The sequence below is a fragment of the Sphaerodactylus townsendi genome, linkage group LG11 (genome assembly GCF_021028975.2).
Source record: "Sphaerodactylus townsendi isolate TG3544 linkage group LG11, MPM_Stown_v2.3, whole genome shotgun sequence".
NCBI classification, from domain to species: Eukaryota; Metazoa; Chordata; class Lepidosauria; order Squamata; family Sphaerodactylidae; genus Sphaerodactylus; species Sphaerodactylus townsendi.
In genome coordinates, this window is record NC_059435.1 from 41,319,647 (window position 1) to 41,389,570 (window position 69,924).

General features: G+C 52.8%; 3 protein-coding genes and 1 non-coding gene across 4 annotated transcripts; 3 read left to right on the forward strand and 1 right to left on the reverse strand.

Moving 5' to 3' along the window:
- The first annotated feature begins 17,739 nt into the window (after window positions 1–17,739).
- NPVF (neuropeptide VF precursor) lies at window positions 17,740–19,261 on the forward strand. Its single transcript, XM_048511434.1, has 2 exons — window positions 17,740–17,895; window positions 18,623–19,261. The coding sequence occupies exons 1-2, from the start codon at window positions 17,755–17,757 to the stop codon at window positions 19,007–19,009; spliced, it is 528 nt and encodes a 175-aa protein (XP_048367391.1). The 5' UTR covers window positions 17,740–17,754; the 3' UTR covers window positions 19,010–19,261.
- Window positions 19,262–25,006: 5,745 nt separating this feature from the next.
- LG11H7orf31 (linkage group 11 C7orf31 homolog) lies at window positions 25,007–45,387 on the forward strand. The gene is made up of 5 exons (XM_048510481.1): window positions 25,007–25,140; window positions 40,412–40,536; window positions 42,930–43,046; window positions 43,263–43,354; window positions 44,632–45,387. Exons 1-5 carry the CDS (start codon window positions 25,007–25,009, stop codon window positions 45,385–45,387), a joined length of 1,224 nt encoding a protein of 407 aa, XP_048366438.1.
- Window positions 41,425–41,565, reverse strand: LOC125441383. The gene has a single exon (XR_007245840.1). It is a non-coding gene; the product is annotated as a U4 spliceosomal RNA (small nuclear RNA).
- Window positions 45,388–50,697: 5,310 nt separating the features above from the next.
- Window positions 50,698–54,278, forward strand: LOC125441153 (cytochrome c). Its single transcript, XM_048511508.1, has 3 exons — window positions 50,698–50,856; window positions 52,313–52,489; window positions 53,862–54,278. The coding sequence occupies exons 2-3, from the start codon at window positions 52,321–52,323 to the stop codon at window positions 54,008–54,010; spliced, it is 318 nt and encodes a 105-aa protein (XP_048367465.1). The 5' UTR covers window positions 50,698–50,856; window positions 52,313–52,320; the 3' UTR covers window positions 54,011–54,278.
- Window positions 54,279–69,924: the final 15,646 nt, after the last annotated feature.

A 69,924-nucleotide genomic window follows, 5' to 3' on the forward strand; every position in this document is an offset into this window, starting at 1 on the left:
GTTTTATTGTAAATTCCTTTGTGCAGTGAGGAAAGACTATATATAAAAATATAGTAAAGAAATAAATATATGCCACCATTTCCCTGTCTGTTGTTTCTAAAACCACTCTTTTGCTGCACGTGACTCTGCATAATTGCCTTTTGCTTGGTTTTCTTGATGGTGTTTTTACTTTTTGACCTGAAGAGCTGTGAAAGAGAACACAATGAAAAACAGCAAGCCTCTGCTCATTCCCAGAGGGGAAGTCAAATGAGAGAATACTGATGTGTTTGAACTGACGGTGTCAGAACAGACAGATCTTAATAGAGTCGGGGCATTCCAGAGCTGTGTGTCAAAGTCTGTCAAACCTTCCTCACTAACACCAATTAACTGCAAGATAGACTTTGATCCAAATCTTAAGATCACCTTTCTTGTCTAGATGAAAGCGTGTGTCAGGTTTGAAAGAAAGCTCCAGATGTCTTTTGGAATATTCTTGGTTTTCAGAGAATTTTCATTTGAGGAACAAAAGAGCATCCCTTCTTAAAACTGGATTTGGTTTCATGTGTATGAAGGTTCCAATCCTATGTCCACATTATTTGATGCTCATGCATAAGATCTGGCTGCAAGTGATGGTAACCAACCACTGTTCATTGGTCCATTTCAAGAATCCAATGATTCTTACTAAGCCACTCTCCAAACAAACAAACAAGAAAACAAGCAAAGTTTTATTTTGTTTCTTCTATGCTGATATGCAGCATCTGATCTCTGAAAAATACATCTGGGAATAATGATTTCACAATTGCTGTAGAAGACTGTAAATGTTATCAACAAGCCAGTTTAATAGCATTCCATAAAATGTTACATAAATCCTAAAATTCAAGTACATTCAGGGCATTAGCAGCACACAAACAGGCTTTAAAACTGTATTCATTGCACCATGATTTTCGCACACTGTAAATGAGATAATAGTTTACAGGCAAATTGTTTATTGCCAACAAGTATGTGAAACAAATGTGTCCAGGTTTGGCCTCAGCTGCAGTATCGTTGTACATAGATAATAATGACAAAAACTGTGATTATTATGATGACCTCAATGATATTTGTAGCCCACAGGCTGCAAATGTCATTCTACGATAAGGACATGATCTGTGTTGATGTCACAGTAAGCCTATTGTGAATGCTTTGCCCTCCAGAATCTTCAGTTGTTTTGCTCTCCAGACAGTGAGAACATATGCAATTGCTTGTTCCTTTGTCCAGCTACTCTGTGGAAAATGTCTGAGGGAGAAGGATCGCCAGTGGAATTAGTGGAGGAATAGGTCACAGGGAGGCCCAATATCTACAGACGTTCCCATTGCTTTGAGGCAATAAAAACAAGAGTCTGGTGACTTAATGCCAGCTTTCACAGTCATTGGCTTTGCTGTTCTGATGTCATGGAGGAATTAGTCATCCTTCGGCTGTTTTGCTGACTGCTAAAGAGGGTTGGTGAGATAATTCTTACATTATCAGGCAATCCTGGAGTATAAGTCAAATATAACTAGGTGGCAGGTGGCAACAGGTTTTAACAGAAATCATAAAGATTTAGGGTAATTTGTTAAAAAAATCAGCTTGTTTATTGCTTCTTGTCCTTCTAGTCAGAGTAGACCCTGTTACTAGGGTGACCATTCATTGGTGAGGAAATACATTTTAGTAATGGAGGGTATTAGCCAAAGAAACAGTATAGTCCAAATTGGGAAGAGGAAAGAGGAAAGAGCTTTGGGGGTAAAGACTCTTTCTAAAAGAAGTTCACAACAGAAGAGGAAAAGTTGGATTTATATCCCCCCCCCTTTCTCACCTGTAAGGAGACTCAAAGGGGCTTACAAACTCCGTTCCCTTCCCCCCTCACAATAAACACCATGTGAGGTAGGTGGGGCTGAGAGAACTCAAAAGAACTGTGGCTAGCCCAAGGTCACCCAGCTGGCGTGTGTTGGGAGTGTACAGGCTAATCTGAATTCCACAGGTAAGCCTCCACAGATCAAGCAGCAGAGCGGGGAATCAACCCTGTTCCTTCAGATTAGAATACACCTGCTCTTAACCACTACACCACTGCAGCAGGAAAGGAAAAACTGATACATGTTTTGTTGTGCTATGACAAGGCTAGGGAATCCTATACTTCCAGCTGGTGGGGAAATGATGTAGGGAGGACACACTCCCGAGCATGAAATGTTTTATGGTGCTTAACAAACTACAGTTTCCAAGAAGGTACACTTGGGTCAATTCTGCACGGGCCTGTGCAGTGCCGACACACCGGTATAAATGATACCGGTGGAGCACCGAGAACGTTCACATGCTTCTATGCAGGTGGTCTCGGAGCTGCCACAATCCATGGAGGTGCCTTCACATGGAGGCACCTCTGTTTTGTTTGTAAACTTCCCTTCTCCTGCGGAGCTCTGCAGGGACAAGGGAACTCGCTCCCATGGCCATGGCAACACCTCGGGGGTCGGAGAGCAGGAGGCATGTCCCCTCATCGCTGCAGAGCTCCTCAGGTGAAGGGAAGTTTACAAACAAAACAGGTGCCTAAAAGTGGCACCTCCAACCCAGTGCCGTTTGCTCGGCACCGGACGCAAAACACTGTTTCTGAAAAGACTCACTAGTTTAGCGAGTCACGGAAACACCGTTTTCCCACCAGTTGGGAGAAGAAACCATGGTGCTCCCTCATTTCAGAGGTGGCAGCCGTGCGAAGCTCTTCCCCCAACCGGTGTTTTTACTGGCCCTGCACTGGTGTTTTTGGCCTGTGTGGGCCAAGGTGCCAGGAGAATCTGACAAATAGGTGCCAGCTAATGATAAGGGTGCAGAAAGTGCAAAGAGATTAAGAGAATTTCATCCTTGCTGCAGAAGATTACAGCAGAATGTTGGACCGTATACTGAAGTTACCACTCTAAGATTTCCCCAATCCCCTAAAAAATCTGCCTCAGTGATAATGACAAGCTTTTAATTTTAGAATCCACAACAAAATATCAGGTGTGACGTACTCTAACTTAAAAAGTTACTCCAAATAAAACAACTTTTAATGTGTCCTGAATCCACTTTTGGGCACACTTGTCAACATTCCTTTTTATGCAGTAGGGAACTATGTATTAAGCCATTTTAATAGTTTTCCTAATTATTTTTCTTTCAGAAAAACCAGACAGGTGTCTACAATCTGTGCTGATAACTGGCAGGAGGGTAGAGGATGTTTTGTCCCTTCCATTGATATGTATACTCAAAATGTCTCCCAATATGCTTTTCCACATACAGGAAGAAAAGATACCAGGGTACCTATATTCGACTCTCTTGGGGGGGGAAGTGGGTGGGTAGATGGGTAATAATGAGCAGGCAAATAGTTGATGAGTAAAGGGTTAATCAGCCTCTCTCTTGAATAACTTTAGGAGGGGTTTCTGGTTTTGGTGTTATGCCTTAGGATGTTTGAACGCTATTCTTTCTCTGAGTTTTTATCTTTATGTTTGATTTTTACCATTCACTTGGAATGTTAATGTATTGTTTATTCTTTCATTCTTGTCTTGTTTGGTGGTTTTAAAGTTAGCACTAGTTCACTTGCTACCTTTTCACTGTTAATTGGGCTGGTAGGAGGTAATGAGGTATTTTCTCAGTCAGTGGGGAGTTGTAAGTGCCTGGCTGAAGTTTGATCAATATTTTTAATACTCTAATTTATTACTGGTGATTTAGTTCAGCTAGGTTATTTACAATTAGCATGGATTTAGATTCTCTTAAATAACTCCCTCAAAATTCTGTTGAAAATTCTGATGTGGGGAAAGGGTGTTGTTTTGTTTCATTTATTTCATTTAATCTATCCCTGTGTGGGAACTGAGTGTGGAGATGTTTTTGTGTCTCTATTTGGTATTTAGAATTTCAGATAATTTAGATTAATATTAATTAAAGCTATTAGAGCCTGAAGATTTGGGGAATTGGCTGAAATGAATTAGATTTCGAATTCATACTGCTATAATAACTTGGAAAGGGAAAGAAAAGAGGTCGCCCACTGGGCAGGATTCACCTGTGGTTAATAAACAAAGCCAAATAAATTTTTTTCGGCAGCAAGTTCACATAACATTCTAGTTGATTTTTGTAGGTTTGACTGTCTCTTGAGGGATTTCTTAATTTTAGTGGGGAATGGTGGAAGGTTAATGGGAACTGAGGAACAGAATATGGATGAGGAAGGTGATTTTTTTAGTGAGGGGTAATAAAAATGGGATAAACGGAAGGAATTAAATAAAGGAAAGGAACAAAATAATGGAACTGCTAGTTAAGCAGACATTTTTGATTGCCTGCACTCTCCAGGAAATCCATTCAAAGTAGATACTATGGCTCAAAAATGTTTTAATAACCTGTTGGTAAAACCAGTTGCTTTCTTCTGAGATTTTGAGCAGGAGTGCAAAGAAATGGGAAAAGATCAATCTAATTTAATTATGGATCCATATTCTATAGTCTTTATTCTGAAAAACAAGGTGCAAGAAACAATCTGTAAATATACTGATTTCCCCAGATTTGAATCCAAGCAAAGTGAATTTATTTGCTTCATTTACTTCCCTTCTTTTTCCTGAACAGGATAAAATGATTGATAATTTTAAATGTCTTCAGCAGAAGTCAGTGCACATTTGTTAGGTGTGGTCTTCAGTTAGACAATAGGATTATAAACAAAATTCCAATTTCTGTTGAAGTTTTCTGTATGCTAATGCAAACAATATCCCATTTCAGGTCCCCATTGATTTGAAATTGTAGTTAGAAGCATGCACCTTGTTGCCAGTTGGAAGGGTTTCAGTTTAATAGACCTGGAACATTTTGAAAAATCTGAAAAAAAGTGGACTTCCCCCTCCCCCCAGTATGGATTTCCCCTCTTTCCTGGCTTTTTCCTGATAATTCAAAAAAATTGTTGGGTCTGTTACACCCAAACTTGAAAAATTCCACGCTGTCTCCGAGACCCACATGGATTTTACTATCAGCTTATATCCCTCCATTGGGGGATATGAAGGGGTGCTGGGAGATATCAATTGGCCATGGTGGTGGGGGCTGATGGGAATTGTAGTCCATGAACATCTGGAGAGCTGCAGGTTGCAGACCCCTAAACTAGGTTGATGGAAAACTTGAGGGAGGTTCTTAGTAGTGGGTTATTTTAATGTTAGGGTTAGCACTAATGATGAGCAGTGGTTAGGGCAGGGGTAGGGAACCTGCGGCTCTCCAGATGTTCAGGAACTACAATTCCCATCAGCCCCTACCAGCATGGCCAATTGGCCATTCTGACAGAGGCTGATGGGAATTGTAGTTCCTGAACATCTGGAGAGCCGCAGGTTCCCTACCCCTGGGTTAGGGGCTTGTGATATTACAAGCTATGATGTAGAAGTCATGGGCTATACATTTGTGTATGGTAGGAATTCTATGGATAGGAGGGTTATTGTGGAAAGGCAAATGTTAATGGAACTCATCATTAGAGATGATTTGGTTATCTTAAATTGTTAATAAGGGATTAATGACCTAGGAAATTTTACCAGTTTAACAGCAAGGAGGGACTAGTTTAATTAGTTTTTAGTTTCTCCAGATCTGTTCTCAGTGTATTAGAGGTCCAAGCAGAGTCCTTTGTTAGTAGTAACCATCCAGAATATGGTTAACTATACTCCAGATTATGGTTGACTATAGTCCCCACCCTTGTGAAAGAGTGAATAGACTTCCAGGATGTTGAACCCTTGAAAGCAATACAATGTTCTTCCTTGGGGGAAGATAGGGAAGGACAAATTTAAATTCCCCTGAGGAATACGATCTCCCTTTTCACTTTAGGGCAATAACCTATGTGGAACATTTGCCAGAGGTACTGGATCAATTATTGGGACGGCTGAATTCAGCATTTGTTGTGCAATCTGATGGAGTGAGTTATTATAGATGGATGGATCAATAGTTTGATAAGGATTATAAGTATTTGAGAAAGAGGGGACCCTATGCCTATAGAGAATGTAGGAACTAGTGGGATCCAATGCTTGTTATGATTTTATTTCAACTTAACAGGGATTTTAGATCTTTTTTGCTAATGTAAAAAGTGTGAGAACATTAAAAAGGTTTGGAGTTCCTTGATGTGGTCCTGGGGAGAGTACAAAGGAATTCTGATAGAGGAATGTCTTCAATAAGAATGTTGTGCCTTTTTGTATCTCCATTCAAACATGCACCATTTTACAAAGTTATTTGATGTCTCTATGTCAACAGAAGCATCCCATCATTGGGAATAAATTACCCTCTTGGACACAAGTTACAAGTGAAGAAGTTTTCTGACAGGAAAATGAAGCTGGGGAAAAAAAACCCTGGTTCTGATATAGTTCCTGCCATTTTGAGATAAGTTTTTGGAACAATGTATTGTCGAAGGCTTTCACGGCCGGAATCACTTGGGTGCTGTGTGGTTTCCGGTGGGGGGGGGGGGGGTGGGGGGGGGAGGGGGGGGGGGGGGGGGGTTGGGGGGGGGTGGGGGGGGGGGGGAGGGCGGGGTGGGGTGGGCAGGGGGTGTGGGTGGGTGGGGGGGGGTGGGGTGGGGGGGGGGTGGGGGGGGGGGGGGGGGGGGGGGGGGGGGGGTGGGGGGGGGGGGGGGGGGGGGGTGGTGGGGGGGGGGGTGGGGGGGGGGGGGGGGGGTTTGGGGGGGGGGGGGGGGGTGGGGGGCGGGGGGGGTGGGGGGGGGGGGGGGTGGGGGGGGGGGGGGGTGGGGGGGGGGGGGGGTGGGGGGGGGGGGGGGTGGGGGGGGGGGGGGGTGGGGGGGGGGGGGGGTGGGGGGGGGGGGGGGTGGGGGGGGGGGGGGGTGGGGGGGGGGGGGGGTGGGGGGGGGGGGGGGTGGGGGGGGGGGGGGGTGGGGGGGGGGGGGGGTGGGGGGGGGGGGGGGTGGGGGGGGGGGGGGGTGGGGGGGGGGGGGGGTGGGGGGGGGGGGGGGTGGGGGGGGGGGGGGGTGGGGGGGGGGGGGGGTGGGGGGGGGGGGGGGTGGGGGGGGGGGGGGGTGGGGGGGGGGGGGGGTGGGGGGGGGGGGGGGTGGGGGGGGGGGGGGGTGGGGGGGGGGGGGGGTGGGGGGGGGGGGGGGTGGGGGGGGGGGGGGGTGGGGGGGGGGGGGGGTGGGGGGGGGGGGGGGTGGGGGGGGGGGGGGGTGGGGGGGGGGGGGGGTGGGGGGGGGGGGGGGTGGGGGGGGGGGGGGGTGGGGGGGGGGGGGGGTGGGGGGGGGGGGGGGTGGGGGGGGGGGGGGGTGGGGGGGGGGGGGGGTGGGGGGGGGGGGGGGTGGGGGGGGGGGGGGGTGGGGGGGGGGGGGGGTGGGGGGGGGGGGGGGTGGGGGGGGGGGGGGGTGGGGGGGGGGGGGGGTGGGGGGGGGGGGGGGTGGGGGGGGGGGGGGGTGGGGGGGGGGGGGGGTGGGGGGGGGGGGGGGTGGGGGGGGGGGGGGGTGGGGGGGGGGGGGGGTGGGGGGGGGGGGGGGTGGGGGGGGGGGGGGGTGGGGGGGGGGGGGGGTGGGGGGGGGGGGGGGTGGGGGGGGGGGGGGGTGGGGGGGGGGGGGGGTGGGGGGGGGGGGGGGTGGGGGGGGGGGGGGGTGGGGGGGGGGGGGGGTGGGGGGGGGGGGGGGTGGGGGGGGGGGGGGGTGGGGGGGGGGGGGGGTGGGGGGGGGGGGGGGTGGGGGGGGGGGGGGGTGGGGGGGGGGGGGGGTGGGGGGGGGGGGGGGTGGGGGGGGGGGGGGGTGGGGGGGGGGGGGGGTGGGGGGGGGGGGGGGTGGGGGGGGGGGGGGGTGGGGGGGGGGGGGGGTGGGGGGGGGGGGGGGTGGGGGGGGGGGGGGGTGGGGGGGGGGGGGGGTGGGGGGGGGGGGGGGTGGGGGGGGGGGGGGGTGGGGGGGGGGGGGGGTGGGGGGGGGGGGGGGTGGGGGGGGGGGGGGGTGGGGGGGGGGGGGGGTGGGGGGGGGGGGGGGTGGGGGGGGGGGGGGGTGGGGGGGGGGGGGGGTGGGGGGGGGGGGGGGTGGGGGGGGGGGGGGGTGGGGGGGGGGGGGGGTGGGGGGGGGGGGGGGTGGGGGGGGGGGGGGGTGGGGGGGGGGGGGGGTGGGGGGGGGGGGGGGTGGGGGGGGGGGGGGGTGGGGGGGGGGGGGGGTGGGGGGGGGGGGGGGTGGGGGGGGGGGGGGGTGGGGGGGGGGGGGGGTGGGGGGGGGGGGGGGTGGGGGGGGGGGGGGGTGGGGGGGGGGGGGGGTGGGGGGGGGGGGGGGTGGGGGGGGGGGGGGGTGGGGGGGGGGGGGGGTGGGGGGGGGGGGGGGTGGGGGGGGGGGGGGGTGGGGGGGGGGGGGGGTGGGGGGGGGGGGGGGTGGGGGGGGGGGGGGGTGGGGGGGGGGGGGGGTGGGGGGGGGGGGGGGTGGGGGGGGGGGGGGGTGGGGGGGGGGGGGGGTGGGGGGGGGGGGGGGTGGGGGGGGGGGGGGGTGGGGGGGGGGGGGGGTGGGGGGGGGGGGGGGTGGGGGGGGGGGGGGGTGGGGGGGGGGGGGGGTGGGGGGGGGGGGGGGTGGGGGGGGGGGGGGGTGGGGGGGGGGGGGGGTGGGGGGGGGGGGGGGTGGGGGGGGGGGGGGGTGGGGGGGGGGGGGGGTGGGGGGGGGGGGGGGTGGGGGGGGGGGGGGGTGGGGGGGGGGGGGGGTGGGGGGGGGGGGGGGTGGGGGGGGGGGGGGGTGGGGGGGGGGGGGGGTGGGGGGGGGGGGGGGTGGGGGGGGGGGGGGGTGGGGGGGGGGGGGGGTGGGGGGGGGGGGGGGTGGGGGGGGGGGGGGGTGGGGGGGGGGGGGGGTGGGGGGGGGGGGGGGTGGGGGGGGGGGGGGGTGGGGGGGGGGGGGGGTGGGGGGGGGGGGGGGTGGGGGGGGGGGGGGGTGGGGGGGGGGGGGGGTGGGGGGGGGGGGGGGTGGGGGGGGGGGGGGGTGGGGGGGGGGGGGGGTGGGGGGGGGGGGGGGTGGGGGGGGGGGGGGGTGGGGGGGGGGGGGGGTGGGGGGGGGGGGGGGTGGGGGGGGGGGGGGGTGGGGGGGGGGGGGGGTGGGGGGGGGGGGGGGTGGGGGGGGGGGGGGGTGGGGGGGGGGGGGGGTGGGGGGGGGGGGGGGTGGGGGGGGGGGGGGGTGGGGGGGGGGGGGGGTGGGGGGGGGGGGGGGTGGGGGGGGGGGGGGGTGGGGGGGGGGGGGGGTGGGGGGGGGGGGGGGTGGGGGGGGGGGGGGGTGGGGGGGGGGGGGGGTGGGGGGGGGGGGGGGTGGGGGGGGGGGGGGGTGGGGGGGGGGGGGGGTGGGGGGGGGGGGGGGTGGGGGGGGGGGGGGGTGGGGGGGGGGGGGGGTGGGGGGGGGGGGGGGTGGGGGGGGGGGGGGGTGGGGGGGGGGGGGGGTGGGGGGGGGGGGGGGTGGGGGGGGGGGGGGGTGGGGGGGGGGGGGGGTGGGGGGGGGGGGGGGTGGGGGGGGGGGGGGGTGGGGGGGGGGGGGGGTGGGGGGGGGGGGGGGTGGGGGGGGGGGGGGGTGGGGGGGGGGGGGGGTGGGGGGGGGGGGGGGTGGGGGGGGGGGGGGGTGGGGGGGGGGGGGGGTGGGGGGGGGGGGGGGTGGGGGGGGGGGGGGGTGGGGGGGGGGGGGGGTGGGGGGGGGGGGGGGTGGGGGGGGGGGGGGGTGGGGGGGGGGGGGGGTGGGGGGGGGGGGGGGTGGGGGGGGGGGGGGGTGGGGGGGGGGGGGGGTGGGGGGGGGGGGGGGTGGGGGGGGGGGGGGGTGGGGGGGGGGGGGGGTGGGGGGGGGGGGGGGTGGGGGGGGGGGGGGGTGGGGGGGGGGGGGGGTGGGGGGGGGGGGGGGTGGGGGGGGGGGGGGGTGGGGGGGGGGGGGGGTGGGGGGGGGGGGGGGTGGGGGGGGGGGGGGGTGGGGGGGGGGGGGGGTGGGGGGGGGGGGGGGTGGGGGGGGGGGGGGGTGGGGGGGGGGGGGGGTGGGGGGGGGGGGGGGTGGGGGGGGGGGGGGGTGGGGGGGGGGGGGGGTGGGGGGGGGGGGGGGTGGGGGGGGGGGGGGGTGGGGGGGGGGGGGGGTGGGGGGGGGGGGGGGTGGGGGGGGGGGGGGGTGGGGGGGGGGGGGGGTGGGGGGGGGGGGGGGTGGGGGGGGGGGGGGGTGGGGGGGGGGGGGGGTGGGGGGGGGGGGGGGTGGGGGGGGGGGGGGGTGGGGGGGGGGGGGGGTGGGGGGGGGGGGGGGTGGGGGGGGGGGGGGGTGGGGGGGGGGGGGGGTGGGGGGGGGGGGGGGTGGGGGGGGGGGGGGGTGGGGGGGGGGGGGGGTGGGGGGGGGGGGGGGTGGGGGGGGGGGGGGGTGGGGGGGGGGGGGGGTGGGGGGGGGGGGGGGTGGGGGGGGGGGGGGGTGGGGGGGGGGGGGGGTGGGGGGGGGGGGGGGTGGGGGGGGGGGGGGGTGGGGGGGGGGGGGGGTGGGGGGGGGGGGGGGTGGGGGGGGGGGGGGGTGGGGGGGGGGGGGGGTGGGGGGGGGGGGGGGTGGGGGGGGGGGGGGGTGGGGGGGGGGGGGGGTGGGGGGGGGGGGGGGTGGGGGGGGGGGGGGGTGGGGGGGGGGGGGGGTGGGGGGGGGGGGGGGTGGGGGGGGGGGGGGGTGGGGGGGGGGGGGGGTGGGGGGGGGGGGGGGTGGGGGGGGGGGGGGGTGGGGGGGGGGGGGGGTGGGGGGGGGGGGGGGTGGGGGGGGGGGGGGGTGGGGGGGGGGGGGGGTGGGGGGGGGGGGGGGTGGGGGGGGGGGGGGGTGGGGGGGGGGGGGGGTGGGGGGGGGGGGGGGTGGGGGGGGGGGGGGGTGGGGGGGGGGGGGGGTGGGGGGGGGGGGGGGTGGGGGGGGGGGGGGGTGGGGGGGGGGGGGGGTGGGGGGGGGGGGGGGTGGGGGGGGGGGGGGGTGGGGGGGGGGGGGGGTGGGGGGGGGGGGGGGTGGGGGGGGGGGGGGGTGGGGGGGGGGGGGGGTGGGGGGGGGGGGGGGTGGGGGGGGGGGGGGGTGGGGGGGGGGGGGGGTGGGGGGGGGGGGGGGTGGGGGGGGGGGGGGGTGGGGGGGGGGGGGGGTGGGGGGGGGGGGGGGTGGGGGGGGGGGGGGGTGGGGGGGGGGGGGGGTGGGGGGGGGGGGGGGTGGGGGGGGGGGGGGGTGGGGGGGGGGGGGGGTGGGGGGGGGGGGGGGTGGGGGGGGGGGGGGGTGGGGGGGGGGGGGGGTGGGGGGGGGGGGGGGTGGGGGGGGGGGGGGGTGGGGGGGGGGGGGGGTGGGGGGGGGGGGGGGTGGGGGGGGGGGGGGGTGGGGGGGGGGGGGGGTGGGGGGGGGGGGGGGTGGGGGGGGGGGGGGGTGGGGGGGGGGGGGGGTGGGGGGGGGGGGGGGTGGGGGGGGGGGGGGGTGGGGGGGGGGGGGGGTGGGGGGGGGGGGGGGTGGGGGGGGGGGGGGGTGGGGGGGGAACTATAGAATTCTCTTACTTTTTTCTCTTTGTAATTAAACTAGATAACTAATAAGTGTGCTGTAAAATGAAACACGATAAGCATAGCGGTTATGATTTTTTTTGTTTGTATGCTTGTTATTTGTTTTTTGATTTGATTCTAATTAATGTTATAATTGCATAGGATGAACTTGTATTAATTATCTTGAAATGTCAAATTTGGATATATGACGATTATCGAGATTAAAATTAAGTCTGAAAAATTTAAGCAAAGCTCTTAGGAATGTCCACGTGGAGAAATGTCCTGATACAAAGTTACATGAAACTACAGCAGCTTACCTGGAGAGAGAGTTTTCTTTCAGTAAGATAAACTACGTAAGGTAAGGTTGCCAGCTCCCAGGTGTTGGCAGACAAACCCCTGCTGCTGTACCCAGTTGCCAAACAATGCAGTGGTGGGAGGGAAAATATAGAGAACAACATTGTTGACACCGTGATGCCATTTCTGGGCAAAACTCTGGAAGTGATGTCACAAGCTACCACTCTAGGAATTTCACCTATTTCTATAGTGTATAAAGATTTGCAGGATTACAAGAGGATCACAGGATGGCTGTGATGTCACTTTTGGCTTTTTCCCTGAAAATCATGTCACAAAGTCAGGACACAATACTGTTTTCCAGGGCTGGGCTGTGCCCCAGAAAGCTCATAGAGCTTGCCAACAGTGGACTTGCAAACCTGGGCAATCTATACAGAGTATTAATTAAATCAAACATCTGTTTGAACCTTTCTACACAGCAGTATTTGTGTACTGGAGAAATACCAGAACAGAGTTCAACTGGAATGCTGCATAATATACAGCGTGCATGAAAAATGGACGGGTTTTTCAGTGAAAAAAATGTACGCATTTTTAAATTGTGCTATTTCAAACTGAGCCATAAAATAGGTCATTACACACTGGGACAAAATGAATACACTATGAATAATTCATTTTTATGGAAATCCTTCGATACTTATTGGTGACATGAGTCATGTAACGCGAATCATTTTTGTGTGATGCGTTGTTAATAATGAATAAGGATTTATCATTATATTATTATATTAAATGCAACGAACAATATTAAAATTTGCTCTTCCACTGAAATCAAATGATTTATGGTGCGCATATTAATTTGCTTTGAAAACTGAGTTGCTCTTTTCATTACTACTGATTACATTTTCGTGCCATGTAATATGAAAGCTCTGAGTCTGCAGGCAAGGAGTTCACCACAGCAGGGATGTTTCTTGTATGACCACTAAGCAGTTCAATGTAACTTACATGGGAACAGACCTTGAAATTCCTACTCTGCTATGAAATTTCACTGCGTGACTTTGATTAGTCACACACTCTCAGCCTCGCCTACCTAACGGGGTTGTTGTGAGGATAAAATGGAGGTAATGTGAACAATGTAAGCTGCTTTGGATCCCTGTTGAGGAGACAGGCTGTAGGGGTGAGCCCGCGAACCCAGCAGAACCGTAGAAAGAGCGCCTGGAATGCCGGTGCCGGCTACGGCCTTCTGCGCGCACACGCTCCCCCAACCCCCACTCCCCCGTGAGTCACGGGTCATGAACTACCTGACTCGCGGTCACCAGGTGTCCCATACAAAGGGACAAAAGGGCTCTTGCCCTCAGGTGAGGATTAGACCCAGACGTGGATGCTTCCTCCTGCACGTAGCAGCCCGATGAGATCATGCATCACATGATGATCTCCCGTTCTCCCGCTCTCCCACTCTCCCGCCTATCCAACCCCTTTACACGCCCCTAATGAAACCCTAATAAAAGGTGCAAGAGACTGGCACAAGACAGAGTTGCTAGGATCACGGATCCCGCTTCCTGTTGCTGGCGCTCTCCACCAGATGATATCTCCGCGTCTCGCCTCTTCCTTGCGACCCCGCGGGCACGACTTCAACAGGCACCCCAATAAACAGGAGGTGGGAACAAAGGCTGTGCATTTGGGGAAATTTGGATTCATTGGATTCATGTATATTCATGTATACCCAATTTTTTCCCCAGGATTCCTGAATTTTCCCAAATGCCCATACCAGGATCAGTGTTTTTTAGGGTTGTCAAGAATCCCCCAAATATCAGCTCTGTTACAGCCTATGGGGAATCTTTCCAGGCTGTGAGGGGGTGGGTTTTTTAAAAGTTAGAATCACAAAATTTACAGCATAGCTGCTGAGAACTTTGCTTATACTAACCGCCAAGTTTGGTAAAGATTTGAGTCAGGGGGTCCAACTTTATGAGCCTCCATTTTTCTTCCATTTGGGGCCCCATAAAATTGGATCTCCTAACCTAATATTTTAAAAAAAACTTGTCAAGAGATTCACCAGCAGCTAGAGTGAAAACTGGCTACCCCTACTTTACACAATAGTCCCCAAGGAAAGATTCCTTGTAGATTATAATGGAGAAGAAAGGAGGAGGGATTTTAGTGTTTGGCGTAAATGTGCCAAAGTGGTTTGCCTTCTTTTAAAAAGGGATTGTAGCTGGCAATCCTAAAACAATCCCATTTTTTAAAAGTTTTTCTGGATTGGGGTTTGCCAGCTACTGTTAAAAGGCACTTTTTCAGCCCCTTAAAAATCCCAAAAAATACAAATACATTATTTTTTTAACTTGGTTTGATTTGGTTTTGCTGAATGCACACTCCTGGTGGGAACAGATACACCAATATCATGCCAGTACATTGACATCACTTTCAGCAAAATGTCATGATATCATTCCTATTTTTACTGGAAGTGACATTAGCATGGCTTCACAATTCTGGTATGCTTCCTTCTCCCCCTTTCCTTGGTGTTTGCATTTCAGGTGTCAGAGAACAACAAGTAGGTTTGCAATGAGAGCAGAAGACCTGGAAACCCTATTAAATGAAGCAAATATATAAATAAAACAACCACAATAGAGCTAATTATTAACTAATATTATGTACTATATATTGCCATATATTATATTGGACCAAGCAGTCAAGGGTCCAGAAAGAACAGGCACAACTAAGCAAGGAAAATTTATTTCATAACTGTATTTTTAACCAACTTATTGTTACATGCTAGTTATGAAAGAAGAAAAGACAAAATGAATTTCAACAGAGATAAATGTAAGATACTACACTTAGGCAGGAGACATGCAGATACAGATATAAAATGCCCGACACTTGGCTTTACGACAGTACATGTGAATGGGATTTGGGAGTCTTAATAGACCACAGACTAAACATAAGTCTTTAGTGTGAGGCAGCAGCCAAGAAAGCCAATGCAATTCTGGCTGCAACAATAGCAGTACAGTGTCCAGATCAAGGGATGTAATAATATCATTCTATTCTGCATTGGTCAGATCTCACCTGGAATACTGTGGCCAGGTGTGGCCACCACAATTCCTGAAGCACATTGACAAGCTGGAATGGGTCCATAGGAGGGTGAACAAAATGGTTAAAGATCTGGATCTATGTTCTATGAGGACCAGCTTAGGGAACTATGTATGTTTAGTGTGGAAAGAAGGTTAAGGGGTGACATGATAGCCATGTTTAAATATTTGAAGGGATGCCATGTTGAAGATGGGGCAAGCTTGTTTTCTGCTGCTCTAGAGAGCAATGCCACTCTAGCATGGTAACAGTCTACAATGCTAGAAAACCAAGGAGTGGAGGCTTCCCACTTGCACATTCCTAGAGGGTCAGATTCCATCATCATGGCCCTGGCAAGCCAACTCCAAGGAAAGACTGAGATGTATTTTTTTTTTCATTTGTAAAATCAAACTTCCACTTAATGTATTACAATAAGTCTAGGCAAATAAATTATCACTTCCCAAAGGGAGCCAATCAGCAGTCTATGAAGAGAAGAAAGATTAGGAATTCATTAGTTTTATGTCTTAGAGTTGAATAAAACCTCCAGTCAGACAATACTTAATTCATTAATCCAGCATGAATGTTCAAAGCAGCAGAGGCGTAGCAAGGGGGAAAAGCACCAGGTGCACTTTGCGTCCTCCGCCCCCATCCCGCCCCAGAACGCCCCCGCCATGCCCCTTCGAAGGCAGCCCTTACCAATAATCGCCTACATCGGGCATCGCACCTGTGGCTGTTTCCCTATCCCCCCTGTTCCCTTGGAGCTACGCCTCTGCAAAGCAGTAATGGCTAAAAGTGAAGTTTTAACATTTGGATCATAGACACTGATTGTCATAAAGGTAAAGTTTCCCCTTCAGTCGTGTCCGACCCTGGGGTACCACTGCAAGCAGTAATTTCATAGGCAAGCCGTTTTTGTGGGGTAGTTTGCCATTGCTTTCCCCGGCTATTCTTTACCCGCTAGCTATGAGCTAGGTACTCATTTACTGACCAAGGAATGGATGGATGGCTGAGTTGACCATGAGCCATAATTAATTGCCTTTAGATATAAATATAATTTCATTTGAATTTCTTACATTGTTTGTTATGTGGTTTCTCTTTAGACTGCATCTGAACTGTCTAACAGCCCCACCCAGAGGGACCAATAACAAATGGCTTTCCCCCATCACATGATGGCTAGCAATAGAATTGGTGTCTAACACCAGGTGAGATATGTAGATCCCTCAAAGGCTAAAAGTAGAGAAAGCAATAGTCTTTGTATTAAAAAAAGGTCTGGAGCTAAATTTAAAGTGTTGCACAAGATTTGATTCAGTTATTGCTTCCTGTGTGGCTGTTTGCCTCACAATGGCATTTTCCCCATGGTTTTTGTTTAAACAGGGATCCCTAGCCAATTGTCCCCAGCCAAGCTGCCCTTTTTTTCCACTTCCTTGGCCTTTCCGTGCAACCTTCTGCTTGGGAGTTGCCTGCCACCTTTTGTGGGGGGAGTGTCTGTGGTCAAACATTACTTTGCTAGACTATAAATCACATGTAAACGTAAAGGGTCTATTGCTCAAGTCAGGGTAGTGCCAAGGGGGTGGGGGGGAGACGCATTGGGCACACGCCTCTGCGGGGCCTGGCGAGGGTGTTCCAGGGGCATGGCAGGGGCGTTCTGGGGCAGGGCAGGGTGGATGGGGTGTCACAGGTACGCAGGGCGCACGTGTGTCCCGGGTGCAGTTCCCCCTCCCTCCGCCCCGGCTCAAGTGATAGATCAAAAGCATTTACATATTTTAAAAAGGAAATCCTTTGGATCACTCTGAAAAGCTGGCCCAGAGAATGGGAGGAACTGCTATTGTGGGTGTGGGAAGGGGGAAGAGCAAGAAAACCCAAAGAAAGCAAACACTTGCTTATTTTCTCATTTTTCTTTTGGGGGGGGAGTTGTACTTTACCAGGTTTCGGAAACTGTGGAGATTCTCTAATCGGAGAGCGCAGTGAGTTTTGAAGAGAAGGGAAGTGTGCGTAATTGAGAATGTAATCCAAAGGGAATGTATGCCCAAAGCAAGGGCATAAATGGCCATAGAATTAACTGAAGCCCGTATTCAAGCTTGCTCTTACCATCACTTCTGACTGATCCCATCGATCAAAGTGTTTCACAAAGCTGCTGCTAACTCCCAGCAAAGTAACAGCCAATCTTCTCTTCAATTGTATGTACAAGAAACAGGATATTTTTTACAGCATCCTCTTGCAGGCGCAAAGTGGAATCTAGCAGAGCAATACAAAAGCTACAGCTAGTACAAAATACAGTAGTCAGGGCCCTTACTGGATCCCACCAAATGGAATATATACCACATATTCTTTTACCCAATTTTTGGAACTCCCTGCCGGAAGAAGTATGGTTAGTGGCTTCTGGAGAAACTGGAAAAAATTTTTGCTATGGACTGATGAACTCTTATTCTCTGTTCTAGAAGTTTTAGATATTTTTTATTATAGCCTCTTTGGGCTGAAAGTCAGCATAAAAATTCACCAAATAAATCAAAACTTTTTTCCTGCAACATTCAGTCTTTGCTGTATCTGAGAATAGCTTTCATTTAACATTTCAATTTCGTATCATTTCAACTAACAAACCTCTATAATTACATTCTCATATGCTAAAAAAATGCACTGACATTTTATTTCCAGAAGTTGATGACAGAGGCTGATGCAAGCAATAGGAAGAATGGTGCTTTTGTTTAAAATGCAGTAATTAAGCCAAAGGTGGTTGTGTCAGTCCTGATTACCAGAGCGCTAATTAAGCCTTTTTAAAAGGCAAAGCAAATACTTGTGAAATTATCTGAATTTTTCAAGAAGAAACTCTGTCGTCTAAACAAGTTTCCTGAATTCTTCCAATATATGATTAAACTCCAATTCATATGAAAATGAAGGCGTTTGGAATTAGCGTCACGGTATAAGATTTTTTGTTGTTGTTGTCTAACAGTATAAAACCATGCTACTTTTTCCTAGTGTCCATATGTTGATTTCTTATGTAAATACAATTTAAGAAACATGAGCATTATCTCAATGAATAGGTTTCTTTTATTTACTTTAACCACATGCTTCCTTCTAGCACCCAAAATCATTTGCCTTGATGAATCGGTAATGACCAGTTTGCAGAACAGAGAAGAGTACAGTGATAGATATTCAGAGGTAAGATCTTTATTGGCTTGTTAATTATTTTATAGATCTGTAAAGAGGTCCCCCAAGAAATTGTTAACCAAATATGTGTTTTGACCAAGATTTGTATAAATGTAATAGGTGCTTGAAGCTTCATGCAATGTAAAATGCTTGTCTAAGGGACATTTTGAAATTGTTTTCACTTCTTGAATGGATACGGTTATGGTAGAACGTCCTGACTCTTTCCTATGACTGGCTTGCAAAGGGGCCCCATAAAATTGGACCTCTACCTCAAAAACAGCCCCCCAGAGCCTCACAAAGACTCCCCCAAGAGTGTTATGTTGCTGAAAAAAATTCTAACCATAGCAAGAATGGTGGAAAAATTTGTCTTAGTTTAATTCTCTGGTCTAAAATTGATTTTGACCTTTATTCTCAAATGTTTGAGAATTCTCAAATTTGGCACACAACCTCAAGATTATGTGATTACTGGGAAAATCTGAAAGGGAGACGAATACATTTCTGTTTCCATTGTTTTCCTGGTTATCAGAATTACTTGGCTGCATATATACCACAAATTCAGGGCTTTAGCTCATTGGAAATTACTCCACTGATTTTGATACATTTGCTGTTGGTTCCTTCTTTGACCTCCGTGTATGCCACAAACACTTTCTAATTGGCCACAACCACCAAAGAAATCTGAGTGAATTATCAATATGTCTCTAGTTAATTATCACCCCTGAAATCATATTATTTCATTTAGTCTAATGAAGACATTATAGAAGAAAAGCCAAGACATCTGAATCTTGATGAGCTGAAGGACTGGGGATTAAAGAACATTGTGAAGATGAGTGTACCTACTTTGAACAAGATGCCAAATTCAGTTGCAAATTTGCCTCTGAGGTTTGGTAGAAATTTTCAGGAAGAAAGAAGCATCAAGCCAGCAGCCAACCTGCCTCTCAGGTTTGGCAGGGCATTTGAAGACATCCTTTCAAGCCGTACCCTTCCTTTCACCCACAGGTTTGAAAGAGCTCCTTTTGTTCAAAGCCCCATTCATTCTCTTGCCAACTTGCCACAAAGGTTTGGAAGATCACTTTTCTTCATCCTACCTCAAGAGACCCAACCGTCTGATCAAAACACTATCAAGTAAAACACTTCAAAACATGTCTGATCTGTATAGTGCTTAATTCAATGACATGCTTTATTTATTGCTCATAAAGCAACTTATAAGGATATCATTGTAAAATGTGTTTGTGATAGTTGCCATCTAGTGGCCAAATAGTAGATACTTTTGTATATCAATTAGACTAGGCATCCTCCTGTAAAAGGCGGGGCTTGTGTAGCAGTTTTCTAAGATGGATGCTTGTCTATGTTCTCTACTGTACGTTACTCAAATAAAACTGTTATACGATTGCTTTGCTGATGTGGTCTCCCAATAGTACAATCATAACATAATCAAATTGACATTGCACATATTTGCTCAGGATTGTGTAGATAAGAAAAGATGGTCTGGGGCAAGCAATTGAGAACTTGGTAAAATGCTCAAGTACAGTAACCTAAAGTGTAGAAAATAGATTGAAGACAGATATAATATTGTTAGAGCTGCAGGGTCACTGTGGAAGTATCCACACTGCATTCAGTCGAGACGTACCTTTTCTCTCCAAGTCTGAGCTCAGGGGTGGGGGCACAGTTCTACAAGTTTGAAACAAAAGCTAGGTGGGCACTTTGCTGATTGGCTGGGCCCCCATGATGTCATCAAGAAATCTTCCAAAGCAGTTTAACACTTAAAGTTTCCCTTTTTAAAAGAATACCCAAAAAATCCCACCTGAAACTGAGTGGAAACCGAAGATTACCGAGTGTTCTGTTCATTAGGGTTGCCTGGTCCCTCCTGGTCACCAGTGTGTGTGTGGGGGGGGGGGGGAGGGATGATAACGTTGCCACATCCAGGTTGGGAAACTCCTGAAGATTTGGGGATTGAGCCAGGGGAGGACAGAGGCCTCGGAGAGGTACAGTGCCATAAAGTCCATCCTCCAAAGCATCCATATTTTACTTTGCTCCACTCATTTATTAAAACGCATTATGCCCAAACATACACAATCTGAAAGAGTGAATTACAACAGCCAGTCATGATCATCTTCATTCTGGCCTTTTCTGTATTCGTGGTGGTGAGATGGAAAGGAAGCTGCAGCTCGCTGTGTGTAATGGCATCTTGGCAGTTTCCTAGAAATGGTCAACAATTTGTTTAGTATTCAAACAGCAAGACATTTCAAAGCAAGTCTTCAGACACTGAAGGCGAGTGAGTGACTGATGTAAGGCAGTGGTGTTCCTGCCTAGGGACAGGGGGTACCCTATGTCCCCGGGCGCCCCCCATTTGGTCACGTGGGGTAGCCAACATTCTCAGAAAAGGTCGCTTGTGTGTTTTTTTTAAGTTTTAGAAAAGTGTTTTTTCACGTTCCGGCCTGCAGGGGGCGCATTTTTAAGGCTAGCGGCACCAAAATTACAGGGTACCATCCAGAGACAGTCCTGATGATACCATCCAAATATGGTGATGTTTGGTTCAGGGGCAGCAAAGTTATGGACTGGCCCCAAAGGGGTGCCCCATCCCCATTGTTTTCAATGGGAGCTTTCAACCTGAGATGGGGCTCTTACTCCATTTGAGGGACCATAACTTTGGTCCCCTGAACATAATCCTCTCACCAAACTTGAGGTGGCATCATAAAGAATAGTTAACAGATGATACCCCCTGAAAATTTGGTGTGTCATCTAGCTTTAAAAATACACCACTTCCAGGCACCCCAAGAAATTTGCCCAAGATTCTTTGTTTTGCAGTGACTTTGCTCCATTGTAGCCAATGGGGAATTTCTGAGTGTGTAGGCAGGCTGCACATTTTTGAAGATAGAGGCACCAGACTTTCAGGGTGGCTCCAGGAGGGCCTCCTGGTAATAGCATCCAGGTTTGGAGACCTCTTCTTCTGGGGGTTCAATTTTATGGGCCCCGAAAAGCCTTATTTTGTTTCCCCGCTCCTGCACATGAAAGCCTGCGGGCTGAGTTCTCTAAGAACTCTCTCACTCCCCACCCCACCCCACTCCAGAAGCAAAGCTCACCAAGCTTGGATGCTATTACTCAAGGCCTCTTGGAGCCACCTTGAAAGTCTGGTGCCTCTATCTTCAAAAATGTGCAGCCTGCCTCAGAAATTCCTCATTAGCTACAATGGAGCAAAGTCACTGAAAACAATGGGGATGGGGGCATTCCATTTGAGCGTCCATAATTTTGCTGCCCCTGAACCAAACATCACCAAACTCGGGTGGTATCATCAGGGCAGTCTCTGGATGATGCCCTGAAATCATGGTGCCGCTAACTTTAAAAATGTGCTCCCTGCAGGCCAAAAAACACCAAAAATACCCCTCAAAAACCCAAATACCTCGCATTCGCATTTGTTCATATTTGGGCAGGACATAATCGGACAATTTTTGTCCGAATGTGCCCAAATTTGCCCAGATTCCAGCCAAATCTGCTATTTGTTTCATCTGAATCTCCAACCCTCAAAAGTGATGCTGTTTCAGGGTGGGGAGAATCCACCCCCAAACAGCATCACTTTCAATTTTGTTTTAACCCGGGACCCCAGATTCTCCCTTTAAGGTAGATTTTAAAGAAGAATCTGAGCTCCCTAATTTAAACACCATTGAAAGTGATGGTGTTTGGGGGTGGATTCCACTGGAGGTGTTTTGTGAGAGATGATGCTGACATTTGTTTGGTAAATGTTTTGCTGGGGGTGATTTGTGAGAGATTTACTTGCTTAATACCCACTTGCACTGGCTTGGAGTTGTTTCTCAGGCTAACAACCTACCTCATAGGGTTGTTGTGAGTAGGAAATTAGGAAAAGAGTTGGTGGGGCCATGTATGTTTTGATGGGAGCCATGTATGTTTTGATGGGAGTGGGAGGTATTTTGTGAGCTGGTACAAAAAAAATCATTGTTTGGTCATGGTGGGGGAGGGTGGCCGCCCATACGCCGGGCGGGGGGGCACCAAACTCAGGTTTTGTCTCCAGGTGCCAGTTTGCCTAGGTACGCCCCTGATGTAAGGACCTCCTAAAACGCACAGCCTGCCAGGTCATTCCACTTTTTGGATTCCCTCAAACACAATTAGGATTCACAGGTGAGTTAAAGGGTTTGCCGGTCTGTGCAGAAAAGCCAAGAAACCTGTCTGTTGTCTACTCTCATGGACATTTATTAAGGCAGAGCTTAGGTGGAGCTAGGGAGCAGAGCTTTGCGCACAGTTATTTTCTCATTTTACCGGTTCTTGACCCTTGGACTCCAGGTGTAAAGTTAGATCTGGCCCTTCTTCATACCATTCAGTTTAGGACCAGCTCATATCAGCCATCTCGTCCTTTCCCTTCTTGCTTCCAGGCCTCCAAACTGTAGCAGCAGTCATGCAAAGATTATCTGCTGTAATGTGTACCATAACAAGACAGTGCTGGGTTAATATAGACTACCTACAGCACTTGTTGCCTTATACTTTATGACCCTCCCAAATTTGCAACACCAAGTCATTGTGATGTCAGAAGCTACTTGGAGAGCAGGCCAAGAAACTACAGCAGTATACTGCACCCAAGTGAAAGGTAGGTTTGGGGGTCAAAATGGCACACTTGTTTCACTTCTTTCTCCCTTTTAACTATCATATTTTCTATGAACATCAAGATATTGTTCTAAATGAATAAGGGATTAAGGGGATGCAAACAGCAAGGCCAGGTCTGCACCATACGGTCATCATAGAATCACAGAGATTGTAGGCCATGTAGTCTGGTCTCCTGTTCAGTACAGGAAATCCAAAGGTAGAGCATCCCTAACAAAATGGCTGTCCATGCCTCTACTTGAAGACTTTCCATGAGGGAGATCCCACCCATTCCCTAGGTAACTGGTTCCATTGTCACACTGTTTTTAACCATTAGAAAGTTTCTCCTAATATTCAACTGATAAACTTGCACACTTAGGGTTGCCAGCTCCAGAGTGGGAATTACCTGGATATTTGGGGCAGGGGAAGGCAGGGGCTTCAGTGAATTATAATACCACACAGTCTACCTTCCAAAGCAGCCATTGGGAACTGTCATCTGGAGCAGCTGTAATCCCAAGAGGACTTCAGCTACCACTGGCAAGATGGCAATCCTATGCATATTTCATGGTAGTGGATTGTGCAGTTCACACTAAATATTATGTCTCACCCTGCATCAGGCTTCAATTCCAGATTCTTAGGATCTAACAGTAGTTCATAAAACAGATACTTTTCAGCTGTTGACCAACCACGTATCTGTTAGACAACTTGCCCAGGATGAGCAGCTCATGTTTCATTCATTAGTAGTCATATTAGAAGACAGCCTCCTGGTAGCTGAAAACTCATTAAGGATGCTCTGAATGAGATTCCAATCAGAGTAGATAGCATTTTTCCAGTTTTAAGGAAGAAACACAGAAAACAGTGTGCAAGTTCAGAGAGAGGAGCAGAGCAAGTTGTGAGTTGGATGAAGATGAAACACCCTGGGGTGCCCCCCTCAGTAATCTGACTAGAGTAACGTGGCCTTGTAGAAATACACATTTAATTTCCCTCATGCTCTGCTTAGAATTCTGTAAATAAATCAGATACTACAAAGACAAAATAGATCTCAGCACTCTCTCATCCAGAAAGAAAGGGAGCATGGTATACTCCAGCTTCATCAGATCTCATAAGCTAAACAGGGTCAGTACCAAGGAAGACTCTGCAGAGGAAGGCAATGGCAAACCACCTCTGCTTCCTGAAACCCATAGCTGGGGTCACCATAAGTCAGCTTCAACTTGATGGGACTTCACACATATATATGCATTATCTCATCCAAAGGCAACGAAACTCATAGCATTGTCCTTGGGATTTCACAATGCTTGGGGAAGTGGGGGAAGTGAAAGTGCAGGGGATGAACCTTGGCTCAGTGGCGAAGCACCTGGCTTGCATGCAGGCCCAAGTTAAAACGATCAGGTAGCAGGTGATGTCTACCTAAAACTCTGGAGGGCCGCTTGCCAGTCTGAATACAATACTGATAGGTCAACAATTTGAAGAGCACTGAAATGTCTGTGAAGGAGTTGAGACCTTTGTTTCATCAAGGGGCACATCTGTAGAAGTGCCAAGTTAGGGAGAACTGATTGAGGGGCTGATGGGCCTGGACTGTAAACTACTTACTATTGGATTGTGAAGTACTGTATTCAATAGCTGAAAGGGTTGGAACGCTTTGCCTATGAAGTAGGCTGTAAGCAATGATGACAAGGAAGAAAAGCAGCAGAACAGTCCCAGGAATAGAAAAGCTGCTGAGGAAAACGTTTTGCCAGAGCTGAAGCTGGAGGAAGTGCAGCTTGTCACGGACTTTGACTTTAATATTATAGAACCTTGAACAAAATATACCTGAGAATTTGCTTTCTTAGTTTTCAAATCTGCAAGAATGTGTTGTTCTTTCCTGTTTCAACATTGTTCTCGTTGCCCCAACCTTGAGGAAGGTAGTACACAAATAAGTGCCCAGAATAAATCGAAGGGTGACCAGAACAAGCAGAAAACAGACACAAGCATTATTTGGGAAAATTCTCTATGTTCAGAGGTGTCTTCAGTGAAAATGAATTAGTTGGTTTAATAAAGTCACGTGAGGTTCACACAACTAGCCTATATAAGGTAGCCATTGTCTGTACCCCTGATGGAGTTGCAATAATAATATTACAAATTCCATTTTATCTTTTTTAGTATCAGGAATGACTTGTATGCTTCTGTCAGTGGAATAGAACATTCCTGCCTTCCTTTCACTGAACTTTCCAAAAGGCTGCTCGTGGGGGCAGGGATCCCACAGAAAGTGCAAAAAGGGGAAATTGAGGGCTTATTACAGGGGGAAATGTGCAAAAGTTGCCCACCTCCTTCTGCAGTTGAAAAATACTGTTGTGCCGCATCCTTGTGAGTTCACATTATCTTAGTTTTGCACTGTGCTCTAAAAAAGCAATCTGTTGCAGTAAAGAGAGTAGTCAGGCATTGTTTCAAAGCAGTTACTTGTTCAAACAGAATTAATTTGTCCAGATGGTACAAATGTAGAGCTGTTTGCTTTGATCCTGAATTTCATATCTATGGATCTTCTCTGTTGATATTAAAGATGAAGGTGCACCCAAGGTTGTCGTATTACAATGATGTACAAGATGGAACAACTTTAGTAACAAATACCCTAGAAACTACTAATCACCTGACTCCACTCCATATTCCTCCTGGACCACCTATACTACCGGATAGGTAAGAAATTCTACTCATTGTTTACTTCTATTTATTCAGTACTTCGACTAGCTGATTTTTTTGGCATTTTACCAAATACACATTCATTCTCTTTTGCAAGTAACAACATTTCAAATACATTACAGTTTACATTTGTCAATTGGTGGCTAACTGGACTGACATAAAGTAAGACCGATGTATTTTAGTGATAACAGCACTGGATTGAACTGGGAAGACTTGACTCCCAACCCCAACTGCCCTGGGCCAATTGTTCTCTCTCAGTCATTCTCTTTCAGTCTAGGCTGCCTGATAGGGTTGTTGGAGGATAAGATGGAAAAGAGAATCCTGTGTTGCACCTTGAGCTTCCTGGAAAGAGGATGGGATAATATGGGATATATACAGGTCTGAGTGAATGTTTTTCATTGATGGGAAGCATTGGACTTTTTCATTGATGGGAAGCATTGGACTATTCCTTCTGAAATATATAGCTTAGCTTCAGGGTCTGTGGCTATTTATCCCATTCTAGTTCCCATTCTATGTGAGCTTACTTTACTGTGTATTAACTTCTGTCTCTTTTAATGCCAATAAAGGCCTTTCATTCATTCATTATGTGAGCTTACCTGGAAATTAATTTCAAATTAAGGTAATGGTAATTATTTCTGAGTAAAGATGCCTAGAACTGGACAGCATGACATAGTAATAATGATATATTGAATAATCTTTGAAATTAAACACAAGTAACAAGCAATGTTTTTAAGGCTCCTTGCTGTACTAGTCCCTGGCCGTTTCCGCACGGCCAGGATGCGCCCCCACGCTGCCAAGAGTTCTGGCGGCGTGGGGTGGGGGGGTGGGCCGGGGGGGGGTTGGGGGGGGGGAGGGGTGGGGGGGGGGGGGGGTGGGGGGGGGGGGGGGTGGGGGGGGGGGGGGGTGGGGGGGGGGGGGGGTGGGGGGGGGGGGGGGTGGGTGGGGGGGGGGGTGGGGGGGGGGGGGGGTGGGGGGGGGGGGGGGTGGGGGGGGGGGGGGGTGGGGGGGGGGGGGGGTGGGGGGGGGGGGGGGTGGGGGGGGGGGGGGGTGGGGGGGGGGGGGGGTGGGGGGGGGGGGGGGTGGGGGGGGGGGGGGGTGGGGGGGGGGGGGGGTGGGGGGGGGGGGGGGTGGGGGGGGGGGGGGGTGGGGGGGGGGGGGGGTGGGGGGGGGGGGGGGTGGGGGGGGGGGGGGGTGGGGGGGGGGGGGGGTGGGGGGGGGGGGGGGTGGGGGGGGGGGGGGGTGGGGGGGGGGGGGGGTGGGGGGGGGGGGGGGTGGGGGGGGGGGGGGGTGGGGGGGGGGGGGGGTGGGGGGGGGGGGGGGTGGGGGGGGGGGGGGGTGGGGGGGGGGGGGGGTGGGGGGGGGGGGGGGTGGGGGGGGGGGGGGGTGGGGGGGGGGGGGGGTGGGGGGGGGGGGGGGTGGGGGGGGGGGGGGGTGGGGGGGGGGGGGGGTGGGGGGGGGGGGGGGTGGGGGGGGGGGGGGGTGGGGGGGGGGGGGGGTGGGGGGGGGGGGGGGTGGGGGGGGGGGGGGGTGGGGGGGGGGGGGGGTGGGGGGGGGGGGGGGTGGGGGGGGGGGGGGGTGGGGGGGGGGGGGGGTGGGGGGGGGGGGGGGTGGGGGGGGGGGGGGGTGGGGGGGGGGGGGGGTGGGGGGGGGGGGGGGTGGGGGGGGGGGGGGGTGGGGGGGGGGGGGGGTGGGGGGGGGGGGGGGTGGGGGGGGGGGGGGGTGGGGGGGGGGGGGGGTGGGGGGGGGGGGGGGTGGGGGGGGGGGGGGGTGGGGGGGGGGGGGGGTGGGGGGGGGGGGGGGTGGGGGGGGGGGGGGGTGGGGGGGGGGGGGGGTGGGGGGGGGGGGGGGTGGGGGGGGGGGGGGGTGGGGGGGGGGGGGGGTGGGGGGGGGGGGGGGTGGGGGGGGGGGGGGGTGGGGGGGGGGGGGGGTGGGGGGGGGGGGGGGTGGGGGGGGGGGGGGGTGGGGGGGGGGGGGGGTGGGGGGGGGGGGGGGTGGGGGGGGGGGGGGGTGGGGGGGGGGGGGGGTGGGGGGGGGGGGGGGTGGGGGGGGGGGGGGGTGGGGGGGGGGGGGGGTGGGGGGGGGGGGGGGTGGGGGGGGGGGGGGGTGGGGGGGGGGGGGGGTGGGGGGGGGGGGGGGTGGGGGGGGGGGGGGGTGGGGGGGGGGGGGGGTGGGGGGGGGGGGGGGTGGGGGGGGGGGGGGGTGGGGGGGGGGGGGGGTGGGGGGGGGGGGGGGTGGGGGGGGGGGGGGGTGGGGGGGGGGGGGGGTGGGGGGGGGGGGGGGTGGGGGGGGGGGGGGGTGGGGGGGGGGGGGGGTGGGGGGGGGGGGGGGTGGGGGGGGGGGGGGGTGGGGGGGGGGGGGGGTGGGGGGGGGGGGGGGTGGGGGGGGGGGGGGGTGGGGGGGGGGGGGGGTGGGGGGGGGGGGGGGTGGGGGGGGGGGGGGGTGGGGGGGGGGGGGGGTGGGGGGGGGGGGGGGTGGGGGGGGGGGGGGGTGGGGGGGGGGGGGGGTGGGGGGGGGGGGGGGTGGGGGGGGGGGGGGGTGGGGGGGGGGGGGGGTGGGGGGGGGGGGGGGTGGGGGGGGGGGGGGGTGGGGGGGGGGGGGGGTGGGGGGGGGGGGGGGTGGGGGGGGGGGGGGGTGGGGGGGGGGGGGGGTGGGGGGGGGGGGGGGTGGGGGGGGGGGGGGGTGGGGGGGGGGGGGGGTGGGGGGGGGGGGGGGTGGGGGGGGGGGGGGGTGGGGGGGGGGGGGGGTGGGGGGGGGGGGGGGTGGGGGGGGGGGGGGGTGGGGGGGGGGGGGGGTGGGGGGGGGGGGGGGTGGGGGGGGGGGGGGGTGGGGGGGGGGGGGGGTGGGGGGGGGGGGGGGTGGGGGGGGGGGGGGGTGGGGGGGGGGGGGGGTGGGGGGGGGGGGGGGTGGGGGGGGGGGGGGGTGGGGGGGGGGGGGGGTGGGGGGGGGGGGGGGTGGGGGGGGGGGGGGGTGGGGGGGGGGGGGGGTGGGGGGGGGGGGGGGTGGGGGGGGGGGGGGGTGGGGGGGGGGGGGGGTGGGGGGGGGGGGGGGTGGGGGGGGGGGGGGGTGGGGGGGGGGGGGGGTGGGGGGGGGGGGGGGTGGGGGGGGGGGGGGGTGGGGGGGGGGGGGGGTGGGGGGGGGGGGGGGTGGGGGGGGGGGGGGGTGGGGGGGGGGGGGGGTGGGGGGGGGGGGGGGTGGGGGGGGGGGGGGGTGGGGGGGGGGGGGGGTGGGGGGGGGGGGGGGTGGGGGGGGGGGGGGGTGGGGGGGGGGGGGGGTGGGGGGGGGGGGGGGTGGGGGGGGGGGGGGGTGGGGGGGGGGGGGGGTGGGGGGGGGGGGGGGTGGGGGGGGGGGGGGGTGGGGGGGGGGGGGGGTGGGGGGGGGGGGGGGTGGGGGGGGGGGGGGGTGGGGGGGGGGGGGGGTGGGGGGGGGGGGGGGTGGGGGGGGGGGGGGGTGGGGGGGGGGGGGGGTGGGGGGGGGGGGGGGTGGGGGGGGGGGGGGGTGGGGGGGGGGGGGGGTGGGGGGGGGGGGGGGTGGGGGGGGGGGGGGGTGGGGGGGGGGGGGGGTGGGGGGGGGGGGGGGTGGGGGGGGGGGGGGGTGGGGGGGGGGGGGGGTGGGGGGGGGGGGGGGTGGGGGGGGGGGGGGGTGGGGGGGGGGGGGGGTGGGGGGGGGGGGGGGTGGGGGGGGGGGGGGGTGGGGGGGGGGGGGGGTGGGGGGGGGGGGGGGTGGGGGGGGGGGGGGGTGGGGGGGGGGGGGGGTGGGGGGGGGGGGGGGTGGGGGGGGGGGGGGGTGGGGGGGGGGGGGGGTGGGGGGGGGGGGGGGTGGGGGGGGGGGGGGGTGGGGGGGGGGGGGGGTGGGGGGGGGGGGGGGTGGGGGGGGGGGGGGGTGGGGGGGGGGGGGGGTGGGGGGGGGGGGGGGTGGGGGGGGGGGGGGGTGGGGGGGGGGGGGGGTGGGGGGGGGGGGGGGTGGGGGGGGGGGGGGGTGGGGGGGGGGGGGGGTGGGGGGGGGGGGGGGTGGGGGGGGGGGGGGGTGGGGGGGGGGGGGGGTGGGGGGGGGGGGGGGTGGGGGGGGGGGGGGGTGGGGGGGGGGGGGGGTGGGGGGGGGGGGGGGTGGGGGGGGGGGGGGGTGGGGGGGGGGGGGGGTGGGGGGGGGGGGGGGTGGGGGGGGGGGGGGGTGGGGGGGGGGGGGGGTGGGGGGGGGGGGGGGTGGGGGGGGGGGGGGGTGGGGGGGGGGGGGGGTGGGGGGGGGGGGGGGTGGGGGGGGGGGGGGGTGGGGGGGGGGGGGGGTGGGGGGGGGGGGGGGTGGGGGGGGGGGGGGGTGGGGGGGGGGGGGGGTGGGGGGGGGGGGGGGTGGGGGGGGGGGGGGGTGGGGGGGGGGGGGGGTGGGGGGGGGGGGGGGTGGGGGGGGGGGGGGGTGGGGGGGGGGGGGGGTGGGGGGGGGGGGGGGTGGGGGGGGGGGGGGGTGGGGGGGGGGGGGGGTGGGGGGGGGGGGGGGTGGGGGGGGGGGGGGGTGGGGGGGGGGGGGGGTGGGGGGGGGGGGGGGTGGGGGGGGGGGGGGGTGGGGGGGGGGGGGGGTGGGGGGGGGGGGGGGTGGGGGGGGGGGGGGGTGGGGGGGGGGGGGGGTGGGGGGGGGGGGGGGTGGGGGGGGGGGGGGGTGGGGGGGGGGGGGGGTGGGGGGGGGGGGGGGTGGGGGGGGGGGGGGGTGGGGGGGGGGGGGGGTGGGGGGGGGGGGGGGTGGGGGGGGGGGGGGGTGGGGGGGGGGGGGGGTGGGGGGGGGGGGGGGTGGGGGGGGGGGGGGGTGGGGGGGGGGGGGGGTGGGGGGGGGGGGGGGTGGGGGGGGGGGGGGGTGGGGGGGGGGGGGGGTGGGGGGGGGGGGGGGTGGGGGGGGGGGGGGGTGGGGGGGGGGGGGGGTGGGGGGGGGGGGGGGTGGGGGGGGGGGGGGGTGGGGGGGGGGGGGGGTGGGGGGGGGGGGGGGTGGGGGGGGGGGGGGGTGGGGGGGGGGGGGGGTGGGGGGGGGGGGGGGTGGGGGGGGGGGGGGGTGGGGGGGGGGGGGGGTGGGGGGGGGGGGGGGTGGGGGGGGGGGGGGGTGGGGGGGGGGGGGGGTGGGGGGGGGGGGGGGTGGGGGGGGGGGGGGGTGGGGGGGGGGGGGGGTGGGGGGGGGGGGGGGTGGGGGGGGGGGGGGGTGGGGGGGGGGGGGGGTGGGGGGGGGGGGGGGTGGGGGGGGGGGGGGGTGGGGGGGGGGGGGGGTGGGGGGGGGGGGGGGTGGGGGGGGGGGGGGGTGGGGGGGGGGGGGGGTGGGGGGGGGGGGGGGTGGGGGGGGGGGGGGGTGGGGGGGGGGGGGGGTGGGGGGGGGGGGGGGTGGGGGGGGGGGGGGGTGGGGGGGGGGGGGGGTGGGGGGGGGGGGGGGTGGGGGGGGGGGGGGGTGGGGGGGGGGGGGGGTGGGGGGGGGGGGGGGTGGGGGGGGGGGGGGGTGGGGGGGGGGGGGGGTGGGGGGGGGGGGGGGTGGGGGGGGGGGGGGGTGGGGGGGGGGGGGGGTGGGGGGGGGGGGGGGTGGGGGGGGGGGGGGGTGGGGGGGGGGGGGGGTGGGGGGGGGGGGGGGTGGGGGGGGGGGGGGGTGGGGGGGGGGGGGGGTGGGGGGGGGGGGGGGTGGGGGGGGGGGGGGGTGGGGGGGGGGGGGGGTGGGGGGGGGGGGGGGTGGGGGGGGGGGGGGGTGGGGGGGGGGGGGGGTGGGGGGGGGGGGGGGTGGGGGGGGGGGGGGGTGGGGGGGGGGGGGGGTGGGGGGGGGGGGGGGTGGGGGGGGGGGGGGGTGGGGGGGGGGGGGGGTGGGGGGGGGGGGGGGTGGGGGGGGGGGGGGGTGGGGGGGGGGGGGGGTGGGGGGGGGGGGGGGTGGGGGGGGGGGGGGGTGGGGGGGGGGGGGGGTGGGGGGGGGGGGGGGTGGGGGGGGGGGGGGGTGGGGGGGGGGGGGGGTGGGGGGGGGGGGGGGTGGGGGGGGGGGGGGGTGGGGGGGGGGGGGGGTGGGGGGGGGGGGGGGTGGGGGGGGGGGGGGGTGGGGGGGGGGGGGGGTGGGGGGGGGGGGGGGTGGGGGGGGGGGGGGGTGGGGGGGGGGGGGGGTGGGGGGGGGGGGGGGTGGGGGGGGGGGGGGGTGGGGGGGGGGGGGGGTGGGGGGGGGGGGGGGTGGGGGGGGGGGGGGGTGGGGGGGGGGGGGGGTGGGGGGGGGGGGGGGTGGGGGGGGGGGGGGGTGGGGGGGGGGGGGGGTGGGGGGGGGGGGGGGTGGGGGGGGGGGGGGGTGGGGGGGGGGGGGGGTGGGGGGGGGGGGGGGTGGGGGGGGGGGGGGGTGGGGGGGGGGGGGGGTGGGGGGGGGGGGGGGTGGGGGGGGGGGGGGGTGGGGGGGGGGGGGGGTGGGGGGGGGGGGGGGTGGGGGGGGGGGGGGGTGGGGGGGGGGGGGGGTGGGGGGGGGGGGGGGTGGGGGGGGGGGGGGGTGGGGGGGGGGGGGGGTGGGGGGGGGGGGGGGTGGGGGGGGGGGGGGGTGGGGGGGGGGGGGGGTGGGGGGGGGGGGGGGTGGGGGGGGGGGGGGGTGGGGGGGGGGGGGGGTGGGGGGGGGGGGGGGTGGGGGGGGGGGGGGGTGGGGGGGGGGGGGGGTGGGGGGGGGGGGGGGTGGGGGGGGGGGGGGGTGGGGGGGGGGGGGGGTGGGGGGGGGGGGGGGTGGGGGGGGGGGGGGGTGGGGGGGGGGGGGGGTGGGGGGGGGGGGGGGTGGGGGGGGGGGGGGGTGGGGGGGGGGGGGGGTGGGGGGGGGGGGGGGTGGGGGGGGGGGGGGGTGGGGGGGGGGGGGGGTGGGGGGGGGGGGGGGTGGGGGGGGGGGGGGGTGGGGGGGGGGGGGGGTGGGGGGGGGGGGGGGTGGGGGGGGGGGGGGGTGGGGGGGGGGGGGGGTGGGGGGGGGGGGGGGTGGGGGGGGGGGGGGGTGGGGGGGGGGGGGGGTGGGGGGGGGGGGGGGTGGGGGGGGGGGGGGGTGGGGGGGGGGGGGGGTGGGGGGGGGGGGGGGTGGGGGGGGGGGGGGGTGGGGGGGGGGGGGGGTGGGGGGGGGGGGGGGTGGGGGGGGGGGGGGGTGGGGGGGGGGGGGGGTGGGGGGGGGGGGGGGTGGGGGGGGGGGGGGGTGGGGGGGGGGGGGGGTGGGGGGGGGGGGGGGTGGGGGGGGGGGGGGGTGGGGGGGGGGGGGGGTGGGGGGGGGGGGGGGTGGGGGGGGGGGGGGGTGGGGGGGGGGGGGGGTGGGGGGGGGGGGGGGTGGGGGGGGGGGGGGGTGGGGGGGGGGGGGGGTGGGGGGGGGGGGGGGTGGGGGGGGGGGGGGGTGGGGGGGGGGGGGGGTGGGGGGGGGGGGGGGTGGGGGGGGGGGGGGGTGGGGGGGGGGGGGGGTGGGGGGGGGGGGGGGTGGGGGGGGGGGGGGGTGGGGGGGGGGGGGGGTGGGGGGGGGGGGGGGTGGGGGGGGGGGGGGGTGGGGGGGGGGGGGGGTGGGGGGGGGGGGGGGTGGGGGGGGGGGGGGGTGGGGGGGGGGGGGGGTGGGGGGGGGGGGGGGTGGGGGGGGGGGGGGGTGGGGGGGGGGGGGGGTGGGGGGGGGGGGGGGTGGGGGGGGGGGGGGGTGGGGGGGGGGGGGGGTGGGGGGGGGGGGGGGTGGGGGGGGGGGGGGGTGGGGGGGGGGGGGGGTGGGGGGGGGGGGGGGTGGGGGGGGGGGGGGGTGGGGGGGGGGGGGGGTGGGGGGGGGGGGGGGTGGGGGGGGGGGGGGGTGGGGGGGGGGGGGGGTGGGGGGGGGGGGGGGTGGGGGGGGGGGGGGGTGGGGGGGGGGGGGGGTGGGGGGGGGGGGGGGTGGGGGGGGGGGGGGGTGGGGGGGGGGGGGGGTGGGGGGGGGGGGGGGTGGGGGGGGGGGGGGGTGGGGGGGGGGGGGGGTGGGGGGGGGGGGGGGTGGGGGGGGGGGGGGGTGGGGGGGGGGGGGGGTGGGGGGGGGGGGGGGTGGGGGGGGGGGGGGGTGGGGGGGGGGGGGGGTGGGGGGGGGGGGGGGTGGGGGGGGGGGGGGGTGGGGGGGGGGGGGGGTGGGGGGGGGGGGGGGTGGGGGGGGGGGGGGGTGGGGGGGGGGGGGGGTGGGGGGGGGGGGGGGTGGGGGGGGGGGGGGGTGGGGGGGGGGGGGGGTGGGGGGGGGGGGGGGTGGGGGGGGGGGGGGGTGGGGGGGGGGGGGGGTGGGGGGGGGGGGGGGTGGGGGGGGGGGGGGGTGGGGGGGGGGGGGGGTGGGGGGGGGGGGGGGTGGGGGGGGGGGGGGGTGGGGGGGGGGGGGGGTGGGGGGGGGGGGGGGTGGGGGGGGGGGGGGGTGGGGGGGGGGGGGGGTGGGGGGGGGGGGGGGTGGGGGGGGGGGGGGGTGGGGGGGGGGGGGGGTGGGGGGGGGGGGGGGTGGGGGGGGGGGGGGGTGGGGGGGGGGGGGGGTGGGGGGGGGGGGGGGTGGGGGGGGGGGGGGGTGGGGGGGGGGGGGGGTGGGGGGGGGGGGGGGTGGGGGGGGGGGGGGGTGGGGGGGGGGGGGGGTGGGGGGGGGGGGGGGTGGGGGGGGGGGGGGGTGGGGGGGGGGGGGGGTGGGGGGGGGGGGGGGTGGGGGGGGGGGGGGGTGGGGGGGGGGGGGGGTGGGGGGGGGGGGGGGTGGGGGGGGGGGGGGGTGGGGGGGGGGGGGGGTGGGGGGGGGGGGGGGTGGGGGGGGGGGGGGGTGGGGGGGGGGGGGGGTGGGGGGGGGGGGGGGTGGGGGGGGGGGGGGGTGGGGGGGGGGGGGGGTGGGGGGGGGGGGGGGTGGGGGGGGGGGGGGGTGGGGGGGGGGGGGGGTGGGGGGGGGGGGGGGTGGGGGGGGGGGGGGGTGGGGGGGGGGGGGGGTGGGGGGGGGGGGGGGTGGGGGGGGGGGGGGGTGGGGGGGGGGGGGGGTGGGGGGGGGGGGGGGTGGGGGGGGGGGGGGGTGGGGGGGGGGGGGGGTGGGGGGGGGGGGGGGTGGGGGGGGGGGGGGGTGGGGGGGGGGGGGGGTGGGGGGGGGGGGGGGTGGGGGGGGGGGGGGGTGGGGGGGGGGGGGGGTGGGGGGGGGGGGGGGTGGGGGGGGGGGGGGGTGGGGGGGGGGGGGGGTGGGGGGGGGGGGGGGTGGGGGGGGGGGGGGGTGGGGGGGGGGGGGGGTGGGGGGGGGGGGGGGTGGGGGGGGGGGGGGGTGGGGGGGGGGGGGGGTGGGGGGGGGGGGGGGTGGGGGGGGGGGGGGGTGGGGGGGGGGGGGGGTGGGGGGGGGGGGGGGTGGGGGGGGGGGGGGGTGGGGGGGGGGGGGGGTGGGGGGGGGGGGGGGTGGGGGGGGGGGGGGGTGGGGGGGGGGGGGGGTGGGGGGGGGGGGGGGTGGGGGGGGGGGGGGGTGGGGGGGGGGGGGGGTGGGGGGGGGGGGGGGTGGGGGGGGGGGGGGGTGGGGGGGGGGGGGGGTGGGGGGGGGGGGGGGTGGGGGGGGGGGGGGGTGGGGGGGGGGGGGGGTGGGGGGGGGGGGGGGTGGGGGGGGGGGGGGGTGGGGGGGGGGGGGGGTGGGGGGGGGGGGGGGTGGGGGGGGGGGGGGGTGGGGGGGGGGGGGGGTGGGGGGGGGGGGGGGTGGGGGGGGGGGGGGGTGGGGGGGGGGGGGGGTGGGGGGGGGGGGGGGTGGGGGGGGGGGGGGGTGGGGGGGGGGGGGGGTGGGGGGGGGGGGGGGTGGGGGGGGGGGGGGGTGGGGGGGGGGGGGGGTGGGGGGGGGGGGGGGTGGGGGGGGGGGGGGGTGGGGGGGGGGGGGGGTGGGGGGGGGGGGGGGTGGGGGGGGGGGGGGGTGGGGGGGGGGGGGGGTGGGGGGGGGGGGGGGTGGGGGGGGGGGGGGGTGGGGGGGGGGGGGGGTGGGGGGGGGGGGGGGTGGGGGGGGGGGGGGGTGGGGGGGGGGGGGGGTGGGGGGGGGGGGGGGTGGGGGGGGGGGGGGGTGGGGGGGGGGGGGGGTGGGGGGGGGGGGGGGTGGGGGGGGGGGGGGGTGGGGGGGGGGGGGGGTGGGGGGGGGGGGGGGTGGGGGGGGGGGGGGGTGGGGGGGGGGGGGGGTGGGGGGGGGGGGGGGTGGGGGGGGGGGGGGGTGGGGGGGGGGGGGGGTGGGGGGGGGGGGGGGTGGGGGGGGGGGGGGGTGGGGGGGGGGGGGGGTGGGGGGGGGGGGGGGTGGGGGGGGGGGGGGGTGGGGGGGGGGGGGGGTGGGGGGGGGGGGGGGTGGGGGGGGGGGGGGGTGGGGGGGGGGGGGGGTGGGGGGGGGGGGGGGTGGGGGGGGGGGGGGGTGGGGGGGGGGGGGGGTGGGGGGGGGGGGGGGTGGGGGGGGGGGGGGGTGGGGGGGGGGGGGGGTGGGGGGGGGGGGGGGTGGGGGGGGGGGGGGGTGGGGGGGGGGGGGGGTGGGGGGGGGGGGGGGTGGGGGGGGGGGGGGGTGGGGGGGGGGGGGGGTGGGGGGGGGGGGGGGTGGGGGGGGGGGGGGGTGGGGGGGGGGGGGGGTGGGGGGGGGGGGGGGTGGGGGGGGGGGGGGGTGGGGGGGGGGGGGGGTGGGGGGGGGGGGGGGTGGGGGGGGGGGGGGGTGGGGGGGGGGGGGGGTGGGGGGGGGGGGGGGTGGGGGGGGGGGGGGGTGGGGGGGGGGGGGGGTGGGGGGGGGGGGGGGTGGGGGGGGGGGGGGGTGGGGGGGGGGGGGGGTGGGGGGGGGGGGGGGTGGGGGGGGGGGGGGGTGGGGGGGGGGGGGGGTGGGGGGGGGGGGGGGTGGGGGGGGGGGGGGGTGGGGGGGGGGGGGGGTGGGGGGGATCCATCCCTTGTAAGATCTGGAAGATGGCCAATGTCACACCAATCTTTAAGAAAGGATCTAGGGGGACCTCAGGAAATTAAGCAGGCCAGCTTCAGTTTGGACACATCTGTTCCTGGTAAATTAGTAGAATCTATCATTAAAGATAAAAAGATAAAACATGTAGAAAAGCAAGACCTGCTGAGAAAGAGAGAGTCAGCATGGCTTTTGTGTAGAGGCAAATCCTGTCTTCACAAACTTACTACAGGAGTTCTTGGAGGGTGTAAACAGGCATGTGGGACAGGGGTGAACCCGTGGACACTGTCTACTTGATTTCCAAAAGGCTTTTGACAAAGTTCCCTCACTCAGAGACTGTTGGAGAAAAACTCAGCAATGAAGGAATAAGAGGGGAAGTCCTCCTATGGATTAAAAAAAACTGGTTGAGGAAACAGGAAACAAAGAGTGGGTGTAAAATGGGAAGTTCTCTACAATGGAGAGATGTCGGGAGTGGTGTCCCCTCAAGCTGATCCGCTTTGGGACCCTCAGTGCTCTTTAACCTATTCATAAAATGACCTGGAAGTAGGGTGGGTAGCGTGGTGGCCAAGTTTGCAGATGATACCAAATTATGTAGGGTGGTGAGAACCACAAAGAATTGCTAAGGGAGCTCCAAGCCGGACCTTGATGATAAATTAGATGAGTGGGCTCAGGAAATGGCAAATGCAGTTCAATGTAGCAAAATGCAAAAGTGATGCACATAGGGGCAAAAAAAATCCAAATTTCACATACACGCTTTTTTACAGGGGTCAGTGCTATCAGTCAAGCAGACCAGGAAAGGGATTTAGGCTGCCTTAGTTGATAGCTAGTTCCATGGGAATGTCAACTCAATGCATGGCAGCTGTGAAAAAAGCAAGGCAAACTCTCTATGCTGGGGATCATTAGGAAAAAGGAATTGATAATAAAACTGCAAAATTATTGTCATGCCCTTTATATAAAGCAGTGGTGCTTAACCGCACTTGGAGTACTGTGTCCAGTTCTGGTCACGCGATCTCTCAAAAAAAGGATATTGAGGAGATAGAAAAAGTGCAGAGAAGGGGCAACAAGGATGATTGAGGGACTGGAGCACCTTCCCTATGAGGAGAGGCTGCAGCGTTTGGGGGGGACTCTTTAGTTTGAGAGGAGGCGGCTGAGAGGGGGATATGATGGAAGTTCCGCTACAAAATTATGCATGGGGTAGAAAATGTTGACAGAGAGACATTTTTCTCTCTCTCTCACAATACTAGAACCAGGGGACATTCATTGAAAATGCTGGGGGGAAGAATTAGGACTAATAAAAGGAAACACTTCTTCACGCGAACGCAGATTTCCAAAGGTGCTTTGGAATATGCTGCCACAGGAGGTGGTGATGGCCACTAACCTGGATAGCTTTAAAAGGGGCTTGGACAGATTTATGGAGGAGAAGTTGATTTATGGCTACCAATCTTGATCCTCTTTGATCTGAGATTGCAAATGCCTTAACAGACCAGGTGATCGGGAGCAACAGCCGCAGAAGGCCATTGCGTTCACATCCTACATGTGAGCTCCCAAAGGCACCTGGTGGGCCACTGCGAGTAGCAGAGAGCTGGACTAGATGGACTTTGGTCTGATCCAGCTGGCTTGTTCTTATGTTCTTATGTTCTTTTCAGACATTCAGGTACTTCTATTTCCTGTCAAATTCTAGACATAAATATCTAGATATGGACTTCACACTTTCTTACAAACAGTGGTATATGATTTGGTGCTATCATAACAACACTGGTATGTTTCCTTCCAGGTTAGCAGGTAATTCAAAACAAGGGTGTTTGTTGTTGTTTTCCAATATTGTTTTGTTCTATTAGAGTACATGATCAAGGCATTCTTTGCTGAACCCTAAGAGTTATCAATATTCATTATTCTTATCTTTCTTGTATTAAGAATGTATTTTATTTTCTCTTGACTTTGTATAACTTCTGTTTCTCCAGGGAAAATTGTATTCGAAATAGTCAATTGCCTATCTCCTAAATGCACAAGGGTATTTTATTCTTATTTTGTTCCTTTTAAAAGTCACACCTAGAAGGCACTTATTATTTTTGAACAGGATCTCTACAAAATTTCAACTGAGCATAATTATTACATTGTGTAACACATATTCAGTTTAGATCTGTCTACTATGTTTTCTAACTGCATAGCTTCAAGCAATAGAGATTATGGGAAACATTTGCAGACTACACTATAAACCACGTAGCCAGTTATAGCTGGAATTGCTAGAGCATTCTAATTGCAATTGCTTTGGAATCAGGCACAGCCAACTTTCCCACTCAATAGGCTTGCAGTTGGGTGGACTAGAAACAACTACAGTGGAACCTCGGTTTTCATTGGTAATCCGTCCGAAAACAATTGGCGAAATCTGAAACCAATGAAAACCGAGGCAATGATTTCCATAAGAAATTGGCAGCGAGGTCACATGGGCACGAAAGCAGCAAAATCCAACGAAATCCGAGACAACCAATGAAAACCCAGACAAAATTTTCATGGAAAAAATCAGTGAAAACCGAAACCAACGATAACCAATGTCAACGAAAACCGATGTTTCACTGTACTCAGAATGAAACTTGCAGTATTCATGGATGCAATCCAACTCCCTGATCATTTAGCTATTACACATCTGCATTCATGATCCTAAGATGTATATACAGTTAAGTAATTGATTTGTGTTTCTGTCTTATAGGCTTCCTCGACTGCTGGATAATTCAGCTGAGTGAGTATATATAACTTATACTGTGTCTTCCCTCTCCTCTACACCCACTGTAAAGTTTCTATGTCTTTCCTATTAAAAAAGCCTCCGGAACCGGACACAATATTCCAAGTGGGGTCTGATCAGCACAGTATACTGTGGTACTATCACATTTTGTGCCCCAGACTCTTATGTATATGTTGATACACCCTAAGATCTAATTTTCCTTCTTCACTGATACATCACTCTAGCTACTCATCCTCAATTTGAAGTCCATCGTGACTCCAAGATCCCATTTACACACACTACTACCAGAAGTGTACCCCCCGTCTGGTATATATGCATAACATTTTTACTACCCAGATGCAAAATCTTACATTTATCTCTATTAAATAATATCTGTCCATTTTTCCAATTTGTCCATGTCTGACTATATTACCCTTTCTTACACAGATCCCTGAGGGGTGTAGCAATTGAGCTGACCCTCTTAGCAAATCTGTGATAACACCCCGCCAAGCCCAAGTAGGACATAGTCTTGAGAACAGGTCCACAAGAATACTGTGGCTTCTAAGGGCTTGATGGCACCCCGCCCTACTTGATGCCCTAAATACTGACACTTCTAAATCTTTGTTGTACATCCTTTGTCCCAAATCCTGGCCAACATCTGGCCCAGATGATGCAAATGTTCCTTCCAAATCTCACCAAAGAAGGCTATATCATCTAAGTCCGCACAAACAAAATCAGACAAATCCTGAAGCAAGGTATTAATCAAAAACCACATCTCCTTCTCTCTGACTCTTTGCGATTCTTTAAAAAAAACTCTTATTCCCTGCTCTAACACTCTCCAATCATAAGAAATCATCCCACCAAGCCTCTGTAGTGCCAATTAATATTCAGTTCTGTGCACCACGCACAATAACAGCTCTTGATACATTGCACCTCTTTACGAAGCCACATGATCCACGTTGTAGTCTTACTAAGAAGAGTAGGTATGTTAAAGTTCAGAAGGAAATAAGAGTGCAGGTGAAGAGAAGGACTGGAGTGGGAATTGCTGCATGATAGGAAAACTGAAACGAAGCAAATTGGAGATGCCCTTTCTCCCCTTTGGCTTGTTCCTCAGATCAGGGATGTAACCAAGCACTATTACAGATTAAGTCAGAGCACCTGTTAGTTGCTTGTCCTTATGGCTCCTTGTTTTTCACTGCCAGTGACAAGGCCCATTTGTGCACAGAATCAGGACTAGGGTGACAAATCTTCTGGTGGGGCTTGGAGATATCCTGAAATGACAACCTCCAGATTATATAAATTCCCCTAGAGAAAATGGCTGCTTTGTGGGGTAGACTCTATAGCCCTATACTCTGCTGAGGACCTCCCCTCCCCTCCCCAAACCCCACTCTACCAAGGATCCACCACAGAAAATCTCCAAGAATTTCCTAACCCAGAGTTGGCAACCCCAATCAGGGCATGATCTGAAAGCACATGCTGCTATCAGTTCCTGGATGGGAGATCACCCAGGAACCCTATCTGTGCTGCCCTGGGTTCCACTGCAGTATAACAATTTGTTGTTTCAATCACCCTCTCTTTTTAGAGAAGCAGATATATTTCAAAATGAAAGTGGAGAAATGCTATTTCTTTGTCTAAAATCCAGTTAGGTGTACCAACACCATACAATGCTGGCAACTCTGTTCCCTCATCAACCCTTATCATATCTATTCTGTTCTCCAGGGATACAGTAAATTTAAAATATAAGGTGCCACCAAGAGTTCCAGGTGCTCGTCTTGTTGAGAGTCGCTTTCATCCTTTTCATCCCTATGTCCACACTTCACAGTCTGAGAATGTTCACACTGCAGGTAAGGCATCAGATTGGTGTTTTCATACACATTGAATAATACACTTCCAATCCACATTCAGTCCACTTAACTGGCTTTTACTGTATGGACTGAAAGTGGATTCAGCATGCATGCAAGCATTAAATGTTCTGCTGTGTCAAGTTATAGTGATTAATAAAACATGTGCTGTTAGGGTCACTATAGATTGCATTCTCAAATAAAGACAGCAGGCCTCTGAATTCAGAGGATTTAGGTAGCACGTTCAATAAGGCTTTAGAGGCAGGAGTGGGAAGAAGATGGAATTTGGATAGCTTTGCTTGGCTGGTAGAGGACCAAGTAAACATAATATTTTTAAATTTGTCTCTGCATTCAGGACTTGTACAGCAATACCCCATAGATCTTTTTGAAAGGTGAACATCCTCTCCCCTAACCCCCTTGTCATGTGCATAATCACACCCTGCAATTAATTAAAACAAAAAGCAGCTACAGTAAGAACAGGAACAGAAGAATAGGAATTACTGATTTGGATCCCAGGAGGCCCAGCTGTAGAAATAATGCAGCCCTGAAGAGGGATTCATCGTCATAAGCAGAATAGAATTCTTGCACAATTGTAAATAAAAGATTATGATAATACAGAGTAGAGTACAGGCAATCCGACAACTGAAACCACCGTTCATACAGCCATTCAATTTGAAAGCGTAAATACACATGCTGGACTGTTAAGAAGCATTTAATCACTGGAAGGTAAGAGCATTAAGCTAGAGGTCAAGATTAAATAAAGAGCAAGTCTCTCCAACCACCAGTCTGGGTAAGCATGCTTACATATGCAGTGTGATCTTCCCCTAGATAATATGAAAGACACCATCCAGTATTGAGATTAACTCTCCCCGTGCTTATAGTGTTTCACTTCAGACTTTACTGTCTTTTTTTTGTACCAATGCCAACTATATTTCATGTTGTCATGGTGGGGTATTAGGAAAAGTTTTCAATTAGCAATAATTGTGCATTGGATTAACCTCATTGGCTACAATACTGCCACTGCGCAAAGATCCACTTTATTCTATACCATCTTTAAGAGCTGTATCGGTGGATAGCCCTGCAGGTTCTATTTTTGTTTTACGCAGGGAGGTGATAGAACATGTTCTATTTCAAGCAACACTTATCTGGCTAAGAATTATGGCAGAAACTACATATGACTCTTGTCAGGAGAACGGGGAGGAGCAGGCCATTTACAGAATCATTTTAGCCATAAAAAAACAACAGTTGAATATTTCCAGTGTGAAGAAGCTCAGAGAAAGACCCAAAGAGAAACAGCCAACCAAGCACAGCTGAATTTGCTATTATTATTATTCTGTTTTGAGACTGTTAATCTATACTAAATGGCCTTGCCTTACCCAGATGTCTAGTGATCTCAGCCCATAAATTAATGAATTTTACTTTGGAAGCTGACACCTGTATGGTCTTAACAATCCTCCTTTCTGATCTCCTTAAACTGGAAAATTGTCCACTGAGAAAGCTCTTCCTAGTTGAAACTCCACTTCATGTCTCCTCCTGTACTAATCAGGTGGATATTTTTCCTGATGTCACCTATCACACAGCCCAACGTTTCATTACTCTAACCCATACTCAGTAATCTGATCCTGAAGCCATGCTCAGCTGCATATCCTGAGCATCTTATTCAATGCCCCCCATCCTTACCACATGGCTGTTAAGGTTACCAAAAAATTGAATCCGTGTCCTTGGTAAAATATATATATATATATACATAAGTCCATCGTCTATGCATACACAATTCTAGGCTAAGTTCCACCATTCTAGGCCCACTGACTTCAATAAACTTAGAAAGGTAAAAACACTGCTGAGGATAACACTGCAAGATCTTGAAATTTTATAAAATAGCTGATCTGTTTCCCATTATATTTTACAGGTGAACATGACAGTTGTGATGGCAGCAAACCATTTAATAGTCATAAGGAGGCTACAGGGTGGCCAGAAAAAAAGGAACCCATTTGTGTAAGTAACTAGTATTATAGCTGGGAAAGCACCATTAAGCAAAATTACTAACCATATGAGTTAGAAAAACAAGCCATCTAAAACAAAAGATGTGAACTGTTCAGTTCAGTCACTGTCAAAAGATCTTTCAGTAACATAATAGCAATTATTGTGGTGGTAGTGTATTGATTACTCATACTGAGAAAGGCATCTAGACTTGAATTCAGAGTTAGAAGGTGTATTCAGCATTCCTAGGAGCATCATTTTTAACAGTCCAAATGCTCTCCATTTAATGTGAAAATTGCTTCCTTATTCAGTAGCATACTCTTCTGATCTGTACAAAATTTCACATTTTAATTTTTAATTCCAGCTTCCTCAGTTTACACAGCAAAATGACCCAGTATATGATTCAAATGTTCCAGAGTTTTCTAAATCCACTTTCAAAATCCCAGAGCTTAACATCTCAGCCAGAGCTGCCAACATGTTGGAAAATGTAAAGAAGGCCCTTTGGTTATCAACTTACAAGCGTGACTTCACAGGTATGCACTTCTTTTTTTAAAAAAAGTGAAATAATAGAGCTCAATATACTAATGCATATACGTTAAAAAAACTACACATATTCTGTCTCTTCAGAAAGAGTGGGTTTTTTTAAAAAAGGCAAAAAAACTGATGAGAAAAGCTACTTATGTGCTTTTTGACAATGTGTACACAAGACTGCATTTTAGGTGCTTACACATAAATCTGTTCTGCTTAAGGCACAGGTTCCATGAACCCCTTGTTGTTGGATGACCATGATGTCAAGACAATTGGTAGAGCAACTGGAGAGCTAGGCATAAACGTTGATCTGGTAAGTATGGCAACACCTACCTCTCAACTCAGTCTCACACATTAGTTTTGGTGGCAGCAGTCCAAGTGGTCCAGGAAAAGAATTCACATGGGCTGAGAAAAGCCATGACAAGGTCAATAAAAAAAAACAATAAAGCCACACCTTGAGCACGATTCCGGCCTTACTTCTATCACTGGTTTTCATCTTAAATTTACACAAGAATGTATCTACAAGTCAGTCTTATGCCCAAAATATCACCTGGCAAATATCTGGCCATAGAGGCTTAGAGTCCATGGGATGAGTCTTACAAGTCTCTTCATCAAGTTGGATCCTGTGACTCTCATCAAGAATGAAAAATGTTCTCCAAAGGAGAATGGTTTTTTCTGTTGGAGAAAAGTTTTCTTTGTTGAAGGAAGCCTTTCTTTGGCCCCTTCCGCACACGCAAAATAATGCATTTTGAAACCACTTTCACAACTGTTTGCAAGTGGATTTTGCTATTCCGCACAGCTTCATAGAGCACTGAAAGCAGTTTGAAAGTGCATTATTCTGCATGTGCGGAATGAGCCTTTGTTGGAGTCATAGGATCCAACTTAGTGGAAGTACTATTGGATCTAACCCAGTATATGAAGAAACAGCCAAGGCTGCTCAGCTGCCACTTTTGGAAACCAGTGTCTGTTCCCTGCATGATGCTTTGGGACAAAAGAGTGCCTTGCAGGACCACTCCTATGTCACAGAAGTATGTCACAGTATGTAGTCTCCAGGTCCCACTAAAAATGCTCTGTTGCTAGCTTCACTTGATCTATAGTCATTGATTTCTCCTTCATGAAAAAAATGTCTGCCAAAGAAAAAATGGGTAAAAAGACAGGGCCAGTTAATGAAGAAACTGTGGAAAATATGGCAGGGTCCCCAAGGTCCAACTCAGCCAGGAACATACTAAATAATTTTATATAGTACATTTTTTCTGCCAGTCTATAAAATAACTATTACTTGACTCTAATATTGAATATTCATGATAAACACTTTGAATCTATCTGCACAATGAAAAAGGTATAACTTATCCCAAGATTGCAGAAACTTGACTTAGCCAAGGAAGAGATGCAGTTCCTTGTGTGTGAATACTTTTGGGGGGCACATCAGCTTCGCCTTATTGGAATCAAGGGCCTTTGTCAAAATATCTCCTCAATCCTTACTTCCTGCCACAAATTACAGCAATGTTCTATGATGAGTCACTGATTAAGAGTTGTGTTTGTGTAAACATGCAGGCTTTTGGTATAAATTTTCAACTGTTTACTCCTCAGAGAGAAACGTTTCCGTCACACACTTCTCAAGTAAGACCGTTAGAAGGACGTATTGCACGCTTACTTCAAAACAGACGGCCTCTCCTGTCAGGCCAGCAACAGCAGGAATCCTCAGTTGTTCATATGCCTCCACTTCAGCATACACCTGACCCAGTTTTACGTGGTTTTTCAGAAGGGGTACTGAGCTGTGGAGAAGTGTTGCCATTTCCAGTTCAGCAGTGTCCAAATGCAGAAAATGGAACCAAGAGGAGGAACGAGAATTGGGCACAGAAGCGAGAGCCGTGGGATAGATTTCGGAAAATTACAGATACTTGGAAAACAGAATCTCTGTATTTAAGGCAGCTTGCAGTACCACCTGATCCAGACCCAGATCGGAAACCTATAGAGTCGATTTACTATGAAGATCTGAAACCCTCCCGTCTAGATAAATACATAGTGTGGCACCATCCTGTCATGCTCAGTAAACCAGCCTCAGCAGACCTAAATTATAGAAAGCATGGGAACCTTCAAGATCTTGAGTCTACTTCTAGTGTTGAGGACACCCGACCAAGAGACCCGTTGCCAGAATGGATTCCTAATTGCGGAGTGGCTCGGCCTCAAACGTGCTTGCTCAGTATTCAGGATTTTTATACAAAAACAGATACCATCAAGCGTTTCAATGACTTAACTAGAGGAGGAATCAGAGACCTCAGAGATCATGACAGAAAAGGCAGAAGGCACAAATTCTGCGATTTTCACGCCTTTTTCTTTCACTGACACACATCCTTACCCTTTTTAAAAACAGGACATAGAAGTTTATTAAATGTTGGCTAGTTTCTCCAGCTATTGCTTGGGAATTGGCTTCTCTTTCTGTATTTTAGTTTTCTAGTTTTACAGGTTATTCAGAACATACAACAGCTAACAAAATATCCCAGGCAGCTCCAATTTGGGGGATCAAGTGAGGCTACAAAGACTGGGGCTACACTCTGGGACTCTGAGATGTGCACAGGGTTATGTGTACCCAAGGGCTGTCCACTCACTTTGAAGCCAAGAAAGTTCCATATGCTCTCCAGTTGCATCCAAAAGATTTCCCCTGACACTGCAATGAACAGAAGAGTTTGGCACATTTCTAAAAACACATGGGGGAAAAAAACCTCAGTTCTTGTCCCATTACTCCCTCAGTCATAAAGTTACCTCATTTATAATCTGCCCCCCCTCAGGAGAGACCAGACAGGTTTCAAAATTTTAAATTGTGGAATGAAACACTGAAGAAAATACAGTTTGATACAGACCAATAATCTACCAGGACTGAACCGCAAAACTGATTAACAATGCAATAAATAGTGTAAAATATAAAGGGAACAAAACAGTAAAAACTGTCACAGACTGCCCTCCTAAACAGAGCCATTTTCCACATTTTGCAGAATGAGAATTCTGCAATTAGGAACAAGCAGGTATCAGTTTTATCCATTTGCAAGGAAAACATTCTTATTGTCAGAGAAAGTCAATGTGGGGTAGTGCTTAGAAAGTCAGATTAAGATCTTGCAGTTCAAGTTCCCGTTCTGCCACTGAGGTGACCTTGAGTTAATCACAAACTCTCAGCCTAACCTACCTCCCATGATTGTTGTGAAGACAAAACAGAGGAGAGGGGAATGATAAAAGCTTACTTTGATACCCAGTGGAGAGAAAGCCAAAGTAAAAATGAAGTCAGCAAATTAATAAATTCGCTGTTATAACAATGCCCTGATGAACAGTTTAATTACACTATTGGCACTGATTTAGAAAAGTTAACATAAAGTAGAGGAGCAGTTGATCAGCAGTTAGCATAAGAGATTCATCAGTGTTTCTGAGGACATACCTCAACAAATTAGGCACCCTGCTAATGTCTGTGAATAGGGTTTTTTTAAAAAAAATTAGGAACTAAGATGCATTATTTTAAAAAATAATTCTGTCTTCTACATTTTGTATTCATAGCCATCTATGTTTTGGTGAACAGACCCTCACTTCTCTTACGAGTTTATTAGCATCTCAGTCCTAAACTCTGCCTGAGAATCATTTCAGTTATGCTCAATTTACAGCACTACTTTATAGAAATAAGAGCCACTATGACAAACACAATATGTTTAATCATCAAACCAATTTTGTGGTTCTTCATATATGGCCAACTTTGTATTCACTTTCTCTTTCACAGCTCATTGGGATACCAAGCTCTTGAAGATCACAGGAGGGATTTTTTTCCCCAAGCACTGACAATAGCATGGTTCTCTGTAAGGAGCTGCTTACATACAAATTCTCTTTCCAGTATTTCTATATATTAATCCTGCCCCCCTTCACACATACACACACACAAATACATTAATAAACATACTTGCCAAAAGAAAGAAAATGGTCGGAAAGCATTTTCATGTCATAGCATACTGTAATATGAGTTCTTTTTTTTTTTGTGGTCATGCATCACACAACCCACACAAATATGGTGATTGAATGTTCTTTATTAACACTTCCACAATTGCCCATGGACAGAACAATTTGTTTTAATTCTGGGGTGGGGAACCTTTTTATTCAGAGAAGTCACTTTTAAGCATAATAATAACCCTGGTATATTTAATTAAATATAAAACAACCAAGTTTAAAATTACAAACATAAAATTAGACTGTCGTTCGTGTGTGTGTGTAAAGTGCAGTCAACTTATGGCAATCAGTGGCATTTTCAAGGCAAGAGACTGTTTGCCAATGCCTTCCTCTGTATATCGATCCTGGCATTCCTTGGTGGTCTACTATCTAAATACTAGACAGGACCAACCCTCTTTAGCTTCTAGGGTCTGTCAAGATCAGGCTGGCCTAGACAATGCACATCAGGGTATCATTTATAGAGACACTAATATGACCACCAGCCCCCAGTTCCGGTATTGTGGTCACAGAGTAGGTGACAGGACCTAAAGAAAAATCATTGCTGTAAGCAGCTGAAGTCTGCCATAAAGCTGAATGCTGCCAGCACGTAGTTTCCTCTAACCATATTAGGAGAAATTGAACTCCATTGTACTAGCCGCAGAAGGAACATAACAAAACTTTCTCTTTGGCAATATTAACTTACAAGATAGGAGCCTGTCAGAACTCCCTGTTCTCTTTGTTTCACTATTCTAACCATGTGAGAATAATGAAGATTCTGACATGTTGAATGTATCCATAAATGTTTTTGCTTTGTATGCATTTTACTATTTGCCTCCTGTAGAAATGCTTAAAACCTTTGATTTTAGTCATCAGTGTGGCTCCTTCGGTGCTGACTAAACCTGTGTTGATCTGAATAAATTATTTCTTTAATTCCATTTTTGGCATTGGCTTATTGGCTACGGCTGTTCACATCCCTGAAGGGTGATTCCCAGCCAGGAAGCATAAGACTCTAGCTGCCTAAGAGAATCTGGAGGGTGACCTGGGGGCCTTCTGACCAAGGAGCCTAGCATTCCTGGTAGGCACTGGAGGCTGTCCTAGGGTCCGTGCTAACACTAAGAAATAATATAAAATTGAATTATTACTCTGGGAAAACTGCCACAAAACAGCATCATGGTTAATCTAAGGAAAGGCACTACCAATAACTACCACAAATATAAACTAATCAAGTTTGTGTGGACGTCTCCCTGGAATTTCTCGAACCTCTTAACGAGGAATATATATTTAGATTGCTCAGCCAAAGACTGATTGATATGGAAATTCAGTCCCTTCACCCAGTACAACCTGCAGTATGTTCCCCAGATTTTCTAAACCTACCCATCCTACGTGGGAAGATAGCAAAATACTTCTATAGTCTCGACAGTCCATCTCGTCGCAGAGCATTTATGCTTGCCAGAGTAAACGCCTTTCCTTCTAAAGTTACAATCGGGAGATTTCAAGGTGTTTTATTCGCTGACAGACTATGCCCATGCTCTGTTAATGCCGTGGATACAATACAGCATATCCTCCTAGAATGTCAGCTACACTCTGCATTACGTAGTCACTATATAATCCCGATTATTAAAGCTAAAACAAATCTGCCTTCGGCTTATGTAGTGAAGTATTTACTTAGTGATGCATCTTCTGAGATAACCTTTAGGGTCGCTACATATCTAGCGGAAGTAATATCCCAAAGACGGTACTAAAATGTGTCCCTCAATGTATCAAATCATCTAAATTACATTGATTTGATGTCTGAGGCTCAGGTCATTGTGGTGAACATGGGAAGTCATTCAAATCAGTTTTGATTAACATATGGATGTCGCGGTGTGTCTCCGGAGAGTTTGTGTATGATTTGTCCTAATTTGGTGTACTGGATTCCTCGTTGTATTGCTGTTTATCATACAAACATACTGTATGCAGAATTATTTATGCCTAATAAAGGTTTACTGTACTGTACTGTACTGTTTGTGTGGACTTTGAGTGCAGCTGAGATAAATTCAGCAACAACTAAACAACTAAGCACAAACATTCAGTTTGATACCTCCTGGGGATGTAACCTATGAGGCGTACTGGAGATCCAGTGCATTTAAGAATTTGACAAAGGGAGAGTTTGATTAGGATGCACAAAATAAAGATGTCCTTCAGGAATATGTGCAAAAAGCCAGTGTAGTCTACTGGTCAGAGTGGGGAACCAGAATCTTAAAGAGCCCTGGTCAACTCCCCAGTCTGCCATGCAAGCTCACTGGGGGACCTTGGGCCAGTCATATATTCTCAGTCTAACCTCCCTCACAGGGCTACTGTGAGAATACAAGGGAAGAGACAGATGCAAGGCACTATAGGTCTCTATTGGGAAGAAGGGGAGGGTATTAGTAAACAAGTAAACAGGTAAAACATCTCATTTGATAAAGTAACAGGAAGTGGGACAGTTGCACTGTTTTGAAAAAGTAGCATTGAACTCATAGCCAGTGTGGTGTAGTGGTTAAGAGCAGGTGGATTCTAATCTGGAGAACCGGGTTTGATTCCCCACTCCTCCACCTGAGTGGTGGAGACTTATCTGGTGAACCAGATGTGTTTCTGCACTCCTACATTCCTGCTGGGTAACCCTGGTCTAGTCACAGTTCTTTGGAACTCTCTCAGCCCCACCTACCACGCAAGGTGTCTGTTGTGGGGAGAGGAAGGGAAAAAGAGCCTGTAGACCATCTCTAATCTCCTTACAGGAGAGAAATGTGGGATATAAAGCCAAACCCTGATTCTTCATCGTCTTCATATGCAACACTCAATCAGGGCTGGTTCCAAATTGTGAGGGGCCCCAGGCAGACCATTCCCAGGCCTCACTCCCCTCCTCTCCCACCACCAGGCACTCACGTCCTTCTTCCCTCCCACCCATCAGCATACCTCCCACCACTTGTGTCTTTCCCCTGTCTGCTCAGAACGTCTACTGCTCCTGCTCGCAGACCTTTCCCCAGTGAAGTGCTAACAAATGAGTGGGCAGAAGGTCCTGGCAGCAGTAGGCCCAGTCACAGAACCTGGGCTCTGGCAGCAGCCCCACCCAAGCTATGCTGCCGTCAGCCACAGAAGGCACTACTAGAATTTAAACGTGTTATTTTTTTCAAGATAAAAGAGTGGCCTTGACAGCTGCAGATTTGGGGGACAGAGCCTAATGGGGAAACGGGGGGGGGGGGGGGCTCGCTGGAGTCTAATGCCATAAAGTCCACCTTCCAAAGCAGTCATTTTCTCCAGGAAAATTGATCTCGGTCGCCTGGACCCAATACAGGGAGACTGGCAACCTTATAAAAGACCCTTTCTTGTTCCTTGGCACCTGCAGCTCTACTAGATTTCCAAAAGTCCCGCTATCCAAGACTATAATTTGGGTTTTGCGGAACAACATCTCCAACGCCATCACACACCAGGCGGAATCCCCGATTGCATCACTTTCTTCTGCAAAGGTCATCCAATCACATGACCGGAAAAGGTACTCTTCCTTTCTCGTACGCCCTGTCCTTGCAGCCTTCACCGCGCCATCCTACGTTTACGTCATTGCGTAACCACGTAGCCGGCGACCTGACTGCGCCCCCTGGGTGCATCCTACCTTTCCTGATTGACGTTTCAAGACAGGCATGTACCTTGACCAATAGCGATTTCCCTTAGTGGCGCTTGATTGGCTGATATTGAGAGAGGCGTTCACTGAGATAGGGGAAGTTCGGTTGAAGAGACACCGGCTTCTTATCCCCGCGCACGGGTTGCCCTTGAAGGCTTCATTCACACGAGACGTTTGACAGAAGCGGGAGCGGGAGTGGAGGGCAGCGACCAGCCAGAGTGAGCGTTTTCCCTTCCCTCCTTATTTAGCACCGCAAAATGGCGGGATACAGAGAGAGATTCTTGGGTGGGCCGCGTGTGGGGGGAGGCAGGAGGCCGGCGCCAGGCTGTGAGGCGCCGCTTCCCCTCATGGGCCGGGTGGGAAAGAGGCCGGCGCCTATGCTGGGGGCCCATACGGGGCTGGTGAGCCAGTCGGGGGCGCCAAGAGCCAAGGTCAAGCAGGTGACCTCTCGGTGGAGCCGGAATCGTCGCCCAGCTTCCCGCCAGGCCTCAACACCAATATGGTCAAAGGCTGCGAGGCGAAAATTCTCCAGCCGCTCCCAGCAAGTGGCCAGCTATGGCCCCCCAGCGGACTTGCGGCTTCTTCGCCTCCCGCTTCCGGGCACCGGCATTCCTGATCAGGATCGTCTTTCCTGATATGGGTCCTTTTCGACCTTGACTCGCCGGTCCGTAGGCGGTGGTTCCTTTGAAAAGCAGGGGGTCCCTTTGCCCTGCACTCCCAGGTCTTGCCCCGTTGTGGGGTAGAGTCTTCCTCCTGGAAGGGAGAGCGGATGGGAAGAGTGTCTGGCCGATCACCGACCGCCCACGTGTCTTGTGAAAGGAGGAAAGATGGGTGACTAATCCTTGTAAATTCCCCCTTTTAAAATCTTAATACGGCGTTGTCGGTGGTTCGTTTTCCAGGCTATCGGTTTTCGTTGCTGTTAATCAAAAATTAGGATCAAGGCAACTGAGTATTACCTAAGGGTTTATCCGAGATTTTTTTAAAAATAGAATAAGTAGAGAGGGAACTTTTTGCAGTTGTCTATATGTGCTCAGCCATATGCATATTGTTGTTCTCTTTAGGGGGCAGCAGATTAGAAGGATTCCCGGGATTGAATTCTGGTGATGGGATTCCTTCTTCCAAGCCCTGTTTATTTTTATACAAATCCTGCTGAACTCATTGAAGCTCTGTTTCAAATAAGGATGCAAAGAATTAACCTACAGGGCTTTCTAAGAGTTCCCTTAACTGTGTTGCAGGATAGATTAAAAATTCCACAATTATTATTTTAGGAGGCTGTAATTAATGTCTTTACCTGTGTTGAACTGCACCCTCTTGAATATAGAGATAGTTACAGTATTATTTTGAGTTGGACAAAAAAGAATACCTCCGATATCTTGCCCTGTGTAGCCAAGTGCATTTGAAGTTATTGGAGCCCCAGCATATTTCTTTCTCTGTTCAAAGAGATTGTTTGCACATTTTACCCTGTAACTCATAATCAGCAAAGCATTTGATTTGGGGGACTTCTTATTAAAACTTATTATAGTATTATAGTATCATTCTTTACTGTATATGTTACATATGTTTTCAGATGAGTGTATTTAGTTTTGCTTTTCTGTCCCAGTTAATGTATGCCTCAAATGAACTCCACTGACCTTAGAAATGTTGTCTGTCTCTGGTTTTTCCCCCCCTTATCAGTACTGACAATGGGAGACATTGAAAAGGGCAAGAAGGTCTTTGTTCAGAAGTGTGCGCAGTGCCATACAGTTGAAAAAGGAGGCAAGCACAAGACTGGCCCAAATCTTAATGGGCTGTTCGGCCGAAAGACTGGTCAAGCTGAAAACTTTTCCTACACGGAAGCCAACAAAAGCAAAGGTAAAATGGAACCGTTGCTTCAGTCTTGCAGAATCACACATAAGCATGTTATTAAGTAGCTAAGAACCTATTGGTGGTAGGAAGAACATAACAGATGTTCAACATGTGCAGTGAAATACCATACATACTCGAATATATGTCGACTGTTTCAGCACATTTTTGGGCTGAAAAAGCCCTCCTCGACTTATACGCGAGTCTTGCAGAAACTGGTTGCCTCAGCAGCCGGCTTCTGCAAGGCTTTGCAAGCCCTCTCACTTCCCGCCATGGCAGCGAGAGAGGGGAGGCTTTGAAGGGCTCCTTGCTACCCCTGCCATGGCAGCTAGAGCGAGTAGACTTATATTTGGGTCGATTTATACTCGAGTATGTACGGTAGCCCTAGCAGAATAGAATCCCCTTTCCAGTGCTTGTGTGTATTTATTGTTTAGTACACATGTTATCATGCATGTCCTTGAAGGTATTCAGGGCAGTGTATATCATTCTTTCCTCCATTTTATCCTCACAACAATCCTGTGAGTTAGGAAATGACCAGCCCAAGGTCACTCAGCAAGCCTCATAGAAAAGATCCTCACCATTACACAACAGTGGTTCCTGCACCACCTCAGGACTCCCACATCTCCCAAAATGTGATCAGCCACAGTTCTAATCCTTCATGTGCTATTCTTTCCATCTTTACCTGTCATTTAACTCTAATCTTTTCTAGGAGTCTCCTTACAGCTTTCTCTTCCTTATGACCCTTTGCAGATACCATTTTGTCATAGTACAACCCTGGCTAAATTTAGCTTGCTTCCTGAACTACTTACTCTTCCATTTTAGTGCAAGTTAGCTAGTGAAAAGTCTTGTTGAATAAGGTGCTGCTGACATGGTGGTTGCATATACTTGGTAAACGTTAAGACTTTTGTCATCATTTTGAGGGCTAGGACTTTTAAAAAGAATTGGATGCATTAGAGGAAGCATTAGTTCCTTTGGATTGCACAGAACAAGAGGGTGAGATTGTGAGTTAATATGTGGTATGATTTATTGTAAGTAAAAACCACCATCAAATAATGCGTTGTGTTTCATGGCTGATATTTGTAGCATTTATTAAAGTTTAGTGTGCAGCTAAAATTATCTGACATTGCTGTGTTACTGCAGCAAGACAGAGTGGAGATATATGGTTTAAGTAGTAAATTTTAAAAACGTATATGCCCTTGATAGTCTCTAATAACTGTAACCAGTCTCTGAGATGTAAAAATTACACAGCAGTAATGATAATTATAGTCATAAGCCACTGTTTAAGCAATTTCTAGCAATAGCATTCCATGCTTGAATTGTCTGTCCACATCTCCTGTTTGTTAATTTTTATAATGTTATAATTGTTATCATTGTTTTCTAGGAATAATCTGGGGGGAAGATACCCTGATGGAGTACTTGGAAAACCCTAAGAAGTATATTCCAGGAACTAAGATGATCTTTGCTGGCATTAAGAAGAAAGGGGAGAGGGCAGATCTAATAGCATACCTTAAGGATGCCACTGCTAAGTAATGGTTATCCGTTGCCTTATTTATTTCACCAAACAAATGGAAATGACTCTCTGCGATGAGATTAGGTTTTAAACTTTCTATTTTTGCATACAGTGTATCTACTAAATCTTTCTCGTCAGCCAGAGAACTCTGATCATGGATGGTTGTTCAAACATTACGTACTTTGGTCATAATTTATAGAGCTGTATAATTGGGCATAACTGAGTACAGTCTGGAAGGCTGCCTGAAGTGTTCCCTGATCACGTAATTAAAAAGAACCCCTCAATGTGCTTTTCAGGTTTTTCTTTATCAATGAGTTCAAGTGCATTTGAAGCAAAAAAAACAGGGTGCTTTTCAAAACCGCTATTTTGCCTGATTTTGTATTCTTTGTTCCAACAACTCCGTAGTTGCACAGGACAAGGCACATCATCCCCATGTCATGGCTGCATATGAGCTTGCTATTAGATTTCATTGAAACTGGAAGCATAAACAAGTGTTCCAAGCTGTTACAGAATGTTCTGTATTCTAGAGGACCTTGAGGGGAAGGGGGATAACTGTAACAGTATTATGAGCACATTCCTACTGGAACCAAATACTCCACCATGCATTCTATGATTTAAGTTTTAGGTAGTTCTTTATTGAAATGGCTTATTAGGATTACAAATTTGTAAGTGGTACATACTGTGTTTCCCCGAAAATAAGACAGGGTCTTCTATTAAATTTTGCACCAAAAGATGCATTAGGACTTATTTTAGGGGTAGGCTTATTTTAGGGGAAATACAGTACCTTCACAATTCATTAAGGGGGGCTCTCAGCAACCCATTGTTTTCCCATCATGTGTGACACAAGCTGCATCCTCATTGGCAGGGAGCACAGGGTATTGTCCGCGATTCATGATCTGTAGCTACCAGTAAGGCTTATTTTTGGAAGAGGGCTTATATTTTAAGCACCCTCCTAAAAATCATGGAAAATAATGATAGGGATTATTTTCGGGGAAACACGATATGCAATTCAGATTGGAGTAGAGGGAGGAAAGTATATAAAGAAATAGGAAACAAAGCCGTTGTATAGAATGATGGCTTTATTTGAAGGTAATATATTGGATCGAGTAGCTTAAGTGCATATGTAATTTGGCAAATGCGTTTCTCTTCAATTCAATAAGCACATTAGAAGGACATTAAGACTTTCATTGTACCTGGTTTTAGCCATATCTTAGTTCTAATATTTTACCAGCACAATGATAACCTGAAAGCCTAAATTCTCAAGAACTCAATAGGTATAAACTGTACTGTTAGAATTAATGTGTCTTCCGTGTATCATTGCTTATAATCTAAAAGTAATTGTGACCATTAAATTTTCCCCAAATCGAAAAAGCTCTTGAATGTTATTAGCACCTGTCATATAATACTGGGGGGAAATTAGTTTAATTTCAAGATAAGGTAGAGCAGTCCAAGAATTCCCCATGGGAGAGAACAGAACTACATCATGGAAAACAAATTGAATCTCTGAGCCAACCCTGCTGGCGTGCAGGGATCAAACAGGCCTGTGGAAGCCAACTGAGGCTAGCTGCACCCCCAGGCCTGGCCACAAGGTACAGCGCTCTCTGCTGGCAGGCCTGGCTAGAACAGGCAGCTTTCAGGCAGGGTGCTGCGGAGCCATGTGGTGCCTGCGTGCCGTAGTAAATAACCCCCCACCCCCAGTGCATTTGCCCTTTGCAGTGACGGGGACAATATTTCTGCCAGTACAGGGGGTGTACCAACTCCAAAAGGGGATGCCCTCCCCCCAGATTGGGCTGCCCAAATGACCATTCTTTGGAAAACAACAATATAGAAAGAAGCCACTTTATTTATTCATTTGAATTTCTATCCCACCCTACCCTGGCAAACCGGGCTCAGGGTGACAAACAACAGTTATATGAAATAACATCATAGTATAACAGTAAAATTCCAATTCGTTTTGTTAGGCTGGAAAACTGGGCTGAAAATATTTCTAAGTGTATTCAGATCCCTAGCAAATCACCATGCAAGGCAAAACTATTTTCTCTATCAGTCTTAAGTTTGCTGATTATGTTATTTTTCCAGAGTAACATAACGAGTAAACCTTAAGACTGGCAGAGAAAATAGCTTTATCTTGCGTAGTGATTTGCTAGGGATCAGAATAAACTTAGAGAAATGTTGGCTAGGAAGTCAAGACTAGATCAGAAGGAAGTCCAACATGAGTAGCACTTCTTGAAAAAGAAATAAGTGAACATAATTGCAAACAATGCCTGTGGCAAAAATGGAAGACTGCTAAAGAGACTAGTGTAGCTGCAGGAAAAGCCAAAAGGACATTTATGGGACAAAGGACTGATTACTTGGGATGTCTACAAATAAGTACATCCTGTATTTTCAAGGACTGGGAAAGCTACAACTCAAAGTGAGTTGAGGCTGGCAAAGAGAAATTTTGCAGGTACATTCAAAAGAAAAAAGAATGTCAGACACAAGAAATGTTCAATTTTTACCGTCTCCACCTTGCAAATGAACAACTGTGCAACCTTGCAAAAGGTGTGTGAATGATAAGAAAACAGCTCAAGATAGATATGGAGTTAGGAAGTACCTGACTACCCTAAGTGAACTCAAGTAGAATTGCATCCTAAAGGAATTTGCTGATGTGCTGGAGTACCTTGATCTAGCATCTTTGAGAAGGATGGGTAAGGTCCCACAAGACTAGAGACAGGCCAGTGCTGTCCAGTTCTTCAAAAAGGCAAGGGGAAACTACATACTGGCCAGTCTGACTTTGTAATTCTGCAGGCATCTGTGATTCCTTATAGAGTAAAAGGAATGTGAAGGGAGGAGAGTAGAAAAGCAGAAGTGAAGAAATCAGTTGGTGACAGTGGGAGTTAAGGAGCAGAGATGTTTGGAGAGGAAGGCAAACAGGCATTGAAAGTCAGTAAATTCAAAATTGTATGGATCATTTTAGCCCAACTTTCCAGCCTAACAAAATGAAATTCAATAGAAACAAATGCAAAAGTTCTGCATTTAACCAAAAAGAAACAAGTACAGGATGAGTAGCTGAGTAGGTAGTAATACATGTAAAAAAGAATCTCATGATTGCAATCAATCACAAACTGAAGATCAGTCAGCAGTATGATGTAGTTCCAAAGAACGGCTAATGTGATTTTAAGGGGCATTAATTGAAACACACTGTATTAATGTTTCTACTCTTCTTCATGTTAGTCCTCCTCTAGAGCACCTGCATATTACACATTGAGAGGGATTTAATGTCAAGTCCTGGATCTTTGACTCAAATCAGACTCTGCAATTTGAAAGCTTAGACGTCTTTATTGGTAGATACACAGGCTGGAGGGGAAAAGCTAGTTTTGCTAGAACATTTGAGCAACCCCAATACATCAATCTCGTATCCTCTTCCCTATCCCTTAGCTCTATCCCACACTACGGAGGCATGAAAGACAGGAATGCAAGATGGGCTCAGGGTCGGAGGACTGAGATGCTGTTGCTTGGCCCTTGGTGCCTCTACTTGGTTACCTAGGGAAAACAAAAGTATTTTGCCATCAGCTTGTTCATTCCCCATCCCCCTTGGTGTTTCTCTGCTTGATGCCAGTCTCCAGCCTGACATTTTAGACAGATTGGAGTGTGTTCAGAGGAGGGCAATAAAGATGGTCAGTCCAGATCGCCATGTTGGTCTATAAGCAAAGTCTATAGTCTATAAGCAAAGTCTATAAGGATAGCCATGTTAGTCTATAAGCAAAGTAAAGTAAGAGTCCAGGGGCACCTTAAACACAAACAATAAGGTCTGACTCATTAAAACACTTGCAGGAATCAATTTTATTAGTTTTTGAACTGGGCTCCTAAGAAGAGGATGAATGAAGTGGGTGACCTTAGACAGGGGTGGCAAGACAGCACAAATCAAAAATCTGCCTCATGAAAGAGGACAAAGGTTTATTTTATGCAGTTACAGAGAAAGAAGCCAGATCTAACATGGTTAATTACCTAGATTTCAGTTAAATATTAGGGGAAACTTGTTAATCGTAAGAGCCATTCAACAGAGGAATCGCCTGGGAAGAAGAGCTGGTTTTTATATCCTGTTTTTATCTACTTTTGTGGAGTTCCAAAGCAGCTTACAATTACCTTTCTTCTCCCTACAGCAGATACCTTGTGAGATAGGTAAGGCTGGAAGAGTTCTGAGAGAACTGTGACTCACCCAAGGTCACCCAGCAGGCTTCTTGCAGAGGAGCAGGAAAGCAAATTTGATTCACCAGATTATAATCTGCCACTCTGAACCACTACACGACACTGAGTGAAGTATTCCCTCTCTTGGGTGACTTTAAGCAATGACTGTTTTGGAATTTGTCTATGATTGCAGGTAGTTTTGATGGTTCCGGTTAACTGCTATGGTGCTGTAAGTAAAATAAGATTCACTTCCAGATACGATTTCTCAGCTAAACCCTTTCAAATAACACAGCAGTGTTAGCTTAGGGCTTGGGTCGGCAACCTTTACCACACAAAGAGCCATTTGGACCTGTTTTCCATGGTCCGAAGGATCTACTGAGCCAGAGAGGCGGCTCCGCATGGAACTGCCTCCTGTTCAGTCCCTCCACTCACCTTTCCTTCCAGCCCTGGGAGACGGAAGTGCCGAGCAGGGAAATTCCCTCTGCCCTCTGCTCCATGGGGCAAAGGGGGGATGGTGACCACGACCTGCCTGGTGCCGCCGCCTCTCGTGCTGCAGGAGGCAGCGGCATTGGGCAGGGAAACCCCCTCTGCCCGATGGAGCAGGCAGCCGCCTGCTCTGTGGGGCAGAGAGTGGATGGCAGCTGCGGGGATGGCAGAGGGGGATGGTGGCTGTTCCGGAGGGACGCGCCCACGCTACCCTCCAACCTCCAGGCCACACGGAGCTGCAGTATAAGGCTGAAAGAGCCGTGGGTTGCAGACCCCTGGCTTAGGGGCAACAACCAACAAGCACCATGTCAAGTCATAAATTAATTGAGTCATTTGCCAAAAGGTTTCAACTGGAAAACAACTTTTTGTCAAAAGGGCATTAAATTAGATTTACTGTCATATATTCAGAGAATAAGCATAATTTTAATCAAGCAATATGCTGTGTGTTTTAATTAGCTGTTCCAAGAAAGAATTGCTTTCTGGAAGAAGGTTAATCAGAAATAGTGCTTTAATGATGCCAGCAATTTGAGCAGGTCTTTCATTGTTCAGTACAACCAGAAGAGGGAGCCAAAGTAGTGGGAAACGGCAAGACGTTTCAAGGAATTAGTTATTTTTCTACAAGCAAAATACTTTCCTGTGCAAAAATAGGATTAAGAACACACGTAAACCATCAAACTGCCCACACACAAGTTTAGAAACTATGATTACCTGGTTTCCCGACACATGTTCGTGCATGATGTATTTCTCTTACAGTGTAATCCTATTTAAATTTTGAATTTACAAAATTTAAATTTTGTATAGTCCCAAGACCATGAATTTTGATTAATTTCAACTGGAGTCATTCTGCATATTAGATTTTAGTAGATTGTCTATCCTATAGCAAGTTTTTAAAAGTAATTGGTTTTCTCAAGCAAGTGGAAATTTAATATGTATCAAAAGAGGAAAAGTGATAGAATAATTCAAAACACAAAAAATATTCATATCATTCTATTGCCCTACCAGCTCATAAAAGTCACTTGTCCATAGGGAATAAAACAGAAGTAACTCAAATATTCATTTATTTTTAAGGCTGATGTTTATGCAATGCTTGCCTTAGCAATGGCCACTGGCCAACTTTCTTCAGCTTGGGAGTGAGCCAGTCCATGCCCACCTCAGTTGCTTAGGAACCACAGCAAATTCTGATCTGACACCAATCCCTCTTAGCAATGATGAACAGGCCTCTGGAACATCTTCCCTTTTTTGTACTAGGAGGGTTACTTGCTAGTCAGTATTATACCACATCCACAGCACAGGAGAGAAACAACAAGTGGAAGGACCCTCCAAGTCACCAATAGTTCATCCCTGGCTTATATGAGCTATTGGATTAGGGGTTTTGGGATACTCATTTGGTGGTACATAGACAGCTAGAAACCGTGGCTGTTATTTGCAGTGGACAAGCAGTAAGTAGAATGTGGACACAATTGTCCTTCCAGCAGACATTTTTCTCATCCACTACTTTCCTTTTGCACTCCTTCCTCACCACTTCCCCCTTGGTTGGGAATCTCAGTTGGCAGGGGATTGCAAGGGGAGGCAACTGGATGGGAGAAGCATCACGAAGTCTCAACTTGAGACCACTGAAACCAGTGGATTTGTGTGCTTAGTTCTAAACTCAGTGTGCCCAGTTATTTCACCACTTCCAGGTAAGCTATTCCCAAGTTAATCTATTTAAGAGCACAGGCAGAATATGAAATATATTTCCTTCTGCAGAAAACTGTCTGAAAAGGTGCCAGTTTTCAGTGGCGTAGGAGTGGCGCAGTAGTGGCGTAGGAGGTTAATCTAATCTGGAGGAACTGGGTTTGATTCCCAGCTCTGCCACCTGAGCTGTGGAGGCTTATCTGGGGAATTCAGACAGCCTTGCACGCCTAACACACACGCCAGCTGGGTGACTCCTAATAGTCACAGCTTCCTTGCATTCTCTGGCACCTACCCTCACATTGGTGGTTGTTGAGCTAGAGGGGGGAAGGGCAAGGAGATTGTAAACCCCTTTAAGTCTCCTACAGGAGAGAAAAGGGGGATATAAATCCAAACTCTTCTCCTTCTTTTCTCCTCTTGGATGTTAATTGTTTATATTACACATTAATAAATGGCTAGTTGAAGTACAATGCGACTGTTGCTTGCATGTATCAAATGGAATTTTGTGAAGTCTCAGATTTTAATCCCTTTTGTGAAATGCTACACACTTCAGATCCCTAGTGAGAGACAAGGACAGAATTACAGCAGACGCTGCATTATCCTTTAGAGCTCTGCTCTGGATCTGGTATTTACTTGTGTGGCTCCATGACTGCATTTACTTATTGTTCCGGACAGCAGGCAAGCCAACAAAAGAGAGGAAGGAGAGCTTTCTACCACAGAACAAATATTTCCATTAATGTAAATATGAAAAATAATCCAGGGTGTATGTTAAATGTATATAACTGGTTCTGGTGGGTTTTTCGGGCTGTGTGGCCGTGGTCTGGTGGATTTTGTTCCTAACGTTTCACCTGCATCTGTGGCTGGCATCTAGGTGAAACGTTAGGAACAAAATCCACCAGACCACGGCCACACAGCCCAGAAAACCCACCAGAACCAGTTGAATCCGGCCGTGAAAGCCTTCGACAATACAAATGTATATAACATTATAAATCTGTATTACCCATAAGTCAGTTTGCATTTAGGAGCAGATTCCATTGGGACACTTCCACACAAGTGTACATAGTATTTGGGTTTATTATGAATACAATTGTTTAAAGAGATAGTCCTAGGTTTTGGAGCACTCTGGGTAGAGAGTATCCAGGAATGCCCTGACCACATCAGCCCCCCCTTCCTGCCCTCCATCTACATGCCTCATGAGTCCTAGCTCCCCTGCTAGGGTTGCCAATCTTCAGATATGGCCTGGAGACTCCCCAGCATTACATCTGTCCTCAAGATGACAGAGATTAGTTCCCCGGTAGAAAATGGATACTTAGGAGGGTGGACTATGGCATGATGCCCCACTGAGGTCCCTCCCATTACCAGACCTCACCCAAGGTCCCATCCCTAAATCTCAAGGAACCTGGCTTTGCTAACTTATTCCCTGCCCGAGAATGGCAGCGGTGGTGCACAGGCAATGGGTGAGCCGCAATGGGTCCTATCAGAAGACCTGGCAGCTGCTCAACCTCAGGATACAATGACACCAGCCCTGAACCATTATATTCTCGCTCTCTCATTTGATTTAGTGACAATACATCCATTAACTTGTCTTCCAGTAAGCATCTGAAAACAAAGGAAAGCACAAACAATTGAGTGTCATTCGTTTCCCAGCACAGTATTTCATTTTAAAGGTTAATCTTGCATGAAAATATTATGAAGGGATAGGCTGTCATCTCTCTGAAGATGTTAGAAGAGCATGTAGAAAAGAACATGCCTTTTAAATTCAACATAACAGGGACTAGAAAAGATGAATGAAAATTGAACTGGGAGAGAGGCGAAGCTTTTTACGGGCAATTAAATTCCATTGATAAATTATAAGCTGTTTGCCCAACTGGATCAATTTCAGCTGGATAGAGTTGCCTTTGACAGCCATTATCCCATTTTTTCTCTCTGAGGCACAATTATAAACACTCTTTCCAGGGATTAAAAGACAGATTTTAAAAATACTTATTTAAGAAACATACAATATTAATTAGGGAGCCCTGTTTTAACCAGCAAAACTGTGTAAGTTGAAAGATTAGTCCTTCCCTACACAGCCGTGAGGCTGTATAAACCTCCCCTTTCCACTTTATAGGCAGAGATGTGTGCTTATTAAAACTATGCTTGCTCTTAAAATTCAACAGCATTCAGTGGGACTGGTATAGAAATAAATAATCTAATAATTAGGGTTGCTACCCTTCAGGTAGCACTTGGGAGTTGCCTTACTGTTACAATTGATCTCCAGATAACCACGATCAACACTCCTGGGGAAAGTAGCTGCTTTGGAGGGTAGGCAGTATGGTATTATATCCTGCTGAGGGTCCTCCCTTCCCCAACCCCCTCCCTCCCCATCCTCCACCTCAAAATCTCCAGGTATTTCCCAAGCCAGAACTGATATCCCTTCCAACAATCTTGCTGCACAGGGCTCTTGTAATGCAAAGTTCTGCCATAGAATGGTGTGAGTCTAAGATGGAACTTGTGATACATGATTGTTTCAGTAGCTGATGGGAATTGTAGTTCATGAACATCTGGAGTGCCATAGTTTCACCACCATGGTTCATGCTCTAATAGTTCATGCTCTAAAACAGTTTGTGCCATTCCAGAGTCAGCTGCCTGTATACATCCAACAGTTTTTCTATCAAGAAGACAAGCCTTAGAATTGGCAGATCTTTCCCTTTTCTCAAACAGAGCCAATGTCTGGGCTTCGAACTTATGACGCCAGCATATACAGCCAAGTCACACTTTGGGTGACAAAACAATGTACAGTGATGTTTGGAAGACTATCAGTGAAGTCCTAAGCGTAGTTTCACCTGTAAACATAAACATGAAGATGAGCTGTTTGCCTCCCCACTTTTGAGGAAAGACACTGTAGAATCAACAGAAAAATCTGAAAAACCAAGTTCCAAATGCAAAAATATTTCCCATTCCATAGAGACCCATGCCCAGAAATGTTGTGGTGAGGAGGTGGAGGACAGGAAATCATGGCAGAACCACCCAAGCACAAATGCAGGACTTACTCTGTTCCAAGTTTTTTTTAATTGTGCTAAATAATTTTTAATAGATATAAAGGTCTATCCTTGTCAATTTAGGGAGCTTCTGGATCAGAACATTCGAGATCAAAGGGATCAAGTTTATTTCTTGGCACATAATTAGGTACAATACCAGTTGGCATTTCTCCTTCCATCTCCATAAGTAGAGGCCTTTCTTTTTCATGAAAGAGAAGGAAGGGAGGAAGCCTGAGTTATCCCTGCAGGGACCAAGAACCCCCACTGTCCCCCCTGTTGCTACAGCCCTGTTTATGAACACTGTATGTGATGCTTTATGCTCTCTGTTCTGGCAATGGGTGTTCTTGCTTATAAAGTGGCATTAACACAGCTGGGCTTTTTTCTTCAATTTCCTTTTTGTTATGTTAATGGAGTTCAAACCCCCCCCAAAAAGAAACTGTTATAATATTATTGATTTATATTTAGGATTTATAAACTGTTTTTTTCTACAGAAGCTTAGTAGTATTTCACCCCATAATTATAGAATCATAGAGTTGGAAGAGACCACAGTCCACTCCAACCCCCTGCCATGCAGGGTCACTCAATCAAAGCTCTCCCGACAGACAGATGGTCAGCTAAGACTCCCAGATCTCTTTCACATGTGCTGTTGTCAAGCCAGGTGTTGCCCATCATATAACTGTGAGAACCAGTGTGCTATAGTGGTTTAAGTGTCAGACTATGATCTGGGGAATCAAGGTTCATATTCTTACTCTGCCATGGAAACTTGCTGGGTGTCCTTGGGCCAGTCGCGTATTCTCAGCCCTGATCCTGGCTAGTATTTGGATGGGAAACCACCAAGGTCTACCAGGGCATAACACAGAAGCAGTTGTCTATTGCAATCACCAGAGGGAAATCTTTCTTTTCCACAGATCACTAGATTGGTCTTTTTCAACAAGGTATCTCTGCAAAACTGTAAAGTAATATTTCTGTCATTACCAAAATAAAAACCTGAATTTTCTTATGTGGTCCAAGAGCTGTAATGCTCTGAATGTAATGCATCTGAAAAAAGTAATCAAAAAAAAGTTTGGCTTGATTTTTCAATGAAATACCTCCTTTTGAGGGTAAAATTTACTGTGATGAAGAAATTGACTAGTTCTGCATGTCCATGGATGGTTGATAGGCAACAGTTTTAAATATGGCAAACACTGGTCTTTGCTTTGCTTTCACAGGCAAAGTAAATGTCCGGTCCAGAGCCCTTTGGTGGAACATGGTATCAAATCACAACCAACTTATAGTGACCCTGTAGGATTTTCCAGGCAAGAGACATTCAGAGAGAGTTTGCCATTGCCTGCCTTTGCATAGCAACTGTGGACTTCCTTGGTAGTCTCCTGTCTCCTCCTGACAACTGGAAGGGAATGGAAGTTGGTGGTCTTATTAGTTGTAAATAGAGGACAGGGTTGATGCATTGATGTCACTGCCAGAAGTGGAGTCATCAAGTCACCAATGACCACAGGGATGCTCTGCTATTTGGGCAAAAACTCTATGGTAGGAGCTGTTTTTACCATAGAGGTTTGTCCAAATACCAAAGCACCCCCATGGTCATTGTCAATGTGATGATGCCACTTTCAGAAGTGACACTGACATGCCGACACTGGCCTCTGTTTATAACTAGTAAGTTCTCCAGTCAGCTGCCTAACTGATGACAGAGGGTTGGAGGTCATAGCAGGGATCACCCTATCCCCAGAGAGAGAATGGCAACCCTACATACAGGTCAGGGCCAGCACAGAATTAGAGTGTCCTAATCCCAGTGAAATCAATAGGTTAAACAGTCTTAATTCTGTGCTGAATTGTGGCCCAAAACAATTGAAATGCAGTATAACTGAGAGTGTTCCAACTGCTGCTTTAAAAATGCATTCCTTTCTGAGAAAAGACATTTTAAACAGTGATGTAAACAAATAAACAATGGATGAGGAAGAGATTTATCTACATGCAAATAAGTCCAGAAGAATTGCTGTGTTAGTCTATCACAACAAAAAAAACAGGAGTCACGTGGCACCTTAAGGACTAAAAATACCACGTTCTAGTTTAAGTTCTCCACAAAAGGTAATGCCAAAATAAAAACTCATTAATCTTCAAGGTGCCAGAAGACTCCTGTTTATTTTAGCTACACTGAAAATGGCCCTGCTTGCTGCTGGTACGTCATGAAGCACTTGGATTCAGATTTGCATTTCCTGCTGAATTGGGTTGAAGGCAGCTGCTCTGGAAGGACTGTCTGATGTGAAAAGGTCCACACAGGAGAAGAATTCATTCAGCAGGGAGTAAAACAGAGCTGAACATTTTCCCCTAATGTGTTAGCTTTGCTACTTCTGACAAGTTTTTAGTACATTAAAAGTATTTAAAATGGTACTCTTCACATGCCGTCCAAAGTGATACAGTCCAGTCTGCCTCCAAAGTGGTATTGGTCCAGTCTACCTCTTCATTCACTAGCGGCTTAGTGGCTGAGCACATGCTTTGCATACAGAAGCAACACATTCAGTCCCTGGCATCTCTCCTTAAAATGATGGCAGCAGGTGCTGGAAAATACCTTTCTTTGCCTCAGCCTCTGGTGAGTTGCTGCTGGTTCAAATAAACAAAACTGAGCTACATTGATCAGTGGTTTGGTCCTAAGTAGCCCATCTTAGGCCAAAATCATCAGAGACTGGAAGATAAACAAGGTTGGCCACAGCCAATATTTGGATGGAAAACCACCCATGAAGACTGGGGTTGCTGCACAGATAGAAGAGGAAGAGGGAAAGGAGTTGGTTTTTATACCTTGCTTTTCTCTACTTTGAAGAGTCTCAAAGCAGCTTACAGTCACAATCCCTTCCCTCTCCCACAGCAGGCACATTGTGAGGTAGGTAGGGCTGAGAGAGTTCTAAGAGAACTGTGACCAGCCCAAGATTAGGCAGCAGGCTTCATGCAGAGGAGTGGGGAATCGAACCTGGTTCTCCAGATTAGAGGCCTGCCACTCTTATCCACTACATGATGCTGGCTCTAACAATTGCAATGGCAAACCACCTCTGCTCCTACTTATCTGGAATTCTTTGTGGATGGGTCAGTTGCAACTTGATGGCACATGGTCCCTTTTCTGCTAGACGGTATAAAGTAGCTTCAAATGTTTACAAATTCTAGCTAGGAAACCAGTCATAGCCTTTCTCTACTGGAGGAAGACCTGGGAGGAAGGAGTCATAGGATCCAACCCATGTTCTTATGTTCATGCAAGTGTGTTTCAGATAAGCAGAAATGTGAGACAGCAAAGGTCACAGGGTCCCACTTTTCTCAGTTTTAATGGTGAGGCGCCTAGAGAAAGGAAGCAGTTGTCATACATTACCTCCTTCATAGCAAAGCCCAGAAAGAGGAGACCTGGGAACGGATGTCTTTAGCTGAGTGCGTCTATGAGGGGGAGAATATGGCAACCCTACATACAGGTCAACTCATGAATACTGACTTCTCAGAATCCCAAATTTATCTCAAGAGAATTGGAACTTGGAGAGGTGCCCATATACTCCTGTTTATATTTTCTAGTTATTCCAGCCTTTGAGTTTTGACATTTCTTTCATAGTATCAGTCCATTAACAACTTGGAATAAGAACCCACAGAAAAATGCATTAGCATCCTTCAAACACTCCCCTAAAGAATCAGAGGCTAACATGAACAGAAAAAGAATCATACATTCCTGGCATAATCAACATATGTCTCACTAGTTGGGCAATCATTCCTGGGCAAGTGATCATGCAGACAATGGCAGGGAGGTATTTTGAACTGAGTAGCAATCCATAAAGATAAAAGGTTGGTTCCCTTTCATTGTGCCCCTTTGCAATTGCATAAGGAACACTGTAAGTGGGATGCTGCTGACATTGCAGCTGAGCACAAACCATTGGATGCACAGTTTGTGATACCGGTAACTCCCGTAGTTTTGCTTCAGAGGGTATTTGCAAGCTAAGGATGCTAGCAACATGTTGGGAGTTTCAGACCTTTAAATCATTTAAATCCTACTGCAATCTAAAATGACCACTACAGCTTCACTTCCAACACTGGATGTGAATTAAGGAAAGAAAAGATGACCAGGTAGGCAAGAAGGAAAATATCAGGTGGGTGGGAAGGAGGAAAGAAAATGGTGCAAAAGGGAGGGAGGGAGGTGGAAGATAGGATGAGATAGGTAGTTGGGAAATAGAGGGGGAACTAGGGAAAGGAATGAAGATGTGAAAGGAGGGAAGGGGGGAAATTGAGATAGGTTTGGGAGAATGATCAACGGGGGGGGGGGGTTTCGCTTGTGATTCCTCAGGGGTCCCTTGCTTGTCTAAACCAGCAACCATCACTACATACAAATAATTCCATAGGTAGTACTTCTTTTTGTCTGTCAAACATGGTCCTATTATAGTATCAGTGCACTAACATCTTGGAATAAGAAGCCACATAAAAATGCATTAGCATCCTTCAAACACTCCCCTAAAGAAAACTATTTTATGGTGCTTCCTAAAAAATGACTGAGGTGAATGCCTTCCTGATAGAAGGTGATTCCATGCAGGCTGTGCCACTACAAAGAATACCTATCACCAAGATAGACAGATGTCATAGCCTTGAGGATAGGAACAGATAGGAATGGATATTTATTTATTTATTTATTGTTAAAGCTTCTATACCGCCCCATCCCCTAGGGATAGAGGAACAAAGCTGGCACACTCAAGGTAGTTCTTTACATTTATATGACAGTGTATGTTTACGCTGTACATAGTCACTATAATTTGTAGAATCACAGTGGACTGCAAAAGAGTTACTGAAATCACCCACATCACAGCAATAGCATGCATAACTAAGTTCCATGTAAAAATGTCTGCCCTCACAAATGGTGTCTCTGCATAAGCACTTCCTGACTATATGAGCAGTAATCCTCCATGCATGCCCAAATCATTCATATTTGTGTCTACCATAAATGTGTATCTACAGTACTGATTGTAGCTTGGTCACCTGGACATGTTTTTGTTCCTTTAGACAAGTTTAGTTATCTCAGGTCAGCAACCCTCAATAACAGCCCCTAAATCACTATAAACAAGGCCTATCGTGTGGTGTCTTTGATAAGGAGTCCATCTTCTGTCTTTGGAGTACAGTGTTTTAACTAATTTTCTTCCCAGACCAGTTTTCTTGTGCTTTACAGATAATGTCTATATTCCAGAAGGTGAAAAGAGCAAGAGAATATTTAAGGCACTACTGGATTTAGCTCTTATCTACAGACAAACATGGCTGCCCATCATGATCTATATTCAGGATGATAATGAGTTACAAAAATAAAGCTTCAGGACCTAACAATAAAAACCTACATAACTAGTTTAAAACATCTGTTGTTAAACAGGCATATGATAAAACTGAAGGACTAGTTGCATGGTTGAATCACTCAATATCCTGGCTTTGGTGTTCAATTTTTCAATGTGTATTACCTGTCTCCCTGCCATAATAATATAAAATAATTGGACTTGAATGGTGCTTAATGTATTCTGCTCCTCTGTTAAGTTTTTTCAATCATAATAGGCTTTGCAGTTAAAAGCAATCCACTGTTGTTCTAGGACAGACTGTGGCTGTTTAGGTTTAATGGGTGATCTAAAATTTAGGCACTGCTATCAAAACAGAAAGATGAATTCCATTGGAAACCAAGAAAGTTGTTGCTCCAAAAAACCAATTGCAAATGCATTAGCAAGACATTACTTCATTGTGAGGCATTAAAAAGTTAGTATTTACGGGAAGCCAAGATTTTAGATTGGCAAGTGTGTTGGAGCTCTTACTTATTTGTCAAATTATTTATGAAATAGAAGAGGTGAAATCATTGTCAAGATCACCTTTTTCCCATTAGAACCACAATTTACAGAACACTGAGTGTACTTGAGTGGGTTTTTGATTAGCTGCACGTGTGAGAAAATTACATTGCAAAGTATCTTCACCTTTGTGAAACAATAAGACAGTGATAAAGATGATGAGAAGAAAAACCTTGGCAACAATCCAAGGTAAGCATGCCTCCGATTAAGACCACTGTGAGCAATGAGGTTTAAACGTACCTATTATTGAGTTGGATTCTGGCCATTCTGTATTTCTGTTGCTCTTTGACTTTTTGAACTTTGCTCAGTGCCTCTCAGGTTTGCCTTGTTCTCCTTCATTCTTTCTCTCTGTAAAATGCTTCCCTCCCTGCAGTTTTATCTAGCTTCCAGTCTCAACAAAGCATAACTTCCTTCCAGGATTGCTTCCTGTTTGGAGATAAGCCATCATGGCATGATGGCCATAGGTCCCAGCATGAGATGGCAAAGGCACTATTTCACAGTACAGAAATCTCTCAGGCTGCATTAATAATGATGTGAAAAACTGACATGGAGGAGGAGATGCTCTGTGTCAACCTTTTTGAGCCTGAGGGCAGCTTTGGAATTCCAACATAGGGTGGTGGGCACAATCACTATGCCTTCCACAAGAAGTAGAGTAAATGAGAACATGGCTGCAACAGGAGGACCACAAAATGTCAGAGAGTGAGGTCATACCTTCTGCTAAAAGTAAAATTTGACATTTCAGACAGCAGTTCTGTTTAACAGGGT

Excerpts from the sequence above, each read along its gene's own strand:
- NPVF (XM_048511434.1), top strand. The coding sequence starts at position 17,755 with ATGAGCATTATCTCAATGAATAGGTTTCTTTTATTTACTTTAACCACA. Across the intron at positions 17,896-18,622 it reads ACAGTGATAGATATTCAGAG|TCTAATGAAGACATTATAGA; the intron begins GTAAGATCTTTA and ends TATTTCATTTAG.
- LG11H7orf31 (XM_048510481.1), top strand. The coding sequence starts at position 25,007 with ATGAAGGTGCACCCAAGGTTGTCGTATTACAATGATGTACAAGATGGA. Across the intron at positions 25,141-40,411 it reads CCACCTATACTACCGGATAG|GGATACAGTAAATTTAAAAT; the intron begins GTAAGAAATTCT and ends TCTGTTCTCCAG. Across the intron at positions 43,047-43,262 it reads TTACAAGCGTGACTTCACAG|GCACAGGTTCCATGAACCCC; the intron begins GTATGCACTTCT and ends GTTCTGCTTAAG.
- LOC125441153 (XM_048511508.1), top strand. The coding sequence starts at position 52,321 with ATGGGAGACATTGAAAAGGGCAAGAAGGTCTTTGTTCAGAAGTGTGCG. Across the intron at positions 52,490-53,861 it reads GGAAGCCAACAAAAGCAAAG|GAATAATCTGGGGGGAAGAT; the intron begins GTAAAATGGAAC and ends ATTGTTTTCTAG.